The following is a 72,089-nucleotide window of genomic DNA, read 5'->3' as shown; positions in this document are numbered from 1 at the left end:
AAGAATTATTATACGATCGGCATTCAAAACTTATATGATCGGCGTTGAAAACTAAGAAATTATCGAACAATCTCACAAATTTCCCATAAACCTGGTTAACACGGTAACATATTTCTGTGGACTTCTACTAAAGATTCACTAAACTGGCTTACAACTTTATACTGTATATACCGCGGACAAGTACTACAAACTTATACGAACTTGGCTCACAACACCAAATATACTGCCGACATATCCTGGTCACGGCAATAATCATCGTTACTTATTGGGGTTGAACAAGCAACAACATATAATGACTTCAGTCAATTACAGAAATTACTAACTACCAGATTCATTTAAGAGAACTCAAGACTCTTTCTCTATGTAAAGAATTTATTGCGTTGTGTTACAAAGACAAAAGGACATACTATATTCTATTGTGCTTTTTCCCCCCAGTTATTACTTACTAGTTTCATATGAAGTTCTTGCCTAGTTCGGATTACAATAGGCACGGGTAAACCCAGATACCATTAATATATATTTAATTTTACCCAGTCACGGAATCCTACGCACAGATATGTATATCCCTAACGATTTATCCCATTCAAGGCAATTAAATAATATATGATACTCGTCCAAAAATCGCTTGACCAATTCATCCACTTCATTAAATGCTGGGAAGGAACGGCATCGATAATCAAAGTAAAATTATCTTCACTCTGATTTAGTTCTCCAAACCACGCTATGGACGTTGAGACTCGAGAAGTGACAGACAGCAACTGTGGCCATTACCTCTGCTACCTCTGTCGTGAAAATAATACGTTCGCTCTCTCACCCAAACCCACGACTTCGGTCTCGTTCGCTCACGACAAAAGAAACAACAAAACAAACGAAACCAACAATCCAACACGAACCGAACGAAACTATCAAACAACTTACATCACATTGTTAACCTATTATACTACTATCCACAAGAAAGTATTCCTTGGTAACAATGCTTATTACAATTAAATATAAATAAAATATTCATTTGTACAAAAATCTGCACATTTCCACTTAACACAATGTAATATAAAGGAACATTTTCCATATACAACATGAACATAGATATTCAATAACAATAGATTTTCCATGTCGTTATTGTAAGTAACGACAATAATAATAATAATAATAATAATAATAATAATAATAATATCCAAGTTATGTGTGTATACCTGATGAGTTGCTCTAATATTTCGTTAATTTCGTCTGAAGAAAAGTTTTGCAGATGTCAAAGAAAAAAAAAGTACATTGACTGAATTCAAAACCTGTTTCTACTTACCTATAAAATTCAAACTTTTCACTGGAATGGCAAAATTAAACAAAATATCAGTATAGTTGGGTGAGGTGATGGCGGCCATGGGCAGAACCCGGACATTGTCGATAGAACCAACACTAAAAGTTATTATGGGACGTCAGCCCTAGGGTAGAATGCGCTAAGAAGTGCATGGTTGCCATTCGTACGATAATTATCATACATGTACGATTATTTTTTGGATCTGGTGCGATGTACGATACATAACTTAGGTATATATGTGGGATATGGTACTTAGGAAGTTCTATTAACCATAATAATTACCTGGAACATAGATGAACAATTGTTAGTAATTATTTCTCAGCTGATCCCATCTCTAGTCGTCAGTTTTGGTTTGATGGGTAATAAGACGTTGGTATTCTTAAAATATACATTTAATGTATAAAAGACTATATTGCTCTGTTTACTCTGTGACAGCTAACTCCCAAGTCTGTGTGGAGCGTCTTACAATATCTGACAAAACCAAAACATTGCTAAACAAAAGAGCATCGCTCTGAAAAGACTTAAATCCTACTCCAGTACAAAATCATAAAGAATCACATCCTATCTTTAGGTAATCAACAAATGTTTGAATCCTAATACCAAAACAAATCGTTACACTTATGTACAAAGCATAACATGTCTTATTCATGCAATATGATGCAATGTTGCGCAATACCTGCAACACTTGAAATAATATAGTACATTACAATAATACATAACAGTCTCCTCCCCTTAACTTGACACTGTACTAAACTTCATAAATCTAATCTCTCAGGGGCTTTCCTCTGTTAATCCTATTAGGAAGCACTTTAACCTCATCTTGTACTGGTACATGAATTGGTTCTGAATCTACATTGGATGTTGGACCATCTGGTTAATATTTGACTCATTTGATCTAACTACTTCTTTAAGTTTCTCATCTCTAACATTCACATGCTCTACTGTCTTTCTGTTTAACGGCTGTAATTGATCAACATGACGTTTTACAACATTATCACCAACACGAACATCATAATGTAAATTTCCTATCTCTCTTACAATCTCTCCTGGTACCCACTTCTCTGGAGTGTTGTACGATCTTACCATGACATCAGACAAAGGTAAAAAATGTCTTACATTAGGAAGCTTTGCTACTTGTTTATACCCTTTATCTTCTAAATCACTTTGCAAACTTGGATACAACAAATCTAACTTACACCTTATCCTCCTTCCCATCAACAAATTTGAGGGTGCCACGCCTGTTGTGCTGTGCGGCGTTGTTCTATAAGACAATAAAAATTTTGACACATGCAAAAATATATTACCTGAATTTGCTTTTATACATTTCATATTGTGTTTAAACGTTTGGACAAATCTTTCAGCCTCTCCATTAGTAGATGGATGATATGTAGCTGAAAATGTATGCTTTATACCATTGACGTTACAAAACTCTTTAAACTTTTGTGAGGTAAATTGTGGACCATTATCTGTAACAATTCTTTCTGGAATACCATGCGTTGAAAAAATTTGCATTAACTCTTTTATTGTGGCGTAAGACGTTGTTGTTCATTGGGATAATTTCTGGCCACTTACTGTAAGCATCTACTACTATCAAAAACAAATAATTCAAAAAAGGACCTGCAAAATCTATATGCACTCTTTGCCATGGATACCTGGGTAACTCCCACGGGTGCATTCTAGCAAATTGAGGATTGTTCTGTTGCATAACACAATTCATACAATTCTTTATATAACATTCCACATCTTTATCTACACCTGGCCACCATAAAAAAGTTCTCACAATTGACTTTGATCTTACAATACCTTGGTGATCAGCATGTATTTCAGACAAAACCTTATTCTCAGTGAATTAGGAATAACTACCCAGGAACCTCTCATCACTATTCCTTGTGTTACACTCAGTTCATACCATATATCCTTATACGGTTTACAATTTTCCTCTTTTCCACATAAGTCCCTACCTGGCATTAAACTCTCCAAAACCTTACTAAGTACTGGGTCTTGCTTGGTACTGTGTGCTACATCTTTCGCAGTTATTGGTACATCATATACAGAAATTAACAGAACACTGTCATCATACTCCTCTGGAGCTTTGTCTACGGGTTATCTGGATAAAGCATCTGCATTACCCATGTTTGATGTTGGACGGTATTCTATATCATAGTGGTACGCTGCTAACGTAACTGCCCAACGTTGTAGTCTTGCAGCCACCAACGTAGGTAAACTTGCTTTTGGACCCAATATTGCTAATAAAGGCTTATGATCTGTAACAAGTGTGAACTTTTTCCTACCATAAAGATACATATGGAATTTTTTAACTCCATAAACTAATGCTAAACCTTCCTTTTCTATTTGAGAGTAATTCCTTTCTGTCTTGTTCAATACTCTAGAAGTGAATGCAATTGGTTTTTCTGTTCCATCTGGCATTACATGAGATAATACTGCACCTAAACCTATGTTTGATGCATCACATACTAATTTAACTGGTAAATCCATTTGATAATGTACTAAGAATGTAGGTGATGTTATTTCCTGCTTGATTCTTTCAAAAGATTCCTGACACTCTTGTGTCCACTTCCATTCTACACCCTTATTCAACAGATTATACAATGGATGTGCAATTGTAGACAAATTCTGAATGAAATTCCCATAAAATGTTACTAAACCTAGAAATGATTGTAATTCCTTAACATTTTCTGGCACTTTTGTTGATTGTACAGCTTTAATCTTCTCTTTAGTTTTGTGAATACCCTTGCCATTTATTACAAAACCTAAGTATTCCACTGAATCAACTTCTAAAATACATTTGTTCTTATTTACTCTAATATTATGTTCCTTCAACTTCTTCAGAACTGTTCGCAATCTTTCTCTATGTTCTCTTGTGTCTTTACCCGCAATTAAAATATCATCTATAAAAATGAATACTCCTTGCATTCCTGAAAAAATCTTATCCATAGTTTGTTGCCATATAGCTGGACTACTTGTAACTCCATAAGGTAATCTCTTTGGCCTAAACAAACCTAAGGATGTATTTACTGTACATAATTCTTGTGAAGTTTCATCCATGGGAAGCTGTTGAAATGCTTGTCTTAAATCTAATTTAGAAAAAAAACACTGCATCCTGACATAGTTGCAAACATGTCTTTCGGATTTGGTAAGGGATGTTGAGCTACTTGCAGTTGTGGATTTAACGTTACTTTATAATCTCCACATAACCTAACCTGTCCACTTTCCTTCACAATAGGAACTAATGGTGTAGCCCAATCTGAATATGTAACCTTTTCCCAGGAACCTTCATTTTCTAATCTCCTGATTTCTGTTTCAACTGCACTTTTCAATGCATACGGTACTGGTCTCGGAGCAAAAAATCTAGGAGAACTGTCAGGTTTCAAAACTAAAATTGCCTTTGCGTTCTTTACTGTAGCTATTTTATCTTCAAATATGTCTTGAAACTCTGATATGATTTTATCCATATATATTTCATTTTTGTTTTCATCTTGTCTACCTGCAACCTTCAAAATACTAGGCCAATCTAACTTCAAATACTGTAGCCAATCTAAACCTAGCAAAGTTTGTCCATTACCTTTTACTACTGTTAATGGCATTCTCTCTAATTTCTGTTCTTTGTACTGTACTTCTACATTCGAAGCACCTATTACCTGAATATCAAAACCATTATAACTTTTCAAAACTCTATTTGTACCTTCTAATAACAAATTAGGAATGCTTTTAGCCATTTTCTCAGACATAATTGATACATCGGCTGCTGTGTCAACTTGCATCAAAATGAGTTTACCATTGATGATTACTTCTACCATGATATTTTTCTTTGCACCTTTGTTGACTGAATTTATGCGAAACGCAAAATCAGTTTCTGAACTAACCTGATTATCATGAACATTTTCCTCATTATTCTCTTGACCCATAGTATCAACTGTAGCATTTATTTTCTTTGCGTACTGTTTAGGGAATCTACAAGCAGTTGCAAAATGACCCAGCTTTCTGCAATTCTGGCATGTCTGTCCAGTAGCAGGGCATTTCTTTGCTTCGTATGCAAGATGATCAGCTTTACCACACCTAAAACACTTGGGTTTTTCCTGTTGTTTCTGTGTATAAGCCTGATTCTGATATTTATGAACATTAGTGTTAGGCACTTTTCTATGACTAGGCTTTGACATATTCCTTCTCTGATTCTCATTGGTTTTCCACTTAGAACCTACTGTATTAATTTTAGAATTTTCCATTCTATTGCTTGTAGAACTACCTATTATGTTACTTTGCCTATTTGATGTTTCTGAAGCTCTGCCTGTTATCAATACCTTTTCTAATGTTAAATCTTTATCTTGCAATAATTTCTTTCTTAACTCTTCTGATGTGCAAAGTGCAATTACTTGATCTATGATAACATTTTCTAACTCTAGAAATTCACATGAAACGGCTAAATTCTTTAGTGTAGTCACAAATGCATCTAAACTTTCATTTTCTTTCTGATAAGCCTGCACTGAAAACTGGTATCTTTCAAAAAAATTTATTGACCTGAGGAGTAAAATATGTGGTAAGAGCCTTAATTGCAGCTTCACTTGTGTCATCTGTAGGCTGCAAAGTTTTAAACACTTCCCGAACTTTCCTACCTGCTGTATGAAGTAATAATGCCTTCTTTTGGGCATTCTTCATGTTCCCTAATGCTTCTAAATAAATCTTAAATTCCTCACACCACTGTTGCCATCGTGTTGCAACAGAATTGGGCTCAGCAGTGATGCTGAAACCTTGTGGGTGTTCTATATTAAAAGGCATTTTGATTGCTTACCTTAGTAACTGTGGTAGGTTAAGCTACTGTTCTGCAGTCACAAGTGTACTTCCTACCTGTTTTGTGGCCTACCCAACCTCAAATTTCACCCTTTTTGTGTATTTGATGAAATTCCTTTTCTGCTGCTGGTAAAATCTTCATTGGGCGATTTTACTCTTGTCCCCTGATGTACATACGACCTTCTCTTGTGCTGGCCGTCCTTGTACAAAAGGACCAATGCTTCTCGCCAGTGTGGGATATGGTACTTTGGTAGGAAGTTCTATTAACCATAATAATTACCTGGAACATAGATGAACAATTGTTAGTAATTATTTCTCAGCTGATCCCATCTCTAGTCGCCAGTGTGGGATATGGTACTTTGGTAGGAAGTTCTATTAACCATAATATTTACCTGGAACATAGATGAACAATTGTTAGTAATTATTTCTCAGCTGATCCCATCTCAAGTCGTCAGTTTTGGCTTGATGGGTAATAAGACGTTGGTATTCTTAAAATATACATTTAATGTATAAAAGACTACATTGCTCTGTTTACTCTGTGACAGCTAACTCCCAAGTCTGTGTGGAGCTCTTACAATATCTGACAAAACCAAAACATTGCTAAACAAAAGAGCATCGCTCTGAAAAGACTTAAATCCTACTCCAGTACAAAATCATAAAGAATCACATCCTATCTTTGAGGTAATCAACAAATGTTTGAATCCTAATACCAAAACAAATCATTACACTTATGTACAAAGCATAACATGTCTTATTCATGCAATATGATGCAATGTTGCGTAATACCTGTAACACTTGAAATAATATAGTACATTACAATAATACATAACAATATACATATGTGTGTGCGTTTAATTAAACAATTATACTAAAATATTTTTAGATAAGTCAGTCATATAACTCCTTAATAATTATATTGAAACCCTGTTCGATAATTTTGGTTGAAAAATGATAAGTTTAAGGCTTATGTATGATAATCCAGTGGAAATAATCTGGCAACCCTGAAGCAATGTTTACATGGTTGCCATTTTCTAGAATCGCCTCAATGCAACTGCGGTTTTCAGGTCATAAAATAGATTTTTGCAAAGTTTTTTCGTAATTTTCTGCGTTCTAATATAGTGTGTGACGACGATAAATATAGCTTGATCATTCATAAACAGTTATATAGAGAAATAAGGCCAGTTTGTGTAATATAAGAGGGAAATAAAAGTGATTTCCTTGGAAATTGATGGGATGTTTGGACTTTTGTAAAATATGGCCATCGGGGGGAAGTCAACTGAGGTGAAGCTGACCAACAAAATTCTGGAAATTTCATGAAAAATATTTAACGGTGTCTAATGTCTCCAGGAACATGTGTATATGTTTATTGATGTTCAATATAAGTCGTGAAGCGATATCAACATGAAAATCCATACTGAAATGCGTTTTTTATGGTGACATTTTGTGTGTATTTTGTGATGGAACTAGTGCAGTTTTTGAGCTAATATTTTTGCCACACCTAGTTGTTCGTAATATTTATATCGTGCTACAAATGCAAGTGCTTAAGATAAGTTTTATAATTGTTATGTATTATTGTAATGTACTATATTATTTCAAGTGTTGCAGGTATTGCGCAACATTGCATCATATTGCATGAATAAGACATGTTATGCTTTATACATAAGAGTAATGATTTGTTTTGGTATTAGGATTCAAACATTTGTTGATTACCTCAGATAGGATGTGATTCTTTATGATTTGTACTGGAGTAGGATTTAAGTCTTTTCAGAGCGATGCTCTTTTGTTTAGCAATGTTTTGGTTTGGCAGATTGTGTAGGACGCTCCATATGCACTTGGGAGTCAGCTGTCACAGAGTGAACATATTAATGTAGTCTTTTATACATTAAAGGTATCTTTTAGAATACCAACGTCTTATTATCCATCAAGCACACATCGACGAGATGGGATCAGCTGAGAAATAATTACTAACGATTGTTCATCTATGTTCCAGGTAATTATTATGGTTAATAGAACTTCCTACCCAAGCATCAATATCGAACATTTGGCGACGAGATGGGATCAGCTGAGAAATAATTACTAACGATTGTTCATCTATGTTCCAGGTAATTATTATGGTTAATAGAACTTCCTACCTAAGCATCAATATCGAACATTTGGCGACGTTTGAGGACGACGGACAAGCAGGGAGAAGCATTGGACCCTATGCACAAGGACGGCCAGCACAAGAGAAGGTCGTTTGTATATAAGGGGACAAGAGTAAAATCGCCCAATGAAGATTTTACCAGCAGCAGAATAGGAATTTCATCAAATACACAAAAGGGTGAAATTTAAAGTTGGGTAGGTAGGTAGGAAGTACACTTGTGACTGCAGAACAGTAGCTTAACCTACCACAGTTATTAAGGTAAGCAAACAAAATGCCTTTTAACATCGAGCACCCAGAAGGTTTCAGCATCACTGCTGAGCCTAATTCTGTTGCAACACGATGGCAACAGTGGTGTGAGGAATTTAAGATTTATTTAGAAGCATTAGGGAACATGAAGGATGCACAAAAGAAGGCATTATTACTTCATACAGCAGGTAGGGAAGTTCGGGAAGTGTTTAAGACTTTGCAGCCTAGAGATGACACAAGTGAAGCTGCAATTAAGGCTCTTACCACATATTTTACTCCTCAGGTCAATAAATTTTTTGAAAGATACCAGTTTTCAGCGCAAGCTTATCAGAAAGAAAATGAAAGTTTAGATGCATTTGTGACTAGACTAAAGAATTTAACCGTTTCATGTGAATTTCTAGAGTTAGAAAATGTTATCATAGATCAAGTAATTGCACATTGCACATCAGAAGAGCTAAGAAAGAAATTATTGCAAGATAAAGATTTAACATTAGAAAAGGTATTGATAACAGGCAGAGCTTCAGAAACATCAAATAGGCAAAGTAACATAATAGGTAGTTCTACAAGCAATAGAATGGAAAATTCTAAAATTAATACAGTAGGTTCTAAGTGGAAAACCAATGAGAATCAGAGAAGGAATATGTCAAAGCCTAGTCATAGAAAAGTGCCTAACACTAATGTTCATAAATATCAGAATCAGGCTTATACACAGAAACAACAGGAAAAACCCAAGTGTTTTAGGTGTGGTAAAGCTGATCATCTTGCATACGAAGCAAAGAAATGCCCTGCTACTGGACAGACATGCCAGAATTGCAGAAAGCTGGGTCATTTTGCAACTGCTTGTAGATTTCCTAAACAGTACGCAAAGAAAATAAATGCTACAGTTGATACTATGGGTCAAGAGAATAATGAGGAAAATGTTCATGATAATCAGGTTAGTTCAGACACTGATTTTGCGTTTCGCATAAACTCAGTCAACAAAGGTGCAAAGAAACATATCATGGTAAAAGTAATCATCAATGGTAAACTCATTTTGATGCAAGTTGACACAGCAGTCGATGTATCAATTATGTCTGAGAAAATGGCTAAAAGCATTCCTAATTTGTTATTAGAAGATACAAATAGAGTTTTGAAAAGTTATAATGGTTTTGATATTCAGGTAATAGGTGCTTCGAACGCAGAAGTACAGTACAAAGAACAGAAATTAGAGAGAATGCCATTAACAGTAGTAAAAGGTAATGGACAAACTTTGCTAGGTTTAGATTGGCTACAGTATTTGAAGTTAGATTGGCCAAGTATTTTGAAGGTTGCAGGTAGACAAGATAAAAACAAAAATGAAATGTCTTTGGATAATATCATATCAGAGTTTCAAGACGTATTTGAAGATAAAATAGGTACAGTAAAGAACGCAAAGGCAATTTTAGTTTTGAAACCTGACAGTTCTCCTAGATTTTTTGCTCCGAGACCAGTACCGTATGCATTGAAAAGTGCTGTGGAAACAGAAATCAAGAGATTAGAAAGTGAAGGTTCTTGGGAAAAGGTTACATATTCAGATTGGGCTACACCATTAGTTCCTATTGTGAAGGAAAGTGGACAGGTTAGGTTATGTGGAGATTACAAAGTAACGTTAAATCCACAACTGCAAGTAGCTCAACATCCCTTACCAAATCCGAAAGACATGTTTGCAACTATGTCAGGATGCAGTGTTTTTTCTAAATTAGATTTAAGACAAGCATTTCAACAGCTTCCCATGGATGAAACTTCACAAGAATTATGTACAGTAAATACATCCTTAGGTTTGTTTAGGTCAAAGAGATTACCTTATGGAGTTGCAAGTAGTCCAGCTATATGGCAACAAACTATGGATAAGATTTTTTCAGGAATGCAAGGAGTATTCATTTTTATAGATGATATTTTAATTGCGGGTAAAGACACAAGAGAACATAGAGAAAGATTGCGAACAGTTCTGAAGAAGTTGAAGGAACATAATATTAGAGTAAATAAGAACAAATGTATTTTAGAAGTTGATTCAGTGGAATACTTAGGTTTTGTAATAAATGGCAAGGGTATTCACAAAACTAAAGAGAAGATTAAAGCTGTACAATCAACAAAAGTGCCGGAAAATGTTAAGGAATTACAATCATTTCTAGGTTTAGTAACATTTTATGGGAATTTCATTCAGAATTTGTCTACAATTGCACATCCATTGTATAATCTGTTGAATAAGGGTGTAGAATGGAAGTGGACAAAAGAGTGTCAGGAATCTTTTGAAAGAATCGAGCAGGAAATAACATCACCTACATTCTTAGTACATTATCAAATGGATTTACCAGTTAAATTAGTATGTGATGCATCAAACATAGGTTTAGGTGCAGTATTATCTCATGTAATGCCATTTGGAACAGAAAAACCAATTGCATTCACTTCTAGAGTATTGAACAAGGCAGAAAGGAATTACTCTCAAATAGAAAAGGAAGGTTTAGCATTAGTTTATGGAGTTAAAAAATTCCATATGTATCTTTAAGGTAGGAAAAAGTTCACACTTGTTACAGATCATAAACCTTTATTAGCAATATTGGGTCCAAAAGCAAGTTTACCTACGTTGGTGGCTGCAAGACTACAACGTTGGGCAGTTACGTTAGCAGCGTACCACTATGATATAGAATACCGTCCAACATCAAATATGGGTAATGCAGATGCTAATATCCAGATTACCCGTAGACAAAGCTCCAGAAGAGTATGATGACAGTGTTCTGTTAATTTCTGTATATGATGTACCAATAACTGCGAAAGATGTAGCACACAGTACCAAGCAAGACCCATTACTTAGTAAGGTTTTGGAGAGTTTAATGACAGGTAGAGACTTATGTGGAAAGGAGGAGAATTGTAAACCGTATAAGGATATATGGTATGAACTGAGTGTGACACAAGGAATAGTGATGAGAGGTTCCAGGGTAGTTATTCCTAATTCACTAAGAAATAAGGTTTTGTCTGAAATACATGCTGATCACCAAGGTATTGTAAGATCAAAGTCAATTGCGAGAACTTTTTTATGGTGGCCAGGTGTAGATAAAGATGTGGAATGTTATATAAAGAATTGTATGAATTGTGTTATGCAACAAAACAATCCTCAATTTGCTAGAATGCACCCGTGGGAGTTACCCAAGTATCCATGGCAAAGAGTGCATATAGATTTTGCAGGTCCTTTTTTGAATTATTTGTTTTTGATAGTAGTAGATGCTTACAGTAATTGGCCAGAAATTATCCCAATGAAGACAATAACGTCTTACGCCACAATAAAAGAGTTAATGCAACTTTTTTCAATGCATGGTATTCCAGAAAGAATTGTTACAGATAATGGTCCACAATTTACCTCACAAGAGTTTAAAGAATTTTGTAATGTCAATGGTATAAAGCATACATTTTCAGCTACATATCATCCATCCACTAATGGAGAGGCTGAAAGATTTGTTCAAACGTTTAAACACAATATGAAGTGTAGAAAAGCAAATTCAGGTAATATATTTTTGCATGTGTCAAAATTCTTATTGTCTTATAGAACAACGCCACACAGCACAACAGGCGTGGCACCCTCAAATTTGTTAATGGGGAGGAGGATAAGGTGTAAGTTAGATTTGTTGTATCCAAGTTTGCAAAGTGATTTAGAAGATAAAGGGTATAAACAAGTAGCAAAGCTTCCTAATGTAAGACATTTTTTACCTTTGTCTGATGTCATGGTAAGATCGTACAACACTCCAGAGAAGTGGGTACCAGGAGAGATTGTAAGAGAGATAGGAAATTTACATTATGATGTTCGTGTTGGTGATGTTGTAAAACGTCATGTTGATCAATTACAGCCGTTAAACAGAAAGACAGTAGAGCATGTGAATGTTAGAGATGAGAAACTTAAAGAAGTAGTTAGATCAAATGAGTCAAGTATTAACCCAGATGGTCCAACATCCAATGTAGATTCAGAACCAATTCATGTACCAGTACAAGATGAGGTTAAAGTGCTTCCTAATAGGATTAACAGAGGAAAGTCCTCTGAGAGATTAGATTTATGAATATTTTTACAATGTCAAGTTAAGGGGGAGGAGTCTGTTATGTATTATTGTAATGTACTATATTATTTCAAGTGTTGCAGGTATTGCGCAACATTGCATCATATTGCATGAATAAGACATGTTATGCTTTATACATAAGAGTAATGATTTGTTTTGGTATTAGGATTCAAACATTTGTTGATTACCTCAGATAGGATGTGATTCTTTATGATTTGTACTGGAGTAGGATTTAAGTCTTTTCAGAGCGATGCTCTTTTGTTTAGCAATGTTTTGGTTTGGCAGATTGTGTAGGACGCTCCATATGCACTTGGGAGTCAGCTGTCACAGAGTGAACATATTAATGTAGTCTTTTATACATTAAAGGTATCTTTTAGAATACCAACGTCTTATTATCCATCAAGCACACATCGACGAGATGGGATCAGCTGAGAAATAATTACTAACGATTGTTCATCTATGTTCCAGGTAATTATTATGGTTAATAGAACTTCCTACCTAAGCATCAATATCGAACAATAATGTCAGTGAACATTTTAAAAATTTCGATTTTCGGAGTGAGGTCGTATGGATTGGAGGGGGGAGCGTTCGGCTCACCCCAAAAACTTTAAGTATCAAGAAATATCAATAATTGTTTTCGTACTTACTTTACAAGTTCTGATAGCATCTTTTTCTTCTAGTTTTTTTACCCTACTTTAGCGAGATGCCTCGAACTTATGTTGCTAAGAGATTCCTCAACCTTGACCACACCAATTTGGAGAAGCCCTTTTACAAACAGGTCAATGCTGGTTGCAGTTTTAGATTACTGTAACCTATAGTTTCATGTTTATTATATCTTAAACTTTCATAATCCATACTATCCATAAATTCGTATTTATTTTTCCATTTGTATTAATAAATTTATTTTTATTTTTCCATTTCTATATATTGAAATGTAGGCTAATAGCCTATTAAATTTCTTGTAAATTGTAGGCAAATAAGGTAAATAATAGTCATTGATTTTATGACTTAAATTTCCAAGGCGTTAATTGTTTATTTTCAAGTAAACAATATAATAGAAAAAAATGAAAAGTAATTTTTTCTTATTGTTGCAGACTTGTATCTTTTTGTACAAATCAATTTTTGAATAAAACTATAATGCTTGACAATGTTGCTTTGACCATCTAGTATCTTTACAGGCTCCAAACTAGAAGTTAACATCCAGGGGTACTCTTCCTTTCCCCACTTCCCTATTCTTATTGTTATTGTTAACTGAAATATATATGTCTGAAAAATGGGAGTCATTACCCCTGTGTGCTCTCACCCCTTACCCTGTCTGGCTTGACCCAACATAGGGGGGAAGGCAGAAAATTTAGAAAAGTTCATAAATGCTCCCATATCTCTAACTACAAGTAAAGTTAGGCTTTTTTACTTGGGCAGTAGTTAACCACATCCTCATGCTATCATTTAGTTCCAGCCTGGTTTCATTTAATACAATATTTTTTTTTTTTTTTTACAAATATTTCTCATTTTGCTGTGTTGCTTCACCCCATATCACCCTATATCCATCACTCTAAGTCCATTGTTTACATCTGAGAGACTGAAGGGGACTTACTGCTCATGGTTTTTTTCCATGGATTACTGAGCTTTCTGTGCATTTACAATGACGCATCTGTCGGGTGTTTTTTTTAAACCAATTAATAGCTTACAATTACTACTTCCTAAGTTCCCGGATGTTGTTCTACAACAGCCATTTTTTTCCCACCTTCGCCTTCAGTTTTAAGTTAACCACCATCTTGTAAAGATGTCTCGAAGAGTAAACTTAAGGGAAGCACATCAATACATTTAAAAATTAGTGTAATTTCATTTATGACAGTAATTGATTATGATGGAAATGCTCTTCGTTCAGTGTAAAGGCCTTAAATATCCGATTCTGACTTAGTTTCCAGGGAAGGCCAGAATATTTTCTACTGCAAAACTTTTGTAAAGATTGCCAAGAAAAGAAAAAAGGCGACGATGTCAATCGTAAGGTAAGGAACTGTGTGTGATATTCTTTTTCATAATAGAAGAAATTATTTGTGATTTACTTGATCATAATCTAAGGATTTATTTGTGATTTACTTTTAGTTTTTGACCTGGGAATGGGGGTCTTAGGGGCTAGACCCCCGACTAGGGCTTGTGAGCTGGGGACTTCTGGGTTAGGTTAGGTGGGTTTGTTAGGTTCTGTACCCTTATACAAATCTCAAAAGTTGAATAATCACGTTTGTGGCCTATTTTTAACCATGTACATGAACCATGTATTTTTCCAACTGGTTTTGTTTGGATTATTTTGAATTTCTGACCATTATTATTGCTGCAAATCACTCGTTTATGACATTTACCCATCCCAAAAAATCCTGGGTTTCCCACTGGGTCCCCCATAATTTTATTGATGGGTCCCCCATAATTTTCTTGATATAAGGGGTCCAAAAACTCATAAAGGGGTGGTTTGCCTCAATAATCAAGGTCAGAAATGCACAAAACTCAAGATAGCGAGTAGGATAAACATATGGTTCACGTATTTGGCTAGAAATTAAAGTATTATATATTTACTCATTGTTTATATCTACAAGCTAATATAATGTAGATATACGATCTCCTATATTACTACGAAAGAAACAATGACAATGTATCAAGAGTTTGTCATGCTTCAAGACTACGTAGAACTGTGTAGAAAATTGGTTAGTGGTCGTTGTATGAAATATGTACACTTGGTCAATCTTAGATTGTATATATATTGCCCAATACAGTATTACACCGTATTTGTTATTATAAATGTAGGCTACGTATTCGGTGAGTTGTAAATTAGTCAAGTCGTCCCCACAAACACTTACAGTACAATTAAACTTTAGCCTATTGTAGTCATAGTACTGTATGTATATTACAGTAATATACACAACAGTATCTGCGACTGTGATACAGTTTTACTAGATAGTACCAACAGAGTTTTGTTGTTATATTGCAAGTGTATGATGAGTACTGGGTAAACGGATTTTGAGCGAAGTGAAAATCTATTTTTGGGTGAAAGAGCCATGTCGTCCTGATGGAAGTTCCTTCATAAGTAGCTTCCTAGGTTATATGTTACTACAGTGATATATTCCAGAGAATTTACCGAAGGTATCCAGAATTCTAACTCCTGGAGCGAGTATCCCGAAAAATTTCACAAAGGGATATCGCGTAAGGACGTATCTTGACACATCTCACAGCTATTTACACCCCAAATAGCGTTTTCACCTTGAGAGGGAAAAATAGCAAGATAAGTAAGAGAGTCGTTGAAGAGGTAAACACTCGACTCTCCTAATGTACTGTAAATAGTTCGCTCAATCGCCACCGTGAGGCGCCACCAAGCCATTCTTCGTAGCATCGTAGGTGTTGTAGATACAGTACCAAAGGGAGGGATTCATGTCCTTTTACTAAAGGAGGGTGGGTCCATCAGGACGACATGACCTTTTCACCCAAAAATAGATTTTTCACTTCGCTCAAAATCCGTTTTTTGGGCTTAGGCCATGTCGTGCTGATGGAAGTCTACCAGAGCATTAATGTATCTGTGGATTTATAATGGTGCCGTTATCTCGAATTAACTATTTCCTATTTGGTCAATAAGACCAAAGACACTTGATGTTACCGTAATACATCAATCAACTGAGCAAACCATATGCCAGCTCATCCTGCCCCTACAGGGAAAAGTCTATATAGACTCTAGGAAAAAACTGGAAAATTGTGAGTTCGAAAGAACAATTAGCAAGCAGAAGTATATCGTGTCTTTATATACGTAAAGCATAGTTTGTACCAATAGGTAATGAATAGAATACTGTACCTCCCAGGTCCGGATCTAGAGAGATAGCTTTATGTTCATGTAGGATTAATAAAACAGTAATATAGACATAGTACAACCAAACTTACCTGTTTGCATGGTAAAGATGACTTTAGTCTTACAAAGTCCTTAAAAGGATCAAGGATGCTCTGATATACATGATCTATAAAATCTTGAGGCGAAAGAGAGGCAAAGATTCCTTCTATTGTTTATTTACAAGAAACACAGAAATCATGATTGAAATTAGTATATTTATGCTAAACATATTGCATAAAAAGCATAACAGTAATAACAAAACAAATAAGTTTCATCTGAAAGAGAAACAAAAGCCACTCAAAGAAATAAAATATTTCACTGCATAATGTTATTACCAGAAACACTAAGCATATAAAATGCTAGCACTTGTGTCAAATTATTATGCCTGAGGTCACCTAGTTAGATAAAACAGTTCATAGTGTCCTTAACAACACAATACTTATCATGATATACCTAAGTCTATCATGTACACCCTTCACTAAAAGTCCCTATTAGTGTACTGTCCTTCGCAGTAATCAAGCAGCAGGTTTTATTACATCACCTGCGGCTACCACATGAAATTTGATTTCCTGTAATTGCTTCGCGTAGTGCTTAAAGAATACCCTGGAAGACTTCCATCCACTGTGGCACGCAGGTTTTCAAACGACATAGTCTGAAAGAAGTTTAGAGACGAGGCAACTTTTCTCGGATCGTGACCTGCGGGTGTACTGTTAGGATCCGCTCTGCGAATAAAGTAGGTGATTTTCGCCCTTATTTGTTTCAAGGATAACGTTGAACCAGAAGTCTCTCCCCTGAAAAGCTGACCTCCCTTAAAGTCTGAAGTTCTACGAAGATAGACCTTTAGGCATTCCACTGGGCAGAGGGATGCTTCTTCCTTCAGAGGGCAGATTCTCCAGGGACCCCATCTCTTAGTGGGCAGCTCGTTCTTGGCGAGAAACGTCGGATCCGGAAAAAGATTCAAATCTCCATTTGATGTAAACTGAATGTGGCCATCATCCCTCGAGAGGGCCACTATTTCACTAACTCTGGCTTCTGAGGCTAGTGCAAATAAAAATATCACCTTCTGAGTCAAGTCTTTCAGCGAGCAATCTTCATTGTTCTAAGTTGAAGCCAGATGAAGAACCTTATACAAGGACCATGAAATGGGCTTCGGAGGGGCTGCAGGTCGGAGTTTTGCGCAGGCTTTTGGAATCTTGTTGAAGATTTCATTGGAAAAGTCCACCTGGAAGGCGTATAGAATCGGCTAGCTAATGCAGATATACAAGTAGTAATTGTATTAGCCGCTAACCCTTGCCCGTGAAGATGGATGAAGAAGGACAAACAGAAGTCCGTAGAAATCTCTTGCGATTTCTTCGCTTTAACAAAGGCTACCCATTTCTTCCAGGAAGACTCGTATTGTCTTCTTGTTGGCTTTGACTTATTTTTCTTCTAGGACGTTAATACTGTCTGCGGAAATCCCGAACCTTTTCTTAACCGCTAGGGTGAGAAAATCATGAGATGAAGGTTCTGGGTTTTCTCTGATGAAGCGTAGACAGTCGATTTCTGCACTTGCTGAGTTAGAACTGGTTCCGGCAACGGGATCAGCTTCAGGCGTAGTTCTGCTATCAGAGGGAACCAGACACTGCCTGGCCACTTGTGGGCCACTATCGCTGTCCTCCCCCGAAAGGATCTCAATTTGTCGAGGGCTTTCAACAACAGGCTGGTTGGTGGGAACAGGTAAATCCTGGACCATCTATTCCAATCCAAGGACATCGCGTCCATTGCTTCCGCTAGAGGATCCTCGTACGGGGCTACATACCGGAATAGCTTCTTGTTGTCGCTTGTTACGAGGAGATCTACTTGCAGTCCTGGGACTTTGTTCAATATGAAGGAGAATGATCCTGCGTCTAAGGACCATTCGGACTCTATCGGGTTGATCCTGCATAGAGCATCCTCTGTCACATTACGGAATCCTTGAAGGTAGACTGCTGACAAGTGCCACCTCATCTTTTTGGTTAGATGAAAGATGGCCAACATCACTTGATTTAATTGAGGCGATCTCGAACCCTGTCGATTTATGCATCTCATTATCACTTCGCTGTCTAAAACCAGACGAATGTGGATTGAGCAGCGAAGTCTCAGTTTCTTCAGAGATAGAAAAACTGCCATGGCTTCCAGAAAGTTGATGTGGAAGGACTTGAAGAGGGGATACCAGGTTCCCTGCACTTTCCGACGATGAGTGTGACCTCTCCAACCTGCCTTTGAGGCATCCATGTGAACGGTGACTGCTGGTGGAGGTGGTTGCAAGGGTACCTTTCTTCTTAGGTTCTTTGCGTCCGACCATGGTTTGAGTATGGATCGCAGACGATTTGGTAATGGTCTTTGTAGATCTCTTCGATTGCTGTAAGCGTATTTTCTCCAGACTCCTGATGCATCTTTTAACTGTGCTCTCAAAAGTGGGTCTGTCAAAGAGGCAAACTGGAGGGACCCCAACACTCTCTCCTGTTGTCTTCTTGATATTCTTCGAGGTTGAAGAAGTCTTTTGACGGCCTTGCTATCTCCTTCCTCTTTGCTACTGGCATAGAGAGGCAATATGACTGTAGGTCCCAGTGAATTCCCAGCCACTGGAACTTTTGAGCCGGAGAAAGCCAAGACTTTTTCAGGTTGATCTTGAACCCTAGGTTTTCTAGGAATTAATTAACTTTTCTGGAGGCTTTCATGCATTCTTCTTTGGATGCTGCCCACACCAGCCAATCGTCCAGGTAGGCCATCACCTTAACCCCTTTGAGGCGTAGTTGTCGAATGACTGCGTTCGCAAGCTTTGTGAATATTCTTGGAGCAATATTCAGACCGAAGGGCATGGCTCTGAAAATGTATTTTCTTTTCTGGAGATTGAACCCTAGGTAGGGGGAAACTTGATGGTTGATTGGCATATGCCAGTAAGCATCCGTCATGTCTATGGAGACTGTGTATGCCCGTTTGGGCAGAAGGGTCCTTATGTGCTGAAGCGTCAGCATTCTGAACTTGTAATTCTCAATGAACTTGTTAAGTGGTGATAAGTCCAGAATGACTCTGAGCTTTTCCGAATCCTTCTTCGGAACACAGAATAGCCTTCCTTGAAATTTGATGGCCTTTGCTTTCCTTATGACTCTCTTGTCCAGTAATTCTTGAACATATTCTTCCAGAACTGGGGTTGACGATCGGAAGAATTGAGGAAAGCTTGGTGGAGTTGAGTTCCAACCCCACCTTAGTCCTTTCTTGATCAGGCTGTGGGCCCAAGGATCGAAGTTCCACCGATCCTGAAAATGGAGAAGTCTCCCTCCTACCGGCAGCATCTCACTTAGAGTGCTGACTGGAGGATTTACCTCCTTGGCCACGACCACCTCTGTTGCCCCTGCCTCTGAAGGGGCATCTGGAGGAACCCCGAAAGGAACCTCGAGACTTTGGCTTAAAAGTCGTTGACTGCCTTTCATAAACTGGGGTGAACACTGACGACGGATATGCCAGAGTTTGGGGCACCAATTGAAAGGTGGTGGTGGGTTGTGCCACCGTCTGGGGCACCGTGGCCATGGGAAGCTGTTGCTGCTTTGGTCGAGAGGGCAAGGGGACCCTCGTCAGCAGAAGATTTCCTTTTTGAAGACAAGCCCCACTTGGAAAGGAGATTTCTATTTTCCGAGGCGGCTTTGTCTACAACCTGCTTGACCACTTCACTTGGGAAGAGGTCTTTCCCCCAGATGTTGGAAGATATCAGCTTCCTAGGTTCGTGTTTCACAGAAGCGGAAGCAAACACGAACTCCCTACAGGCCCTTCTGGTCTTGATGAAATTGTACAGGTCCTTTGTTACTGTAGCCAAGTGAGCTTTGGCAAAGACCATGTACATATCCAGAGTATCAGGAATGCTGGCCATCGTCTCTAGCCCTGTTTGTAGAGACATGGAAGCAGCCAGGCATTCCTTAGTCTCGTGTTCTCTCTTCAGGAAAAAATCTGTCAGCTTCAGGAGGTCTTCGTTGAACTGACGTCCAGCGATATCAGCCTCAAGCTTCCCGACTGAGAAGGTGACATGAACATCCTTCCATTCCTTGTCGTGTGATGGAAAAGCAAGGGAGAAAGGCTTGCTTTCTTTTAATGTGGGGCAAGGCTTCCCTGCCTCCATGGCCTTCAAGGCTGCTTTAAATACTTTATCCATAAATGGAAAAGCACGTTGGGGTCAGCAACAAACGATGGGTGCTTTTTACTAAGCGCCGGCACATTCGAACTAGTGAAAGCTCTCTCTTTCAATGTTTTAGAAAATAAGGCTTGTGCCTTAGCAAGCTCAAGGACAATCGTCTCCTTGGGCTCTGTCTCTTCTTTTGATGCCGGTTCATTTCTGAGACGGACGTAACAATCCGGATAGGCCCCTCTACTGGGCCAGAACTCGATTTCCTCTACTGGCACAGTGCCCAGTTTTTCCAAGAGGAAAATCTTGCCTGCAGACATAGGCATGTGCTCTGCGTACCTCCAAGGGTTTACGTCAGAGAAAACGGGAAGGTCCTTAACTTTCAACTTCCTCGGGGTTAAACGTGCAGATACCAACTGTTCGATCTCCATCCGAAAGGTGGCTTCCTTCTCGGATGACCTCTTCTGTAGGTTCTGCACCATGGAGATCAAGGGGTGGAGAGTGCTCGTGATCGAATCGAGCTGAGGTGGTTGAGATGAGGTTGACGGGGCCGGATCTGCCGCTACAGCTGAAGAAACTGAAGCTACTTCTGCAGTGTCAACATTATCTTCAGGAGGGGCAACTGCCTCCTGATCCAACTCCTCTACGAGGAGATTCTTCTCCGTCTCCTCGGAGACAACAGACATGTTGTCGTCCAAATGGATACCTTCCAATGTATCTGCCACGTCAGGTTCCTTGATCTGCTGAACCTGAAGTTGAACTAAGGGGATCTCAGGTTTCGTCTGGGAAATGATAGCGTCGTCATGCGCTCTGGGGAAGAGACAGTCCCTCATCCTAGCATTAGGAAGGTATGGGCCCGAAGCATTCTTTTGAAAGCCCCTGACCCATTTACACAGCGTATCCCTAGCTGCATCCCTAGACTCTAGAGTCTTTTGGTCATCAAAAGCCTCTTTTACCAAACTTTCACAAATGGTACATACCTGCGGGTCCCAATACTTGAGAACCCCTTTGGTGACAGAGCAGCGAGCATAAGCCCTGCACACTCCATGTCCGTAGAAGCTCTTGCTACGGACTCTACAAAAGTTGTTCCCGCACTCGGGATGCTCCTCCTGTAAAGAAAAGAAAAATAAATGAGTTTTCTGTGGAATCTTCAGATTTCGACTTAGATTAAGTATTATATTTAGCTTGGATATGGTAAGCTATAAGGTAGGAAAGACACCTACATGTGTCTCCTGTCCAGCCATTTGCTATGACCTCCTCCCATATTGAACTAGAAAAATTCATAAGAATTGATTATTGGAAGAAAATATCCAGGATATATAGCGTCTTCTTGACACATCTTCCATTATGTTCAATATGGTGGATATATCTAATGGAAATTAACCATTAATGAAAGGGAGAATCATTTCTCCTAATTGATGGTCTCACAAATGGCCGCTCAAGAACCACCTGTATGTTGGAAAAAAAGGTTTTCAGGGCACAGCAGTAGCTGGCGGCAGTATGCTGTCAGCATTGCCGGCCCCGCCGACACTGCCGGCCTGTCTGGGGTCAAATAATGTCTTAAATTATGATGGATGGAAGGCACAGGCCGGCTGCCGGCAAGCAACACAGTTGCCGGCAGCCGGTCATAGAATTCTTGCCATCGGTTCATCGATCAACGATGTCCGAGGCGAGAGGAGGCAGCGAACTGCCGGCCTAGCATCCATATAGACGCTGGCAGAACTAACTGCCGCCGGCTAGCCCATAAAGAAAGTCAGAGAGAAACGTAAGGATAGAGGGCGGCAAAAAATAGCTATGCCAGCCAACATCCTGAAAGAGTATGCTTAGTGGAAGGGGGAATTAAATTCGGGCTTCCACTCAACCATATCCCATCATAAGGCATATGGAAGGCAATCCAAGGGAGGACTCGAGGGCACACTCAAAGATATGAGGTTACCTGCCGGCAGCCGACAAGAAACCTCAGGCTAGTTCTATGGACACCCGTAGGGTCATATGTTGGACCACGGCCATGAGGGTGAAAGTTCATCCAACACAAAAGAGATAGCGGGGAAGGGGTAAAAGTCCATAAGTAAGGTAATACCCTAAGGCATTACCTAACCTGAAGGATTCTGATCTCAAAGTAACCTCAAGAGGGGAAATCATTTCCCCAATTTGGGTTAGGCAAACGAGAATGCCCATAGGACGCAACTCATAGAGAACAGAATCTTGTACTAGGGATCTTAACCAAGGAAGAAACCTATATTCCCGTTAAAGAACCCTAGTACGGGACTGTCTGCTAGATCAGGAAAAGGGGAAATTGTAAAACAATAACCTCAAAGTGGCCTAGGGAGGACTAGCCTCCTGAACAGCAACTAAACTAACTGGGAAGTCATTTCCCAAGGTAGCTAGATGCCTAACACAGACTTACTCTGATTGGCAAAGAATCAGCTATACCCGTCCGAGGAAAGGAGAGAGAAACGAAACTCCCCAGCCAATTTGCCCAAACATACTGTAGGTCACAGCAAAGTTAACTGAGGATAGCCTAGGCTAATCAGAGGGAAAGGGAATTACTCTTAGATCTCGAAGAGATAGTATTGACTTAAAAGGTATAGGAGATATCAATCTCCCCTTAAAAGACAATACAAGAGTAATAAGGGACATGTATCAAGTATACTAAAGTCCTTAGGCTATTAAGCCAAAGAGCATAGAGAAACGTTCATCGAAACTCTAGTATACTAGCATGGAAGAGGAAAAAATAAACATTATCTTAATTGTATAAAATATTGCCTGAGCTTCAATAAAACTTTACCAGGAAGGTTACATCATGCATGAAGTGTGAAGGTGGCTAGGCTAGGAAGCCTAGCACTCATGAGGCTCAATCATAATAGCCAAATCCACGACAACAATGACATAATATAAAGATCCCTAGCTAAAATACTAAATAGCTAAAGTTATTAAAGCAAATAATGCCGGGAATATCGTTCTTGCTAACTAAATGAACAAAAGAACGATCGCGTACATAACGCCATCCGGCTGGCAACAGCTCTTGTTACGTTAATCATGATCTCAATTGAAAAGCAAACCTGGCTAGAGCTTACATTTACACAAATCAAAGATATTACTTAACTTTCAAGATGCTGATGAAGCAGGGGAATCCCTCACAGCGATGAAAAAGCTTTCAAAATAGCAAGATAACTCAGGAAAAACCACCGATCACCGAAGCTACAAACGAAAGAATGGCTTGGTGGCGCCTCGCGGTGGCGATTGGGCGAACTATTTACTCTTTTTGCCACTTATCCCTCTCGAGGTGAAAATGCTATTTGGGGTGTAAATAGCTGTGAGATGTGTCAAGATACGTCCTTACGCGATATCCCTTTGTGAAATTTTACGGGGAACTCGCTCCAAGAGTTAGAATTCTGGATACCTTCGGTAAATTCTCTGGGATATATCACTGTAGTCACATATAACCTAGTAAGCTACTTATGAAGGAACTTCCATCAGCACGACATGGCCTAAACCCCCCAAAAATATATTTCTATACAGGGCAATGACTACTGTAGCCTAGTGTTACTTACTGTACTGTAGCCTTACCATGTTCAGTCCATAGTTTACACATGTGCACATGTACTCTAAACTTACTAATATGTTTAATATAATTAAAAACTACTCATACGGTGATAGAAACCAAGTAAAAACAATATTAAGCAGTAGTTTGTGGGTTACTTATCTGAGCGTAGGCAATGGGGCAGTATGTTGTTAGATTAGGAGTTATCCCACCCTAAGACAGCATATATTCGTGAAATTGTACTTTTCTGTTACCTAACCCTCGCGAAGAGTTGGGTCTAACTATATATTGATGTGAAAACAGATACTAAACAATAATAATAATAATAAGAATAGGGAAGTGGGGAATATGGGGAAAGGAAGAGTACCCCTGGATACAATCCAGTTTATAATTCAAAGCCAGGTACTCGGGATGGGAAAGATTAAGGAAATAGGGAGAAGGAGAAGTACAGGAGGAGGATAAAAGAGAGGGGCAGACCCTCTTGCGATATTAGGGAATTGGTATTAATATCATTTTATCCATACTCACAGATACTAAAACAATGAAGTATTCCACAAAAAATTGCAAATCCCAGGTAAGCTTGGAGGAAAAAGAATTATGTATAAAAAAAGTTTCATGAATATCCTTAAGAATGACTGTCGTAGGTACATCAAAGTCATTCAAATACAAAAGAAAGTTTTTGCTTACCTGCTCTGTAAACTTACTGTGTAAGGTATGGAACTTAACATACCAACTATTGTGAAGAGTTTTTCTTCACTTTTCTTCCTTTTGTATTTTCGCTCGCTAATATTACTGTAGCTACCCCTTAAACGTTCTCTCCTACATTATATTTTCTTTACCATTGCATCGGGAAAACTATCTTAAATTAACTAAACTTGTTGACAGTAGCGTATGCCATGCTCGTGACGTCACAGCGTAGATACACACAGCAAAGGCCTTACCACGACGTATGTTGGTTTTTTCTTTAAACTACTTGGGTCGAGATAAAGTATTAAACTGGTTTGAATATGATTATTAATGCAGCCGACTTTAGTGCAGCTTTTATTTCCCAATACCAATTAAGGTCTGTTAATTTCAAGATGTATGCCCATTGCACCAGCCCATTGCTAATCTATCATTTAATATCTTAATTTTTAGCAAGCCAAAATAGGTAGTATTATTGTATATATAAACTCCCTTAGAGCAGCAAGATTTCTGAGTATTTTGTATAAAATTCTGCCTCCTATGCACTCCTTATAGCAATATATTGCCCTTTCCTAAAGTCCCAATATGGCACCTCCACTGGGTCAGAATGAGACTTTTTAGCACAGACGTTCTGGTGCAGAACTTTTTGGCGCGTTGATTTCTGGCACAGGACATTTTGGCTCAGGTGATGCTCCAAAACATTTTGTATCTTCCTTTCTCTTTTGTCTCGGTCATTGTTACGACCTGTGTAGGCCGTAGTTCTGGTTCTTTAAACTTTAATTTTTAAAGGGGTCGTAGGCAGTACATAGTTTATGTAACTCGGTGAACTGAGGGAAGACAGAACAAAAACACTGGAAAAATCTAACAACATTTATTACAGTACACTCAAATAAATTCAACCTGGTATCAGGAGTAATATAAAGCTCCTAAGACAAACATCAATGGGTTAAAAAAAGACCTGGAGGACTAATATACCGAGTCCTCTAAATACACAAGGTTGACCTATATCTAATAATCTTAACCCTAACATAGAAAAACTAAACAGATCAAAAGTAGGGATCATATATTAAGCTGGGCCCACAAATATCAACAAACCACTACCCTATTACTAAACAGATAGGCATAAGGAAGACCGGAGAAATGAAAGGCAGAAAACCTTAAAATTACCTACCTACACACAAACGTTAAAGGCTAAAACAAATACCAAATAATAAAACATAACACGAGACAGCATACAAATACACATGACACATTATACTAAATGCATAAATACTTAGATACAAAAAGAATTATACCGAGGGTCATAATGTATAGATACATGTAAATATCTCAACACTGTATTAACTATCCTTGAAATGACTCATAACTGTACTTATCCATACATGGATTAGACTACAGAGAGGGGATGAACGTTCATCAGCATCAGAGGGAGTATCATTTACACCAGGAAAACGGGCTGGGCATATCCATAACGATAATGAAAAGATCGTAACTTTACCTGGGTAATAACTCCCTACGTTCCTCCTAACGGACCCTTCGTCCACAGACAAGCAGTGTAACAGATGTGATGACGCTCTTTGATCACGGCAATAGTACCTCCAACAGTGCCAGGACGGAACGACGGCACCGTCTTCCCGCAGGATCCTCAGGTGGGGAAAATAACACAAAGCGAAGGTCGCAAGTGACACATACACTTGCAGGACGTAACAAGCGAGGTGGCTATCGCAGGTGACAATACCCCTGCATACGTGGGCCGTGATCCAAAGAAGTGTACAATTTACTGCGGGTGGCTCAAAGACACCAGCGAAATAATCCTCCAAAGGCACAATTCCTTATGAGAGAGAGAAAAAAAAGGCGTCCACCAACAGCTGCTAAATTAGGATCCACGTCTGTGATCAAGGTAGGGTCCGAACTGTTCATTCCAGGCAGCAGTAGTCTCGTCCACGGCTCTCACTAAAGACCAAACACTCGGAAAAAAAAATAAACAAAAGAGTTAATGGCCATTCACTAATTAACGAAGGAGGAGGGGCGAAGGTTATCACCGAACTCTTATGAAAAGGGCAGTTAATATTTACTCCTGCCGAAGACCGAATTTATTTATAAACAATGAAACAAACTAATTTAGCATAATACCTTCCTCTCCCAAGAAAAATAATTCTCATTCACTAAATGCAAAATTTTTCTTTTAATGATAAGCCACAATGCTGGACAAAACATCAGAAAATGCAGGGCCACAAAAATAAAGAAAATTAAGAGAGCACTCTAAAGCTACTATAAACCACTGATAAGATAGAATATCTTAAACCAAAAAAAAAACAAAAAAAAACATAAAGAGTCTTAAACGTAGTGTCTACAGTATTAAACCAATCACAAGGTAAAAACATCTTCAACCTAAACAAAAGGACAAGAACATAGCAAGTTTTGAATACATCACCAAACATTTGGACAGAAATTCAATCCTATACCTGTCAACAATAAATTTTAGTAGGCACACAAAGAGGAAAGAAGAAAAAAACTAGAATTATCCACAAAAACCTAGGTCCTGGAACAATTTACAAGAGTACGAATCTTTTACCCGAGCTCACTATAAACATACCTCGAAACATGGATGTAACCTCAACACATGCAACCAGAAGTACCGAGAGGGTCCCAAGAAACAGAGGGAGAGATCAAAACTTAGACACGTGAGAGAGCATCCGAGATGCAATTATCCACTCCTTTAATGTGTTTTATAATCAAATTGAACTCTTGTAGTTGAAGGGACCTATGCAGAATCCTCTGGTTTGATCCCTTCATACATTCAATGAATACCAAGGGATTATGGTCGGTCCAAATTTATTTAGGGAATGGAAAGTTAGTTACATATGGTTTAAAATGTACCAATGTCCGCACCAATGCCAGAGCCTCTTTCTCAATGGTAGAGTAATTTCTTTCCGCCTCTAGTTACTTACGGCTGTAGTAAGATACGGGGCGTATTTCACCATCATCACTCCTTTGAAAGAGGACTCCCCCAATTCCTACGTCACTGGCATCCACAGCTATGTTGAATGGTTTCTGAAAATTAGGAGAAGCCAATATTGGATTAGACACGAGTAACATCTTAAGTTTTAAAAATGCTTTTTCACATCGAGAAGACCAAATAAATTTCTACCCTTTTTTCAATAAATTAGTTAGAGGCTGTGCAAGGTCAGAGAAGTTTCGGACAAACCTACGGTAATATCCCTACATACTCAGCACTTTACGAACCTCTCTGACATTACACGGTCTCTTCAAAGCAATTATAGCCTCGAGATTGGCTTGCTTAGGAGCAACTTTACTCAAGCCAATCTCGTGACCCAAATAACTAATTTTAGCTTTCCCAAAGTCACATTTACCCAGATTCACAACAACACCGGAGGCCCTAAGTGCCTCAAAAACCTTTCTTAATCTTACCAGGTGGGTCCGCCAGTCATTGCTGTGTACCACCAAGTCATCTATATAGATTTTTGTACCTTTCAGGCCACAAATCACCCTGTTCATTAGACGCTGGAAAGTACAGGCAGCGTTCTTCATCCCAAAGGGCATTACTCTGCACTCGTAAAGCCCTGAGAGCGTCACAAATACTGAAATTTCACGGGCACAGCCAGATAGGGGACCTGCCAATACCCCTTTAACAGATCCAATTTTGTAATGAACCTCGCAGGACCTATCAGGTCCAGACAATCCTCAATACGGGGAAGAGGAAAGGATTCATTTTTAGTAACCGAGTTTACCCTCTTATAGTCAACACACATACGATATTTACCATCAGTCTTCTTCACCAAGACTATAGGAGAACTCCATGGGCTTACTGATGGTTGTATGAGATTGTGGTCCAGCATGTATTTAATTTCGTCTTCAACAATGGCACGCTTCTCTGGACTGAGGCGATATGGGCTTTGCTTAACCGGAGAAGCGTCCCCAACATCAACATCATGCTGGAGCAACCTTGTCCTTCCTGGAGAGTACTGAAACAAGTTAGAAAATTCCATAATTAGGCTTAGTATATCTTGTTTCTGAGGTGCCTCCAGATGCTCTAACCCCTCTTTTAACACACCTAAATTTTTCAAGTTATTACCTAGAGTATGTGAAGGCACCTGGTCCAAAACATCTTCCAAGTTTTCCTCAACAGGTGCAACCACACTCATAACTGGCTCAAAAAAAAAAATGGCCAAAGGATCCCGTCTATCAGAAGAGTAAGATTTCAACCTGTTTATGTGGAAAATTTTACATTTACGTCAAGTTCCAGGGGCTTCAACTTCATAATTGACCTCGGACAACTTTCTCAACACCATCCAGGGGCCCTTGTACCTGGGTTCAAGGAAGTTGTCTGGCTCTGTGCTTAAAACTAATACCAAGTCCCTGACTCAAATGAACATACCTTATACTTCTGGTCAAATTTGTTTTTCATCGTAGCTTGGGAAGCAGACAAATTATCTTTGGCATACTTCCAAACTACGGCTAACTTGGACTTAAGTTCACTAACAACTTCTCCCACCGTACGATCTCCTCTCTGATTTGCTTCGAGCAATTCATAGAAGATTTCCAAAGGTCCTCGAACCTTGTGCCCAAATATTAATTCAAAGGGAGCAACTCCAGTAGAAGAATAGGGAAAATTCCTTATGGCAAAGAGAGCAAAGGGATACCCCTTATCCCAATCCTCTCCTTGCTCATAACAATATTTTTTTAATATACACTTAAGGGTCTGGTAAAATCTTTCCACCACACCCTGACTCTCAGGATGGTAGGGTACACTGGTAATGTGCTGAATGGCCAGTTCAGCACACTTACTCTTAAATACCCTGCTTGTAAAATTCGAGCCGCAATCTGACTGAATTTTACAAGGCAGTCCATACCTGGAGAAAAACTCCACTAATTTGTGAAAGACAGCTTTTGAGGTTATTTTCCTCATTGGATAGGCCTCAGGAAAATGTGATGCTCTATCCATTATGGTCAGGAGATGCGTAAACCCTAACTTCGTCCTAGGCAGAGGTCCTACCACATCAATTACCAATTCTGCAAAGGGTTCTCCAATTGAAGGAATTGGGTTAAGAGGAGCCTTGGGAATAGGTTGATTGGGTTTACCCATCACCTGATACACTTCACAAGTTCTTACAAATTTCTTCACCGAAGACTTCATTCCTGGCCACCAAAAACATTTACTCAACCTACAAAAGTTTTACTTAAGCCTAAGTGGCCAGAAAAGGAGTCCTCGTGTGCAAGCTTAACACAGCCTCCCTAAACTTGGTAGGTACGACAATTTGTCTCAAACAAGAAGTCACATTTAGTTGATGAGTTGGGGGACAACTGACCCTTACAACAATCCTTTCAAAATCACAAACCTGGGCTTGGTCAAATCGTCCGTATTACCTAATGAAAATTCATCTTTTTGGGCCTGTATGAAAGAGAGACGGTCACAATCAGATTTCAATTATTTAAACATTCCAAAACTAGAACTACTGCTACTACTACTACTACCTTCTACTAGCCCGAGCTTCTCTACCTCTACTTCTAAACTACTTAAATTTAGGTCATTATCATTATCAGCTTCCGCTGCACGCTTTGCAGGGGCTCGAGTAGTTATTGCCACAGGGCAAGCCGTGACAGAAACAATAGGAAATAATTCCTGCCCCTCTTCAGTCAACAAATCATTCCCAAGGATTCCATCTATTCCTGGTATCCGCAGGCTCTCAACTACCGCCAGCTCGGTAACTTTGTGATACCCTGGGAGGGACAGCTCCACCCTTACTAAAGGAGCAGAAACTACTGTATCGGGAAATCCTCCCAGGACCACATATTCTCCAGTATAAGGAGCTAAGTTAGACAAGGACCCTGTCAAGACCAAAGATCTAGCGGATCTCGTGTCCCTCAAGAATTGAACATAAAGTGTAGAGGTCTCAGATTTCAATTTTCCTGGGTAGACATGTTTTTTAAATGGTCATAAATTACCAGTGGAATCACACAATACAGGTTTTACTTTACCTACATCTGGTTCACTACTAACCTGGGAATCAACAGTTTTACCATTCTTACTCTCTGAATTAGAATTATTTGAAATTAGCGAGATTGGCGTAGGCTGATTAACATTATTTTGATTCTTATTTTGATTCTTTTGGAGGTAACGGCTCCTGGCTCTACATTCAGCTGGTCGATGCCCTGGCCTATTACACCAAAAGCAATTACCTCTAACTTGATTAGTTTTACCCGAATTGCCACGGTTAGAAAAAACCAGTATGCCCACCACTCTAGTCCTTTCTAAGGCCACTACCAAAATGATTGCTCATGCTACTATTTGGGGTACTAGATTGGTTTTTAAAGGGGTTATTTGACTTAAAAGACAAATTACTATTGTTATTAGGGTATGAGGACGAGAAGTTACCTGACCCAGCCCGATGGGTCAGGACAAACTCATCAGCTACCTGAGCCGCTTGGATAAAGTTAAAATTTTAATGTCCTCCAGGTGAACCCTCAATTCTTTACTACACACCTTCTTAAACTCCTCCAGTACCATCAGTTCCCTCAAGGAAGAGAAGGAAGCAACTTTACGACTTTTCAGCCAGTTGTCAAACTGCTTCTCCTCGAGACAAGCGTACTCAACATAAGACATAGAATTGGGCTTGCCAGTGGTTCGGAATCTCTGGCGATAGGCCTCAGGGACCAAATCATAGGCCCTGAGAACCAAAGCCTTTACTTTGTCATAATCTCTGGCAAGGCCCTCTTCCAATACATTATACACCCGGAGTGCCTTGCCCGTCAATCTACACTGTATGAGTACCATCCACATTTCTGTGGGCCAAGACAACCGGGTGGCAACCCTCTCAAAAGCTTTAAAAAATTCTGGTACGCTCCCCTCATCAAAAATGGGAATTAACTTTAGTGCAGCCGAAATATTAAATTTGTCTGATAATGAGCTATACGGAGAACTAAAATGAATAGGGGACCCTTGCACCTTGGCCAACTCAAGCTTAAGCTTGAGCAACTCAATCTCATGTTTCCGGGCCCTCTCGTCCTCCTCAAACTGCAGCTTCAATAACTCAATTCTCTTATAAATTATATGGAACTCCTCCTGCCCCTGGGCCAATACAGGAGCGGACGGTGTTACATGGTTGAACAGAGTTTTCTGGCATTTCATGCATTTCAGTTTCATGGCAAAACAATCATTAGCAACATGATTTGCTTGCTGACCACACCTTATGCAAATGTATGAAGTAGGAACCTTTTTAATACCTTTAGCCCTATGTTCAATAACTTTATAGCTTGTGTGATGATTGCATTCTGGCTTTATATCCTGAACATCAGCAGAAAATGTTGCCAGTAGTTTCGCCTTCTCAACACACTCGTTAAATGACTAGTTTTCACAGTCTTGTAACAAACCACTCAGAATGCTGGCAGACCTTAAGCCACTCACAAATGCATCTCGCAGAGACCTGTCCCGACAACAATCTTTATAATTACAATTTGAACACAAGTCATTTAATGCACGTGCATAGTTTTCAATAGATTCATCCGGAGGTTGTTTCCTATTCAGGAATTGTACCGTTGCACCTATCACACTCTTTTTAACCTCATACTGAGCAATTAACTTTTCTTTAATATTTTCGTATGTGGCGTCTGACAGTTTCACTGGTTTAAGTCTCCGTTGCACATCAGTAACGACATTTACAGGAAGAGATTTGACCAATATACTGACCTTCTTAGTACTGTCGTCTCCAGCTTGCTACAGTAAATCAGCAGATTGAACTGTGAATCTTTCAAGAAACTCAACTACAGTTTCTAAGCTAGGATTGAATGCTGGACACTGTGTAGCCATGGTTAATCAATTTATTTTCCGTTGTATTCCTCGTCGTCACTTGTAATATTCCTGCTTAATCTATATTGTAGTCATTCTCTGTAAAGATGCATGCAGAAAAAGGAAATGAAAAGACGAGTTCTTGAAAAGAGATGTATTCTCTAGTACACGGAGGTAGACACTGACTCTATTTCAAATTCAACTGCTCAACGGCTGGAGTCATGACGTAATAAAAACGTCACTACAATAACAGAAAATCATGACGTAATGATAACGTCACTACAATAACAGAAAATGGAATTGAATGAAATTGATCATAAGTTAAGATAATCTAAAGTGATGTATAACATTAGGGTTTTGGTATTATTTTGTAAAAGACGAGGTTAAACTTCATCGCGCTTTTTCTAAAACTTTTTTTATTATTAATATTTTATATGTTAATTATTATTATTTATCATATATGATATGAAACACTTCCTTAAAAAATTATTATGAATAATTATGAAAACCAAATCATATTCTTAAAAGGTAAAAATGCCCAAACTATTTTAAAATATATCAGGAATTTATGTTCACTGAGATTGGAGGAAGCCTTTCCTGCTCCATCAGCAATTAGCAAGTAAAGAAACTGAATGATAGAATACAAGCGTGAGAACTTTATTCTCTTTGTAATGACGATTTATACATGTAGCTTTTCCATTGATTTTGCAGGCAATAGAAGAACTCGCAACACATTTTTCTTTCATTTTCTGTCTTGATTTTCGAGGGGAACTGAATGAAACCTACTTCTTTATCATACTTTTATCAAAGTCTATATTATCATTATTATTATTATTACCTGCTAAGCTACAATCCTGAGTGGAAAAGCAGGATGCTATAAGCCCAGAGGCTTCAACAGGGAAAATAGCCCAGTGAGATAAAGAAACATGGAAAAATAATATATTTTAATAAGAGTAACAATATTGAATTAAATATCTCCTATATAAACTATAAAAATATACACAAAACAAATGGAAGAGAAATATGATAGAATAGTGTGCACGAGTGTACCCACAAGCAATAGATCTCTACCCCTACACAGTGGAAGACCATGGTACTGAGTCCATGGCACTACCCAAAACTAGAGACCAGTGGTTTGATTTTGGAGTGTCACTCTCCTAGAAGAGCTGCCTACAAGAGCTAAAGAGTCTCTTCCACCCTTCCCAAGAGGAAACCCCTTGGGTGAAGAAGAATTGTTTTGTGATCTCATTGTGGTCATATGTAGGAAGATAGGAGAAAGTATAAAGAAATAGGTCAGACTATTCGGTGTGTGTAGGCAAAGGGAAAGTTAACCGTAATCAGAGAGAAAAATCCAATGTAGCACTGTCTGACAAGGCAAAGGACCCCATAACTCTCCAACGGTAGTAACTCCTTTTCAATTATTTTTATTCTATAATGACTATCGGCCTTTTTATTGGGTTTGAAGGAGAAACAGGAAGGTTTGCTCTTCCATTTTGTCGTAAAACTTCATAAAAACTTTTGTATTGAGAGAGAGAGAGAGAGAGAGAGAGAGAGAGAGAGAGAGAGAGAGAGAGAGAGAGAGAGAGAGAGAGAGAGAGAGAGAGCTTCCTGACGTGTATAACATTTGAAGCAACAATGGCAAGAGACATAGAGAGAATGAATAGAAGAGGAAGAAGGAAAAAGAGAATATATTCCTTCGACCAGAGACTGAAAAAAGAGGAAATAAGGCCTCTTAGAAATATCAAGCATGTTGATAAATATGTTGCTCCTATTTCCTCTGATCAGCATGTTGTCCACATAGCGTCATCATCATCATCTCCTCAACTAGTGTTAGTCGACTGAAGCAGACGTCCAACTAGTTCAGATATCAAACTTTTCTAACGCAAGCTTACCTTAAGCCCTTTCATGGTGTGAGAGATGGCCTATCAACTTAGGAAAACCTAGTGTTTTACGCATACGAAGACAGGTATGTACGACTGGTAATCCCAGAGGAGCTTCATCAACAGATCGCCGCAAACCTTCATGCAGGTCACTAAGGCATTGATTCCATGCTCAGGAGGGCTTGACAGTCCATTTACTAGCCTGGCATGGGGGACGACCTTCAGCACCACAGGAATTTGTGTATTGTTTGCAACACACACGCACCTTCATTATCAGAAGAGTCAATAACCATCACGCCACACCTGGACTACCCTTCTCAATGAAGGGTCGCTGATATGTTCCAGCTAGACGGGTGGATGTACCTGGCGTATGCTGATAGGTTCACATATTGGCTGAAAATAGCACATTTCCCTAATGGTACCAATTTGCAGAGAGTGATATACATACTAAGAGGCTACTTCACGAGGTAGGGCCCCCTAGAGGAAGTATCCACGGATGGGGGCGCAAACTTAGTAAGCGATGAAATGCTGTTTTTCTTCAAAAGATGAGGAGTAAAGGTGTGCCCCTCATTGGCACGTTACCCACAGTCGAATGGTAAAGCAGAATCAGAGGTAAAAACACCCAAAATGATAATGAGGGCAAACACAGGGGAAGGGGGCAGCCTACACTGCTAGACTGCGATAAGGCCTCTCTCGTGATACTGCAATATTTGAAAATGCCCATTCACGATATCATGAAGTCAACTGCACAGCTGGCAACCAGGAGGCAATTACCAGATAGCGTTCTTACTCCAAAGCAACATTAATTGGTTGACAGGCATTGGAAGCAGACCCTGCGTAAGTGAGAAATTCAAATGGCCACCAACAGAGAGAAAATCAGTGCTAGTCACATTGCCAGGACACTCAAACCCTTAGGAGTAAGGACCCGCATGAGAGTGCAAAACCAGCCAACAAATTAATGGGACTGTATGGGGTTGGTGCTGGACTCCCTTCCCCAACGGCAGTACAAAATCAAGTTATATGGCAGTGAACGTCTGTCGCTTGGAAAGAGGAAACATATTGCAACTACTACTGGCCTTGACCTCTTTCAAATGCCGTCTACCACCAACTTAACCCTGGATAGGTACGCTCCTCGGACACCCCTTTGAGGGTATACTCAGACGCGCGCGACCCCAACGCCAAAAAAAAATTCTTGAAAAATCAGTTTTTGCAGTAACCTCCTTTTTTTTTGCCAAAAAAACTTCAATGAATGCTTAAAACAACTGTAAAGATAAATACTACTCATCTGCAGAAAAACTATTTATTATAAATATTTTCAGAAATTAGGTAGAAAAAAAAAGACCTTACATAAAAATTCATGAAAAAAATTTATACATATATACACAAATCCTTTTAGGAATTGATTTTTGAAGGTTTAGGACACATCTTGATGTATTTTTGATGAAGTCAGACCCATGGAGGTGAAGATCTGAAATGAGAAAAAAAGGGTAACTTTTTTTGGTCAAAGAAATTTGTCCAAATTTCATGAATTTTTTTGGGTACCCAAATGAAATAGGAAGTGGCTAATTTTTTTAGGGAATAAACATATGTTATCCTAAAATAGAAATATGTAAAAAAATCTTCATTATTTTGTAAATTACATTTATATCAGGGGCCATATCTAAAGGTAATTTTTTGAGTACTTAGAAATTTCGTAAAAAAATACATATATTTAATATATAATATGATATTTAAGCAGGTAAAAATATACCAAAATATCACAAATTCTATAGAGAACAAGAATATATATAGATAGGGCAACTTACGCTTCGCATATGTCCACAAAATGGCCGCCAACCACACTGACTCAGACTCCCTAATCTGCCACCTGAAATGTAGGAAGGGTATGTCAATTTCAAGGTGTTATTTACTAATCTAATTATTCTTGCATATGCTTAAAAATTGTATGGTGGGTTGCTGGATAATTGTCGATTATTTTAAGACTATAAAATTAGAATTCTGACCCCAAAAAAAAATTTTTTGAAGGGAAATAAAATCGTAAAAAAAAATGTAAAACAATATATTATTCTAGGTAAAAAAATTTGATGATATTCAATCAAAAAAGGAGTAAACAGAATTTTCCGACAAATAAACATCTAGAGGAATCATTACTCTGTGATAGTTCCTTAGTACGTAGTAATTTTGAAAGAAATGGGAAAAAACGAAAAAGTGGCAATCGCAGGAAAATCGAACACATACCTATATATACGCCATATCTGGCTAAAAATAAAGATAGGCATGGGTAGCCAGATCATCTAGAAACACTTTCCAACACTATAGAAATACAAGTTTTGCGACACTACTTGCCAATTCCTTACGGTAACATGACTAAGCAAAAAAATGCAAAACAAATAAAAAGGGGCACTCGCGGAAAAATGGCCAACATTCTAATATACGGCATTTCAGAAAAAAAAAAATTCAGCCACGTGCTAGGCAAACCATCAAAGCACATTTTCCGACAAATAAACATCTAAATGAATCATTACTCTGTGATAGTTCCTTAGTACGTAGTAATTTTGAAAGAAATGGGAAAAAACGAAAAAATGGCAATCAAAGGAAAATCGAACACATACCTATATATACGCCATATCTGGCTAAAAAAAAAGATAGGCATGGGTAGCCAGATCATCTAGAAACACTTTCCAACACTATTAAATCATAAGTTTTGCGACACTACTTGCCAATTCCTTACGGTAACATGACTAAGCAAAAAAATGCAAAACAAATAAAAAGGGGCACTCGCGGAAAAATGGCCAACATTTTATTATACGCATTTCAGAAAAAATAAATCAGCCACGTGCTAGGCAAACCATCAAGGCACTTTTTCCGACAAATAAACATCTAAATGAATCATTACTCTGTGATAGTTCCTTAGTACGTAGTAATTTTGAAAGAAATGGGAAAAAACGAAAAAATGGCAATCACAGGAAAATCGAACACATACCTATATATACGCTATATCTGGCTAAAAAAAAGATAGGCATGGGTAGCCAGATCATCTAGAAACACTTTCCAACACTATAAAAATATAAGTTTTGCGACACTACTTGCCAAATCCTTACGGTAACATGACTAAGCAAAAAAATGCAAAACAAATAAAAAGGGGCACTCGCGGAAAAATGGCCAACATTCTAATAAACGGCATCTCAGATAAAAAAAAAGACATGCACGTGTTAGCCCAACCACAAGGCACACTTGCTAACACATAAACATGAAAAAAAATCAATAATATACGGCAATTCCTTACTACGTAGTAAATTTTTACAAATATTGAAAAAAAACAGAAATTGGCAACCGCAGTTAAATACCCCACATACCAATATCTACGGCGTATCTGACAAAAACAAAGTCACGCATGGGTAGCCAGATCATCTAGACACACTTTTCAACACTAAAAAAGCAAAAGTTTTGCGATACTATTTGGCAATTACTTACGGAAAAATGACTTGTCCAAAAAATGAAAAAAAATGAAAAAGGGGCACTCGCGGTAAAATGGTCCTCGTGGTGATGAACGACATGCACATGGTAGCCAAACAATCCACCAAGACTTTCCACAACTGGTAACCTATACAAGTTGCACCATTCTACGACAATTTCATAATACGTAATAACTTTGATAATTATGCAAATTACCTCAGAAGGGTAAACTCGGTCGCGCTCGACCCCGATGCGTCTCAGAAATCTGGAAAGGAGTACAGCTACAGCGATGCACATCTGGACACTACTAGAGCGTGTAGGCGAGACACCGACTGCAGGTCGATCACCCACAAATTCAGTCACGGGGGTGAGTCACGTGAGAAAAACCTCTTTTGTTTTGACACTGGGGTCGCGGACGACCCACCGTACCGTTCCAGGGTTAATGCTGTTGGAGGTGGCAGGATGCCTTTTTTTTTTTTTTTTTTTTGGCTGCTACAATTTATGTTCAGTTATGCATAAAAGATGCCGAGTATTTCTATTTTCTTCTAAGTAGTATATTGATAACCCTTTATTAAATGACATGCATTTTTGTCTTTGTTACTTAATCGATTGCTGTTTGATTTATGCAAAATAACTGTATTCACATGTGAAATTTTCATTCAAGTATTAGATATTTCATGTATATTTTCACACTTTACTAAAGATCTTGGGAGGGAGATGTAAGATTATAATGTAAGTATATGTTCTCCCTACGTATGAAGGAAACTATTTCTGACTCGTGCATACCATGCTGATACAGGCGAGTCAGTCAGTCTGTGTCTGGATCTCGTTAGAGATCTCATATTATACTCCTCTCCGAACACTGTGTCTTATTGCCATCCTCCAAAAGTTCTCTTTGTATCTTCGAGCATCAATGTGGCTTTCGAGGTTTTCAGAGAGAGAGAGAGAGAGAGAGAGAGAGAGAGAGAGAGAGAGAGAGAGAGAGAGAGAGAGATTTTATTTCATCAACATGTGCTACATGATTGTTAAAAAAAAAGGTGTTACCGGAATACACAGTTGACTGACTACCCTTTACACACTATTTTCAAACTTTACTAAGTAAAGAAAGTTATCTTTGCCTCTCCCTAGCATTCAGTTCTTGCAAGCAATGCTCAGGAACACATTTCATATCATATGTCCAAAGATGAGCTTATTACTGCAAAATAAAATGAATTGTTCATTTTGGGTTTATTCGGGAGAATCTCTACTTTTGCAAAGGAAAACCTTTTTTTTTTCTTTTTCTTTTTGCATTCAATCCATCGAGGGCATCATTTTCCTTTATTTTCACTGGAATTGTAATTCACTGCAAAATATCTTCATTTATCTTATTACACTTTGCATTCTCTCCTCTACTTTAGGCGAAACTATTAGTGCAAATGGAAATATCATCTTCAGATTCAAAGACACTTGTTTTATGGGTAACGTCTATGACTTTATCGAAAGAAGAAGAAAATGGCAGCCAAGGAAAAAAATGTAATCTTTAAAAAACCAGAAAAAAATAATTTAAGTTGAAAACCTTCATCACTCTTAAATCTCTCAAATGATAAGATGGAAATTACTTTGTAATGGCGAAAGAAAACCAGTTTCAAAGATCTCATTATCATCATAAAATATGATTGAGGGAATGTATTTTTTCTTAATGTATATTTCATACCCTTCTTGGATTCTTTTTTTTTTTAGTTAACATGAATTCAGAATTCATAAACTATTTATGACCTTCCTTGAATATACATTTTTCTTGATACATATCAGTGCCTCTTGATTGTACTATTTTTGTTATTAGGCTACATACCAATTTATGGCCTACACGAAATGGACTTTTTTCTCAATATATATTTCATATACTCTCCCTGGAATATTCTTTTAGTTGATGCGTATTTATAAACTATTTATGCCCTTTCTTGAACTTATATATTTATCTTAATATATATTAGTGACATACGGATGTACTAATTATGGCGTACTTGATATGTAATTTATTTTTCATATTTATTTTATACCCTTCCTGGAATATCTTTTTGCTGATTTAATATATTAATTTATACTACTTTTACCTGAATTTGAATTTATTCTTTATTTCTTGATATAGGTTATATATTTATTGTATTTGATTATGTACTATATTATTTTATTAAGATGTGTCTTGCTATGAATACCTAGATACTATTTTGATGGAAAATAAATTTCTACGTATCAATACATTCTTTTAATGCAGATATTTTATTATCTCAAGAGCAACAACTAAAAGGGCAATGTAAGTGGTAAGGAGGTATTTTTTTCACGTGTATTTCTACGTCGTTACCACGTTATTTATAGTCTTAATTAAAATTGTTATACAAGTAGTAAGGGGGAGCTATTTTCAAGTTCATCTCTACGTTGTTTCCACGTTATTTCCAGTCTGCAGATCTGCGTTGATTACACATAAAAATGAAACTTACTGCAATGATGGCGCAATGTGGTATTCACGTGGTGGTCACTAGATTTGTTTGCTGCACAATTCCTTATTGTATTTTGAGGACAGCAAGACGAGTGGAGAGACACTGACAATTTACTAAACTTGCAACAGTCACTATATTACAGAGTGAGGACGGAAAAGTAGCCCGGGAGGGAAACTATTCCAACCTCCAAAATCATTGTGTTTTTATTCAAAACAAATTAACAAATACTAAGGCAGTAGCTTAAGGAAATATACAGTATTATACATTGAAAAAAAGATCTCAAAAAGTGCAACTTTATGATATAGAAATCCACAGCGTGCAACAAATAATAAAGTTACAATTATCAGAAAAGAGTCCAGGGGGAGGAAACATGACGAGTAAGATGATGTTCTTACAGGTACTCCTCGACCCCTCAACAGTGGGCATCGGAGGGCGACGTAGTTCCCGTCTGGTGCTCTCGCTTCGGAGGAATCATTTTCCCTTGTCGTTGCGCGGTTTTCTCTCTTCTGGTGGATGATTTGTTCTGAGGCGGAATCCTGGGTCTATCAGGGCCCACTTTCAAGGAATACTGGTTTTAATGGGTCAATCGTTACCCAAGCTTCTTGTCCGTGGACGTTCAAGAGGAAAGATTTGGCTGTTCTTCTGAAGAACTTGTAAGAGCACTGACAAGGTCTAGGCAGGGGTTGGCGGTGAGCATCAACCCAGATAAAGATGTAGTCCCAGTTGTCTAGGTTCTTGGGCATGAAGTGTCTGGTCCTGTCCTCGCATGTTTTCAGGCATGGTCTGAATATCCCGGCGATTTCTCTCAGGTGATCCAGCTTGGTGTCGTCGGTAGTTTCAGGGATGAACTCGCCAGAGACTATAAGCGCCTCGCCGTAGACCTTCTCCACAGGGGAAGGTTCGCCGTCTGCACTGAGAGCGGTGCGAAGGCCAAAGAGGACCCATGGGAGTTGCGCTTTCCAATTTTTGTCGGTACATCTCTCCATCAGAGCTGCTTTGAAAATTTGGTGAGTTTTCTCAACCATGCTGTTCACTGCAGGGTTGTATCCCGTGGTGATGTGGAGTGTCATTCCCATCAGGTTTGCCAGAGAGAGCCAGATCTCTCACAAGAAGGCAGAACCTCAGTCCGTCGGGATATTATTGGGGACACCGAAGCGGCTGATCCAACTCGACAGGAGAGCTTCGGCACGGGCATGGGTGGTTACTTCAGACATCAGAGTCGCTTCTAACGATCTAGTGGGGTGGTCGACGATGGTCAGAAGGTATCTTGTAGAACCTGAAGGAGGCAGAGGTCCCACAACTTCCCCGTGGATATGTCCAAATCATCTCTTGAGTTGGGGAAAATCGCCAACTCCCGACTCAGTATGACGGTTGACCTTAATCTTCTGGCAGTTAATACAGGTTCTTGCCCATTCACGGGCATCTTTCGTGATCCCTGATAGTAGACGGGCTGTAGTGCGACCCAAGGTGTGTGATAATCAGTGGATGACGTCGAAGATCTTCCTTCTGCCAGAGGCAGGAATTCGTGGCCGTGGGCTGGTGTCGCGGAGGATGGTTTCCCGGCAGGGCCGAGGAGAATTTCCTTCATCTGTTGCGTTGATGATGTCATACGATAGTCCTGGGCCTCTGGGTTGCTCTGCTGTTCTAAGGCGAGGCTGCCATAGTCGATCCCCAGGTGAACTGCATTGATCTCGATCTGGGAGAAGGCGTCGGCGACGGCGTTCTTCTTCCCCGGTACGTAACTGATAGTGCAGCCGAATTCTGCGATAGCTGCCAGGTGTCGTTGTTGGAGAGAGGACCATGCGTCTGATGACTGTGAAAACGTGGATCAGGGGCTGGTGGTTCATCGCGATGGTTAAAGGGGTCCCTTCAAGCATGCAATTGAAGTGGCGGATGGCCAGATAGACGGCAAGGAGCTCCCTGTCGAACGTGCTGTAACTAATTTCCGTAGGTTTGAGTTTCTTACTGAAGAAGGCTAAGGGCTGTGGGCAACCATTGATGATCTGTTCGAGGAGAGCACCGCAGGCGATGCTGCTGGCGTCGGTAGTCAACTTCAGGAGGGGACTGTCATCATGGTACACCAGGGTGGTGGCTTCGGCAAAGGCTGCCATTGTCCTGTCAAAAGCGCGATGCTGCAGGGGGCCGTAAACGGGCTTCTTTTTCTTTTCATTTTAGGAAGTGGGCGATATTGTTGATGAAGCGACGGTAGTAGTTTACCATCCCCAAAAACTCCTGAAGGTGCCGGATGGTTGTTGCGGTTGGGAGGGTTTTCACGGAGTCCCCCTCGGTCGATGTAGGCTTCACGCCCGCTGCGGATAATCGATGTCCGAGGAAGTCCACCTTCTCGGAGCCGAATATGCACTTGTCAAAGCGCACGATCAAACCGTTCTCCTGAAGATGTTTCAGCACACTGCGGACGTGTTTCCAGTGTTCCTCTTTTGTCCTGGAGAAGATTAAGATGTCATCCACGTAGCAGACGCAGAATGGCAGGTACCCAGAAGGCTGTTTCTCAATCACTGAAACGTGGCCCCCGCATTGTGTAGGCCAAAGGTTGAATATGAGAAGGTGTAGGACCGAACGGCGTTATGACGGCGGTCTTAGGCACTTCCTCTGGGAACACAGGAACCTGAAAGTATGATTTAAGAAGGTCCATTTTAGGAAAAAATTTTGCCCCATGAAGGGCACTGGTGAGGTCTTGCATGTTCAGCATAGGGTTGTGGTCTGGCGCTGTGATGAGGTTAAGGTGCCTGTAGTCACCGCAGGGCCTCCATTTCCCGTCCGGTTTATTCACCATGTGGAGAGGAGACGTCAAAGGACTGGACGCCTTCTTGCATATACCCATCCATTCCATGTCTTTGAAGGCACGCTTAGCATCTCTCAGCTTCTACGGCGGGAGGCGGCGGAACTTGGCATGCGTGGGAGGTCCTGTTGTATTGATGTGGTGGTAGACCTCATGATTGAAGGGGGATCTAAGCAACTGTCAAAGTTTTGGCTTGAAGACACTGGAGAACTCCTGAATAATTGAGGTGTAGGGCTGCGCTACGATGACGGGGATGGGTGTGATACCAGGACCAGCTCTTAGTGGGCAGGTTCGGCATGTCCCGGTGTCGATGAGGTGTTTCTCGGCGACATCGACGAGTAGGTCATGGTGAGCCAGGAAGTCAGCACCGAGGAGGGGGTGTCTGACGTCAGGGATGGCGAAGGGCCTAGAGTAAAATCAGCCCATGATTGAGATATAAGCACCCTAGTCCCATAACACCGTATGGGAGATCCGTTGGTGGCGATGAGCGAGGGAGCGTCCCTGCTAGGCGCCCGGTTTAGGTCGGCCTGTGAGGGAGGGAATGTTAATTGCATACAGCTGGTATCAACCCTGAACCTACGGTTAGATACAGCATCGAGGATTTAGAATCTGATCTTGCTGTTATCTGCTAATGCAGCGACATTAATGTTGTCGGTGATTGGCGTCAAAATTTCTTCAGGAACTTGGCGGGGGCCCTGCACTTCATTGCGTTACTCCCAAACTGCTGGTGGTAGAAACACCAAGTTGGGTTCGGTTTATGGTTCTGCTGCATCGGCTGCGGAGGTTTCTTCTTCATCAGGGCTAGGATTTCTTCGTCGTCAGCAGAGGGCGCCGCTGAGGAGTCGTGGACTGATTGGCTGAAGGAGGATGTTGCACCAAGGCGGAAGGCCTTGGAGGCTTCATATAACTTCTGTGCTCTTGACAGAAGGTCGTTCCTTGGCAGGGTGTCTGTATCAGGTAACTGGGCTCTCACGTCCTGTGGAAGGAGTGTAAGGAATATTTCGCGAGATATGCTTATCTCTCATCATCGTCCATTGGCGTCGGTCTTGGTCAGCATCAGAAGTCCAACAGGTTTATCCCATGCTTCTATGGGAGAGGTGTCACTCATGGGTCTATTGCTGAAATCAAGGACCGTCTGTGCCCTTGCTGAGACAGAAAGTGAGTATATATTAATTAGTTTTGGTTCGCAGGTCGTCATAGGATACCTGACCGGAGTGAACATTGAGCCATGGGGAGATCTTGTCAAATACCTGCTCAGGGATGGAGGCCAGAACAGTGTCAGCTTTGGCGCAGGGGTCGTTTAGCTTGTTTACCCTAAAGAGTACGTCTGCCCTCAGGAACCAGGAGGCGGTATTGTGCCGTGAGCACAATGGCAGATTGACTTTGGGCACAGCTAATTGATTGCTGGGCGCAATGGGCAGTGTGGTTTCATAAAGGTCAGTTGATGCATCAGGCCAAGGGCATGAGCTGGTTATGTCAGATATACTCATCGTTGCTGCCTCACGCAACTAAAGTGTTGGATAAAGCCAAAAGACGTTAAACATTAATGGCAAAAGGCGATATACGAAGGTAACTCATCCATAGTTAGTCTGTTAATGGCAAGCCAAAACTGCTATGTGTTACCAACATTTCACGGGTCACCAGTTGTTAGAACAAGACGAGTGGAGAGACTGACAATTTACTGAACTTGCAATGGTCACTATATTACAGAGCGCAGACGGAAAAGTAGCCCGGGAGGGAAACTTTTCCAACCATCAAAATCTTTGCTGTTTTATTCAAAACAAATTAAAAAATACTAAGGCAGTAGCCTAAGGAAATATACAGTATTAAACATTAGAATAAAGCTCTTAAAGAGAGCAACATCATTATATAGAAATCCATTGCGTGGAATGAATAATAAAGTCACAATTATCAGAAAAGTGTCCCGAGGAGGGAAACACGACGGGTAAGACGATGTCATTACAATTTCATTTCTTTTTTCTCTGTTTAGTTCCTTCCTTTCCTTTATCCTTTCAATATTTCATCATTCATCCACGGTTTTTTCCTTTATCTTTTCTTCACTAAGTACTTTTTTTTATACTTTTACAATTTTTCTTATGTCCATTACGTCTATTTTGTTAAATTGCCTATCTCTTATATTTTCTTCTACTCTTGTGACATATGCTCTTAAGCTATTTGCCTGACCTTCATGTCTCGTCATTCATGAAAGACATCATAATTTTTCAACAATCATACCTTTTTTAACCATCAAATAGGTGTCAGACTTTCAGCAAGGGCTACACAGAGAACCAAAAAACCTTTCTTCTCCCAGCCTGTCTTTCCTTTTCTCAAATTGCTTCTAATAGCCTACTATCTAACATCGCCTGAGGGTCTACCCCTCTCTTTATCTCTGTTCCTGTACTTCTTTTTCTCCCTTTTTCCTTATTCTTTCCTATTCCGCGTACCGTACCGGCATTTTCGCTATAAACTGGATTGTATCCAGGGGTATTCTTCCTTTCCCCATATTCCCCACTTCCCTTACCTTATTCAGTCCGGTCTATCATTCATGAAAGAAAGAATACTGCAAAAGCATACATGATTCTACTGTGGAGAATTTGTATTTTGATAGAATCTGAGTGGGAAATAGTTGTTGTTCCCGTAATATCTCCCTAAACATTCAACTAAGAATTAATCGAGGGGGATAAGAGCACTATATAATCACTGAAGGGCAATGCACCCAGGCAATAATTTTGTCGATGAAGTTCACAAACCTCGAGGGTAGAAAAAGGCTTCATCATCTGTGCAGAAACTTATAAAACTTCATACGAGACTAAATAATTTTATCATTACTAAACTCATATAATTGAAATACTGAACAGGAATTTATGTTAATCTAGACAATATTGCTGCTTACTGGCTGCCTACGGCTAGAGCCCGTGTCTTACACAATAGTAAGGCAATATCACACATACACACACACACACACACACACACACACGAATGGGACCAGGAATGTATTGTAAGAAAGTTATGATATGAATCTTCACCATCAAAGCAAAGGAAAAAACTTGTACTCTAAATCCAATTACTCTCTTCATTATCTGGGGTATAACTGTCCCATACCAAGATGAGTATATTACGAACACAAACCCTCAAATAAAAGGAGGTTTGCATTTTAAATATGTCAATCTATAAGTTTTCAGATGTTCGTTTATCAAAGTCACCTAAAGAAGACAAAAGCTAGAAATGGACGACTTGACCAACCAGGGCTTTCCTTTTCTCTTCTCACGAGGACCAAGAGTTTTAAGAAAAAAGAAAATAAAGATAATTAAGATTACGGACCTCCTCGTAAAAAAGATTAAGATAAATCAAGATTGAAGATTGAACCGGGGAGATGGTATATAGTTAAATTAGAAAATAGAAAAAATAGGATAATACTGGAAGTCCCATTGCTTTGTTAATTTCTCTGTGATGCTGAGGTATTCCAAATATTTCTTGATGACAAAAAAGGTGGAAATGATAATCCAATTATAATAATTTAAAAAAAAAATATTTTTGGATTTAATCTAATAAAAAAGATCTATGTCCTAATAAACCTGAGAAAAAATATCCATTGAATTCGTCATTAACATAAATGATTAGAAATAGTCAAGATAATATTCATACTTTCATTGGTTGAATCCGTTTCTATGAATTTAATCAGTGTTCGCTTAGACTCTGGGCCGACAACTACTCACGGATTATGTGCATCGAAAGTTCGTAACCTCCCGAAATTTTCACTGTGATTCACGTAGAGTTCAACCACGATGTCCATTTGGTATCTGGAAGATCAGGGATGGCAATTTTATCCTAAGGAAACCAGAGACTGTAATTATATTTTCACTGATCAAACCTGTGAATGTGATGGCTGTGGGGCTTATAAGGAGCAACGTGACTTCATATTCAACAGATTGAAAACAAATAACTACACTGTAAACCCAGCAGTGACTTACCACAAAATCAACTGTCGCTGTGAGGGATGCAAAGATGCCTCTGACCAGCTTCTCAAGTATAATAAGGAATTACTCCTTAAGCGACAGACTACAAAGAAAAAGAGAGAGAAGACTTCTACAGACTCTTCACCAGTGCCAGAACCAGCCCCAGCATCGCCACTTGTGACTCCAAGGACTGAGAGCACAGACTCGTCCTTGTCTGTCCCTACAACTCCTCAGCAATTAGGTGCAACAGCAGTCATCCCTCCTACCAACGAGCCTGAGTCCTCCAACGCCATGGAGACCGAACAGGGGGCCCACTCTATGGACTGCAACTACACAGATTGCCTCCAGACACTCCTGCAAGAAGCCACTGTTATACAAGAGAACATCCCAGCTACACAGCCAAAGAAGCCTCTGCCAAAGTTTCGACTTTCACAGGCAAACCACGAGCTCTCTTATGCCTCTGTTGCTGCCATGGCTGCCAAGCCTGGCATGCAACTCACTGCAAGACCTAACAGGAAAGGTGACCTTATCATCTATCCCAAGGACATCGAGACAGCCAGATTCCTTCAGGAAGACTCCACCTTAACACTGCTGGATCCTGCTTTTATCAGGAAGAAGGCAGTCATTACCAGGTATTCTGTGACGATGCCTATCTCCATTGTAACCTCGTGCAGCAATATTGACTGTGCTGTTTGCTGCACAAGCAAGGATGACGTTCCTGTTCGACGCCTAATCGCCACCTTTATAGGTCCAGTTCCTTCCAAACTGGACTTAGGAGTCTGGGGTACCTTCCCCATCGAGGAATACACACCTGAGCCCCTTCGATGTTACAGATGCCAACGCTTTGGACATCATAAAGAAGAATGCAGAGGCCCCATTATTTGCGGTATCTGCAGCCAGCGACATAGCACAGAAGTGTGCATAAAGGCCCATAAAGAAGGACGACAAACCACATCCAAGTGCCCCAATTGTTCCAAGCCACACCATGCTTGGAATAAGCGCTGCCCAGAGCGTCTCAAGAGGATAGCAGCTATGAAGAATACATCCTCTTCAAACCAAAACAAACCAGCTTCGTCTCAGCCACCTAAAGCACAAAGAACTCCTCGCCAGAGAAGACCAAGTCAGCCAACTCCTGCTCCTGCATCTACACCTACAACTGCTCCAGCAACTACACCTACAACTGCTCCTGAGAAGGAACAGCAACGACCTGCAACTATTCCTCAGAAGGATCAGCGCCGACCTGCAACTGCTCCCCAAAGGGACCAGCAAAAATCCTCATCCTCATCCCCTTCTCAAACCTTGACTCAAGCAATTGAGTCTCTCACCTTGCAAGACCTCATACCTATTGCCTTCCAGATCCTTACTAAAGTCCTCTCCCTCTCATCAACCTCCACCTTCCAGCAATTCCTGCAACAATTCCAGTTTCCAGCCACTGAGCAGAGATAATCCTTCCCTGCTTGCAATCCTCTCCTTTCCAATTCCCTAATCCTAAAAGGAGAATAGTTATTACAATGCTGTGTTCCTCATAAGGAAACAGCTCTTGTTTTTCCTATCTCCTAACCTTTTTCCCTGTCCTACCTCTTCCTACCCTATCCTTAGGGGGCCTTTCTCGTGCTTACTGACCGAGCGTTGCACAGAAATGGCCCCCTCCCCCTTCCCATCACAAGAGCAGGAATAAGCTTCTTTGCTTAAACCTACTCCTATTCTCTCCTACTAAAATTCCTTCACTCCTCTCCCAGTCTCTTTTACTTACTGGGACTTACTACTATCAGTACTATTTCCTCTGACTAAAACCTTTCTTTCGTGGACCTAAAAAGGAGTCCCCTTTTTCGGGTTACTTTCTACCCCTTGTCACGTCTTGTACCATTCCATTCCATTTCATTCATCATCCTTACCCCTCATTTCCTTTACCTATCCTTTACCTAACATTCCTTTTCCTATTACCCAACATTCCTTTTATAAATATAAATTTTACTCCTTGGAGTATACCTTTTACAAATCCAATTCTCTTACGGGCTGTCGTAAGTGACAAGAGCCCGTGTCATGCTATATGCATGGCAATCTACTCATCATCATCATCATCATGAATTTAATCATAAGAGATAATAAAGCAAAACACATTCAATAACTTTTGAGAGGTGCAAGTGACAACACAGCCCTTGTAAATATCCTTCATCTAGTTTCCCAGTTTCAATTTCTTTGAACTAGGGAAAATTTAGCAAGACAGCAAATGCCGAACTCCTAGTCCATCTGAAACGAACGGAATCTTATCCTTGAACTACACTTATATTGTGAGAAGATATAGCATGATCCTAGAATATTACACAAAAGATATAGCTTCAGTATAATAATACCCAAAATGTCTAATGTAAAGGAGAATATGTTATGGAGTATATTATTAATACTGCATATAGGACTATTCTAGTTATTACTAGAATAATACATCTCACACTAAAAAGTATATGAGCCTACAAAAAAAAATTAAAAAAAATTATAATAGCAATATTCTTTCTTTAGAGTGGTTATTAATACTGAAGCATACGATAGGATAATTCTACTCAGGAGAATTTCTATTTCGATGAATCTGAGTGGGAACCAATTTTTCTCTCCTCAACATGCAACAAAGAATTAGCTGAAGGGAATAAGAGCACTATATAATCACTGAAAGGCACAACACCTTACCAATAACTTTGGTGATGAAGTTCATAAACTTCACTCTAGGAAAAAGTTTCGTCATCTGTCCAGAGATCTCAGATACTCCACATGTGACTAAATCATTTATATGCCGAATTTTCTTTTCTTGACTAAAGCCATTTCACGGTTGTATAGAAGGGTAGAAGCACGTGTAGCTTCACCCAGCGTGTGTCTGATTCGGGCTTCAAAACTAGGTTCTAGTTTTACGTGCTGATTTTTGTACAGCGTTCTCAGCTGTCTGACCTCTTCCTGGAGTTCAGTTACTAGATTCTGATAGACGGACTCAGAATATGTCTCAATCAGCGCTCGTTGCGTTTCGCTAAGCAAGTCTGTTACTAGGCCCATCGACGCCTTGATGTGCACGATCGTGGCCACCACCATTCTGACTACTTTACTTTAATTACGGGAGGTTATCAAAACAAGAAGAAAAGAAGTTACGTCTACGTTATGAAGAGGGGACTCAAGAAAACTGACATGTGGTTGATAGCACAGCGGGACGTTGAGGACCTTAATTGTTACGTCTCTCCCTCTCTCTCCTGATCAGCCTCATCAAACGGTTGAGGAAAGCATTGCGAATTGATTGATCAAAGTGGACCCTGTCCCTTAACCTGCCCTCGCGGTAGGCTCTGGAGTTCATCGGCAGGTGTCTCACACTGTACTGATGCCTCTTTGAACAATACTTTGAGACCCTGGCATTAAAGTTTTTTACCTTACCAACGTACTCTGATAGATTAACTGCAAATCTGTTGTCAGGTAGATACTCCCTAACCTCCGCGTCACAAATAGCAATGATCCCGGTTATGTTCCTCAATCGTTTGATGAGGACCCTCAAATTATCCCACACAGTTTTAGGGTGTTCGTTCGCCAGGTCGTTAACTCCTAGATGTAAAACAACCAAATCATACCTCTTGTTCCAAAACTCTAACTGATCATTCAAAAAATGATTGACTAGGCCCCCTGGCCTCCGGTAAATTTCTACTTCGCTATCCGAACATTGCGGCAGATTCGGGGGAAGCTGACTATGACCTATTAAGGCTACTCCAAAGCTCATATTCTGTGGAATTCCTTTCTAGCTCTGAGAGACACTTGCTATCCGGTTCGAAGGACCAGTTGTCGTGATTTTCACTTCGACAGATAATAACGTTCTTGGCCCGATGTTAAGGGCCAATAGCAAGACCTTGAAGAGGTAAGACTCCCAAAACCTTCCAGGAATCAACAAAATACAGCTACACTTTAATAATTTTATTACAAAAATAATTACTTAATGCAAGGGTAATACATAATCAAACATTTACTCAACATACTAAAGAAACACGTGACTAAATAACCTCATGCGTTGCTAAAAAAAACTAAGTCCGCACCGGACTCAAAATTAAGCAAAATTGATTAATATTTTAATAAGTTGCCTCGGTAAACGGCATACCAAGGCTTTCTCACGTAATTTAAAAGACAGCACTGATCCCCAATCACAAGGATCAACTAAATAAACATGGATACAAATCTTACAAAACGCTTGTAAAACCTATAGGGAAACCGACCTGGGTACAATAGGGGGGGGGGGAGAGAGTACAATTAATAGGACTTACTTCTGCTGAGGACGTTGGACAGAAGAGACCGAGCTGAGCTCTTCAGCCCTAATGACACCTTTGTTTCCCGCATTTCTCTGAATCTAAATTTCTACATAGGATATTTTCGTCATGGTACATTAAAATGACATTAAATTTCTGAATCATGAATTACAAATGCTCAATTTCTTTATCCTCCGCGCCTTCCCTACCAAGCGGTTGCTCTCTAGGTCCTAAAACAGTCTCGTATCAAACCATAGTCTTTCGACTCAACGCCCGCGAGTTCTCCCAACCATCCCTCCAATTTAACGTAACGTTGGTGGAGTTGAATGGCGGGATTTTCGAGTGATCAGTTCGAAAATTCCCGACAATTAATATTAATATTAATATTAATATTAATATTATTATTATCATTATCATTCATATTATTATCATTATTCATATAATTCATATTATTATTATTAGCTAAGCTAGACCCCAAGCTGGAAAAGCACAATGCTAAAAACCAATTGTTCCAACAACAAAAAAATAGCAAAGTGAAGAAAGGAAATAGATAAACTACAAGACAAGTAATGAAAAATTAAGAATAAAAAATTTAAAAAACAGTATCAACATTGAAATAAATCTTCCATATATAAACTATAGAATAGTGTGCACGAATGTAGCTTTAAGAAAGAGAACTCTGCCCCAAGACTGACGAAGACAATGTTACAGAGGTTATGGCACTACCCAATACTAGAAAACAATGGTTTCATTTCGGAGTGTCCTTCTCCTAGAAAACCTGCTTACCATAGTTAGAGTGTCTCAATCCTTATAAAGAGGAAAGTAGCCACTGAACAGTAGTTAAACCCTTGAACGAAGAAGAATTGTTTGGTAATCTCAGTGTTGAAAGGTATATAAGGACAGATGATAATGTGTAAAGAATAGACCAGAAAAATCGTTGAATTTGTAGGCAAAGGAAAATTTAGCCGTAACTAGATATATGGATCCAAGCTAGCCATTCAAAGAACCTAATAACGCTAGAGGTAGAGTAAGAAATCAACACTTAAATTGACAGACTTTTAAAACCCTTATTCTTCAACATGCTTAAACAGGTGCAACAATAAAGTAATAGATATAAAAGTAATGATGATGATTTGTTGTGGAAAGGTTGTAGGCTACTTGCACGAATCGAACTATGAAACTGGTAAGAACATTGTAGTTAACACAAGGAAAGTTTGGAAAATTAAGCTATACAGTAACATTTAGTTTTCATAAGCCAATCATGATATATATATATATATATATATATATATATATATATATATATATATATATATATATATATATATATATATATATATATATATATATATATATTGTGAAGAATTTTCTTCACTACTCTTCTCCTTCTTAGTTTATACGTACACTTTGTTATTGTTCGTGACGTCACAACAGGGAAAAATGTGAGTAATGTGTCTTTTTAAGTGAGTGTCCCAAGATTAATACTTTTGTGTTTTTTGTATACATTATTCTACCGTAAGTATTTAGGTACAGTAATTTAAATCTCTTAATTACAACTCAAGTCTGCTAGTCTTGGAGGTATGATTGTTCACACACGTAAGCCCGACTTGCTAAATTACCTTTTAGTTTCATTTTTTATTCTGTATGCCAGATGTTTAGAATTAGGATTATCTTTGTCCCCTGGAGTTGCAAGATTTCTCCTTGTATTCTAAATAAGTGTATTGCTTAAAATTCACCTCACAAGTATTTCAAGCCTGTCCTAAATGAGAGTTGGCACCTCAAGACCGTAGGCCTACGCACCAAGATACGCTTTTTTTTGGGAAGGAAGGAGGACGCAGCTGACCTGAAATCGACCTCCCAAACATACAAGCTACGGTACTGAACGGAGCTGCCAAGTCAGGCTCCAATGTCAACCTCGTGCTCCCACTCTCCATCACTAGCCTGTCCCCTTACACCATAACTAACCAAGATTACGTAGAGGAGGTCAAGCAGATAACCAGTGTCAGTGCAAAGCTTCTAATTCTACTGCATGTCGGTTCCAGTCTTGGGGGCTAGTTGGAGGGGGCCGTTGACTCTGCAAATTAAGTGCTGTAGGCCTAGTGAGCAAACTGAAGACCACCACATTTAGGACACGGGTGCCCACAACATATAAAATCTTGTGAGTTCAACTAATGGCCATTCCCCCTTTAGATAAGTTTCTATTTCTCATAAGCTAAGTTTAGGTATTATTTTGGCATTACATCTTTCGGGCTGCATGCATGGAAATTAATGTACTCATATTTTTTTTTTATCTTGGTAATTGCTTGAGGGTACTGACCACATGTTGGGACCTCACAGCAGCCTACCGCACAAATTGTTGATCAGAATTTTTGACTCTTATTTATTCTGTTTGAGGGTTAATCCACAAGTTAATTCCGTTTAACATTTTCATATTTTTTGTGTTTTAAATTCACTTTTTCATTTTATCATATGAAAAACTTATAATTGAGTTACTGATATTTTTTCTAATTTTTAATTTTGTTGTGTTAAAATCATTGAGTTATTTCCATCCCTTCTTACTGTAATAAATCATTTGGAATAGATTACACATTTTGGTATCTTTAACCGCATTATATGAATTTTACCAATTTATACTATGGGATGGGTCAGAAGTACCCAAGGTGTTGAGAGTAACCTACTCTAGACATAGGTAAGTTGGTATCAGTGAGTGTACGCTCTTTAACTTAGTGCTTTGAAGGTGAAGATCCCCATTTAACTTTACTTTATACTTTTATACTCCACTGTTCCCCCTTTTTTTATTTTCTCTAATTACATTAACGTAAGATACCTGTACAGCATCTCACTGGGGTCACTGGGACGGAGTCGAAGCAGAGCCTTAGAGTGAGATGACTCTAGCCCTGACTAAGCTAGAGTAGGCCATAAATTATTTCCAATTTAACGTGTGGAGTTCTCCGGCCTCTGGACAGTAAAATTGCCTCTCCTTTTGTATTTAAGAGTGAAGGTTAGTGAACTATGGTAGTAAAGTATTAGCAGGGCGTTTGTGTCCCGAGAGTAAGTGCTCATTATCCTCCCCTGTTGAGCTTTGGGTAATTGCCGTAGGGAGACTTTCCTGGACTAAGTTCCCACTCAACCATTTAGATAAAAATTCTCCACACGAGTGGTCCTTCGAACCGGATCTCTCACCTTTGACTTTTGGATCATTAAATTAACGTAACCTAGCTTGATTAAGCAATAAATACCTTGCTATACCACACTTACCCACATGCACCAGCCACATTGTAGAAAGTGTAATGCCCAGACTTGAGTTGGAAAAAGAGAAGAGTTTTGTAATTTTATAGTATTTGACACACAATTAAGGAAGACAGTGTAACCAGGTTTATTTATGAGTTCTGAGACGACAGAACTTTATATATGTTCAGGTCACCGATTTAGGTTGCATGCTGCATGTTTTACTATTAACTTGCGAAGTTCTATGCCCGTCGGTTCATATGATCTGTTCATCTAATTTTGGCATTTAACCAGAAAGCTCCGAGACACCGGAACTAAGGTATATCATTTTCGTTGTTCAGACTTCATTGTTTACTGTTCCAGGCGAGCACCTTTCATTTTGCTCTGTTCGACTTAATTTGCCAATCTACTTTTCCATAATTTTTGTACCTTGGTTTACCATCTTTTGTGCAAGTGCTGTAATTTTCTTACTAACACCTCTTGTAAGCTTAACCCCATGTCCTTGGTCACAGAACTTTAAGCGCGATTTTGCTAAGTCTACAATTTCACGTAGACACTTAAAAATTTGTTAAAGGTCGCTTTACCCATGTGTAGCGTATCTTATTTTACTTGTGATTACCACTTAACAAGTGCGTCAATAATTTTACCCTCAGCCTTAGCGTAATTTTGCACTTTTGTCCTTTTTGTGAGAAACTTTTGTGTTTAGCCTCTGTGTGAGGAAAGCTTTATGTAATGTCCTCTGTTGTGAGTGAGATTTAGTTATCCTTTGCATGAGGTAATTTCAAGTTTAGCCTTAGAGCGAGTGGTGTTTGAATTGTTATGCGATTTCCATGTGCTACTAGTCACGTTGCGTAATTTTTTGCGACTATTTAAATTCTATCTGCTTTTGTCATTTTTGTGCTAGCCTATACTGTATAGTTGTAAATTGTCGTTGGCACTTACCACACTTTTTCATTGTGCATTTAACCAATCCGTGGTCACTTCTTGTGCACACATAGCCACACCAGTTTCCCAAACCTTTTGAGTAGGGTGTGTTTCCATTCCGCAGACATACCCATAAATCTTAAGAATTTATTTAACTTTGATTTTACAAACTCTGCACATCCACGGGTTTCATCCAAAATGCCATTACAACTTCTTAATCTCGGTAACCCTCCACAACCTCAGGCTGAAGCTCTCAGCCTGGAGGAACTTAACTCACGACTTGAGCAACAGGAGGTCGATTTCAAATTTCTATGTGAGGACGCAGACCTGGCCCTCCATAGCCTAAGTTCAGTAGATCTTTCACGAATGACGTCCCCTGGGTTGGATCACTTTAGCGTTCACATCGGAGGCATCAGGGACAGACTTAATGAGTACAAACAGTTTTGGCGGTCTCATTATAAACATCCGACCGTTGTGGCGAATTACCCGATGCTGGTTGACTGTGCAAAACGAATTGAAACGGCCTTCAGTAGCATTGTGTTCCATAAGTCCACTGGCAACCAAGCCCAGAATCAAACACCTGGCGCAAACCCGCAGACTGTTTATGTGTCCGTTGCCTCTGAGCCTGATCCCCCCGTCTTTGAAGGTCGTAGGGAATGTTGGACGGGTTGGTGGAGCCTGTTCCATCAAACCATCCACGAGTCTCCTAAATATTCCCCAGCAGATAAGTACAAGATCCTTTTACGGTGCCTAAGAGGACCAGCCCGGCGTCTTGCTGGAAACAGGATCTGGATAGAGGGTTTGTACGAGAGGACCATCGCTTACCTTGTCCAGGAGTACGAATCCCCTGATCTTGACCGTCATTTGCTGCGTAAGAAGCTCTTTAGTATGAGTCCCCCGGCGGATGATGACCCTGACTTCAGGTGGTTTCTGATGGAGTGGAACAATGCTGAAGAAGAATACGTGCAAGTGACCAAAGCTCCCTTGTCCGAAAATCTGTTGGAGCATGCCATCCTGAGTAAGCTAAACCCCACTCTCTTGGAGGCAGTTTATCACCGTTACAATAGTACATCCGTGTCCTTGCAAGAGTGAAAGGACGGACTATACGAACTTGCACGCACAAAGGAGCTAGCCAAACTGTTGACGGAGCCAAGCAAAGACCGGCTTCCTGTTAAACCTTCTATCTCTGGAGTAAACAGATATTCAACTATAAAATTGGCTAAGCCCTTCCCCAGAACAACCAGTGATGCCCTTAAGCCGAAGACACCATCCACACCAACCCAAAACCCAGCAAAACCCACTCAGAAGCGTGCACCGGAGCCGGCCAGAGCTCCCCCACCAGCAGGTAACCCTGTTTGGTACAATTGGGTTTTCTGTGACCACAATGGTCACTCATCTACAAATTGCCCCCGGTTCCCCGATTCAAGTAGTCGATTAACACGGTTGAACCAACTAGGCTGTTGCACTAAATGTTTTTCGACGCAACATGTTGCCCGTGATTGCACAGCCCATGTTTCATGCCAAAACTGCCAACGTGGTCACAAATTGCCTCTCTGCCCTAACATCTTGACCGTGGGTCACCAACCTGATGGGCCAAGAGCAGACCCACCTTCTGTTCAACTTAATCATATAGCCTCGAGTGAGACTGAGCAAACCAACCAGGCGAACGAAATAAATCCTGCTGTTCTACCCACCTTCACTGGCGATCTAATTAATGGAAAACTTAAACACACCACCCGAGCTTTCCTGGATTGTGGTTCCCAACGCACATTTGTTCATCCTAATGTAGTCAAGTCACTGAACCGTGCTCCTGTCGGAAAAATTGTGTTTCGACTCAACTTGTTCAACATGGACGAACCACCTCAATGTTCAGACTTGGTACAGTTCAATTTGAAAATTGGTCGCCGCAAGCATAAGGTCGTTGCCATTGTCAACCCGAACGTGGGGAAGAACATACGGACGCCTGGATATACCCATGCAGTTCGCACTCTAGAGGCTAGTGGTCTACATCTTGCAGAGAGGCAGCCAGATGACAATGCCACTGGCATAGAGATCATCCTCGGAGCCGATTACCTTCCCCGACTCCTGAAGCGCACTCACAACATCAAGGGTGTCAACTTGTTCAGTACACCAGGTGGATATGTGGTTTGGGGAGAGCTGCCAGACTGGTCACGAGAAGGGACAGAACCCCCAGAGGTTGATAGTCTGTCGCTCACACTAAACCGCATCAGCGTAACAGACCCTGTGGGAGTAGAGCCCCCCGTCGAGAATCTTTGGAAACTCGATGCTGTGGGCATAAGCAATGAACCCTTCAGCCATCTTGAGGCACAGGCTGTTGATCTCTTCAAGCGTACTACACGGTACGCAAATGGAAGATACACGGTGCAACTACCTTTCAAGAGTGATAGCAGACCAGAGATAAATTTTGGTAGGGCTTTTGCCCAGCTGATGTCCCTTAAAAAATCTAAGGACCCTCAGTTATTCATCAAGTACCAGGCCATCCTTGACGAGTACATAAAGGAGGGCTTTATCGAACCGGTCGAGCTAGAACCTCATATTGACGGACAAATGCACTACCTACCCCATCATCCTGTCTTCAGAAGTTCCACCTCCACACCAATGCGCATAGTATTCAATGCCTCGGCTAAATCGGGACCAAATTCAAGGTCTCTGAATGAATCCTTGTACACAGGCCCAAACTTGGCCTCAAAAATTCAGTCCATGATCCTCCGGTATAGGGAAAAGCCATTTGGTTTGACGGCAGACATCTCTAAGGCTTTCCTGCGGATTGAGATCGCTCAGGAACACCGTGATTACTATTGGTTTCTTTTCTTTAAGGACTCCAGTATGTCCGAAGTTGTTGCGTACCGCTTCAAAATGGTCCTGTTTGGGGCCACCTCGAGCCCATATTTGCTCAACCAGACAATCCAACACCACCTGGATGCTCAAACGAGTAGTCTTGCCTCACAGCTTAAAACAAGCTTCTACGTTGACAACTTTCAACGTTGCTACGACTCGCCCACGGACATCCTTAGCGAAAGACAGTCCATAGAAAAAATTATGCTGGAAGCCAACATGCCCCTTGCCAAATGGACCATTAATGCCCTCATCTCGGGAGACTTCACCGAAACGGGCCCCCAAGATTACCACGGTCTGGACTGGAACACCGCGGATGACACATTAGCTGTCAAGCTCCCCTCAGGACTGATGTTAGAGGACTACTCACACGTCAACACCAAGAGGAAGGTTGTCTCTCTGTTTTCTTCCATCTACGACCCTATTGGCCTGATCTCGCCGGTCACTATCCTCGGCAAGCTCTTCATTCAGAAACTCTGGATGATGGATCAGAGTTGGGATTCACGCCTTAGCGAAGAATTGATCCGCGAGCTCGGTGCCATTCTTAAAAAATACAAGGGTCTCGAGAACATTATACTGCCTCGAAATGCACATCAGGGTCACCAGGCTGCATTACATGTGTTTGCAGATGCCTCCAAGCAAGCCTTTGGAGTGGCTTGCTACGTGGTCACAATTAAAGGTAAATGCCAGCTCCTCACAGCCAAGGCACGAGTTACCCCAAAACGTATGCTGGAATTGGACGAGAGTCAGTCTATTCCCAAGCTTGAGTTGACTGCACTCCTGTTTGGATGCCGACTAGCCCAGTATCTGATAGAATTACGTCCAGAAACATACATCTCTACAACAGTGTGGTCCGATGCCTCCACGGCCCTGCAGTGGGTACACAGCCGGCAGAGCATGTCCCCATATGTTCTCAATAGGTTTGAGGAGATAAACCGTATAAGGTTGAACTGTCAGTTGCTTCTCAAGCATGTTCCCACGTCCTGCAATCCCGCCGACCTGGCGTCGCGGGGAGTAGCCGCCAAAGTCGTCCTCAAGTCTAACTTAAGGCTTCATGGACCAGCCTGGCTGATCGACGTCTCAGCTTACCCGGATCAAAGCAGATTCCCTACTGAATGGGAGATAAAAGCCTGTCCCATCAGACTCTTGCCACCGCAAACTCAAAAATTTGCTCATTTCTCATCTCCTGATGAGGCAGTTAGGAGCTATGCAGCCTTGCTGCGCCTGACGAGCAGATGGGCCGAGCACAAATTTCCCCATTTAGTCCGCAGGTTCCCACGAAGACCACTTACTGCCATCATTCGTGTGTCACAGGGGGCCAGTTACCCCCAAATATTACGACAATTGCAAGGTAAACCCGCCTTGTTGACGTCCGATGAACGAGCCTTTATCGGACAACGGAATCCCTATATTGACAATAACCGTGTTCTAAGAGGTCGATCCCGCCTCAGTGATGCACCCCTGGAGTCCGGCTACATGGACCCCATTCTCCTAGAGTCCCACTGTGCTCTCTGGAAACTTATTGTTGAGCATTGGCATGAAGTGCTGCTGCACTGTAACACCTCCACTCTTCTTGTTCACTTGCGCAAGGAATTTTTGGTTCCCCGAATGCGACAGCAAGTGAAAAAGATTCTCAAACGGTGCATACATTGCAAAAGAGTACAAGGCCAGCCGTACCCAACACCACCGTTAGCTCCAGTTCACCCTAACTGCCTCAATGCTGAGGTCCCTTTCAGAGTAACTGGACTGGACTACACTGGCGGCTTCAAGGTACACCGTTCACATGTGGACATGGTCTACGTACTGCTGTTTACCTGCGCGGCCACGCGGGTAGTAGCTTTAGAAACTACTACTTCCTTGACAGTTGTGGAACTAGTCCAAGCGATACGAAGGTTTGCTGCCCGATTTGGGATGCCCCAGTGCCTTGTGTCTGACAATGCCTCAACCTTTCAAGCTGGTCAGACACTCTTGACAGAACTCATGCAGCACCCTGTTATCGACGGGTTCAAACGGGCCCACAACCTCACTTGGAAGTTCATCACTCCTCGAGCCCCGTGGCAAGGAGGGTTTTACGAGCGCTTGATTGGGTTTACCAAACTCAACTTGCCCAAAGCCACTTACCGTTGCCACCCTACGTATGATGAGTTTGTGACCTAGGTCCGAGAAGTAGAATGCGTGGTGAATGATCGGCCACTAACATATCTGGATGCTGACGACCCCACTGATACGCCTTTGACCCCAAGCCACCTACTCTATGGTCGAACCCTCTCATTGGCCCCTCAAGTCCACCTGGCTGACTTGACTGATCCTACAATTCTACAAATTGCCCCCGGTTCCCCGATTCAAGTAGTCGATTAACACGGTTGAACCAACTAGGCTGTTGCACTAAATGTTTTTCGACGCAACATGTTGCCCGTGATTGCACAGCCCATGTTTCATGCCAAAACTGCCAACGTGGTCACAAATTGCCTCTCTGCCCTAACATCTTGACCGTGGGTCACCAACCTGATGGGCCAAGAGCAGACCCACCTTCTGTTCAACTTAATCATATAGCCTCGAGTGAGACTGAGCAAACCAACCAGGCGAACGAAATAAATCCTGCTGTTCTACCCACCTTCACTGGCGATCTAATTAATGGAAAACTTAAACACACCACCCGAGCTTTCCTGGATTGTGGTTCCTAACGCACATTTGTTCATCCTAATGTAGTCAAGTCACTGAACCGTGCTCCTGTCGGAAAAATTGTGTTTCGACTCAACTTGTTCAACATGGACGAACCACCTCAATGTTCAGACTTGGTACAGTTCAATTTGAAAATTGGTCGCCGCAAGCATAAGGTCGTTGCCATTGTCAACCCGAACGTGGGGAAGAACATACGGACGCCTGGATATACCCATGCAGTTCGCACTCTAGAGGCTAGTGGTCTACATCTTGCAGAGAGGCAGCCAGATGACAATGCCACTGGCATAGAGATCATCCTCGGAGCCGATTACCTTCCCCGACTCCTGAAGCGCACTCACAACATCAAGGGTGTCAACTTGTTCAGTACACCTGGTGGATATGTGGTTTGGGGAGAGCTGCCAGACTGGTCACGAGAAGGGACAGAACCCCCAGAGGTTGATAGTCTGTCGCTCACACTAAACCGCATCAGCGTAACAGACCCTGTGGGAGTAGAGCCCCCCGTCGAGAATCTTTGGAAACTCGATGCTGTGGGCATAAGCAATGAACCCTTCAGCCATCTTGAGGCACAGGCTGTTGATCTCTTCAAGCGTACTACACGGTACGCAAATGGAAGATACACGGTGCAACTACCTTTCAAGAGTGATAGCAGACCAGAGATAAATTTTGGTAGGGCTTTTGCCCAGCTGATGTCCCTTAAAAAATCTAAGGACCCTCAGTTATTCATCAAGTACCAGGCCATCCTTGACGAGTACATAAAGGAGGGCTTTATCGAACCGGTCGAGCTAGAACCTCATATTGACGGACAAATGCACTACCTACCCCATCATCCTGTCTTCAGAAGTTCCACCTCCACACCAATGCGCATAGTATTCAAGGCCTCGGCTAAATCGGAACCAAATTCAAGGTCTCTGAATGAATCCTTGTACACCGGCCCAAACTTGGCCTCAAAAATTCAGTCCATGATCCTCCGGTATAGGGAAAAGCCATTTGGTTTGACGGCAGACATCTCTAAGGCTTTCCTGCGGATTGAGATCGCTCAGGAACACCGTGATTACTATTGGTTTCTTTTCTTTAAGGACTCCAGTATGTCCGAAGTTGTTGCGTACCGCTTCAAAATGGTCCTGTTTGGGGCCACCTCGAGCCCATATTTGCTCAACCAGACAATCCAACACCACCTGGATGCTCAAACGAGTAGTCTTGCCTCACAGCTTAAAACAAGCTTCTACGTTGACAACTTTCAACGTTGCTACGACTCGCCCACGGACATCCTTAGCGAAAGACAGTCCATAGAAAAAATTATGCTGGAAGCCAACATGCCCCTTGCCAAATGGACCATTAATGCCCTCATCTCGGGAGACTTCACCGAAATGGGCCCCCAAGATTACCTCGGTCTGGACTGGAACACCGCGGATGACACATTAGCTGTCAAGCTCCCCTCAGGACTGATGTTAGAGGACTACTCACACGTCAACACCAAGAGGAAGGTTGTCTCTCTGTTTTCTTCCATCTACGACCCTATTGGCCTGATCTCGCCGGTCACTATCCTCGGCAAGCTCTTCATTCAGAAACTCTGGATGATGGATCAGAGTTGGGATTCACACCTTAGCGAAGAATTGATCCGCGAGCTCGGTGCCATTCTTAAAAAATACAAGGGTCTCGAGAACATTATACTGCCTCGAAATGCACATCAGGGTCACCAGGCTGCATTACATGTGTTTGCAGATGCCTCCAAGCAAGCCTTTGGAGTGGCTTGCTACGTGGTCACAATTGAAGGTAAATGCCAGCTCCTCACAGCCAAGGCACGAGTTACCCCAAAAAGTATGCTGGAATTGGACGAGAGTCAGTCTATTCCCAAGCTTGAGTTGACTGCACTCCTGTTTGGATGCCGACTAGCCCAGTATCTGATAGAATTACGTCCAGAAACATACATCTCTACAACAGTGTGGTCCGATGCCTCCATGGCCCTACAGTGGGTACACAGCCGGCAGAGCATGTCCCCATATGTTCTCAATAGGTTTGAGGAGATAAACCGTATAAGGTTGAACTGTCAGTTGCTTCTCAAGCATGTTCCCACGTCCTGCAATCCCGCCGACCTGGCGTCGCGGGGAGTAGCCGCCAAAGTCGTCCTCAAGTCTAACTTAAGGCTTCATGGACCAGCCTGGCTGATCGACGTCTCAGCTTACCCGGATCAAAGCAGATTCCCTACTGAATGGGAGATAAAAGCCTGTCCCATCAGACTCTTGCCACCGCAAACTCAAAAATTTGCTCATTTCTCATCTCCTGATGAGGCAGTTAGGAGCTATGCAGCCTTGCTGCGCCTGACGAGCAGATGGGCCGAGCACAAATTTCCCCATTTAGTCCGCAGGTTCCCACGAAGACCACTTACTGCCATCATTCGTGTGTCACAGGGGGCCAGTTACCCCCAAATATTACGACAATTGCAAGGTAAACCCGCCTTGTTGACGTCCGATGAACGAGCCTTTATCGGACAACGGAATCCCTATATTGACAATAACCGTGTTCTAAGAGGTCGATCCCGCCTCAGTGATGCACCCCTGGAGTCCGGCTACATGAACCCCATTCTCCTAGAGTCCCACTGTGCTCTCTGGAAACTTATTGTTGAGCATTGGCATGAAGTGCTGCTGCACTGTAACACCTCCACTCTTCTTGTTCACTTGCGCAAGGAATTTTTGGTTCCCCGAATGCGACAGCAAGTGAAAAAGATTCTCAAACGGTGCATACATTGCAAAAGAGTACAAGGCCAGCCGTACCCAACACCACCGTTAGCTCCAGTTCACCCTAACTGCCTCAATGCTGAGGTCCCTTTCAGAGTAACTGGACTGGACTACACTGGCGGCTTCAAGGTACACCGTTCACATGTGGACATGGTCTACGTACTGCTGTTTACCTGCGCGGCCACGCGGGTAGTAGCTTTAGAAACTACTACTTCCTTGACAGTTGTGGAACTAGTCCAAGCGATACGAAGGTTTGCTGCCCGATTTGGGATGCCCCAGTGCCTTGTGTCTGACAATGCCTCAACCTTTCAAGCTGGTCAGACACTCTTGACAGAACTCATGCAGCACCCTGTTATCGACGGGTTCAAACGGGCCCACAACCTCACTTGGAAGTTCATCACTCCTCGAGCCCCGTGGCAAGGAGGGTTTTACGAGCGCTTGATTGGGTTTACCAAACTCAACTTGCCCAAAGCCACTTACCGTTGCCACCCTACGTATGATGAGTTTGTGACCTAGGTCAGAGAAGTAGAATGCGTGGTGAATGATCGGCCTCTAACATATCTGGATGCTGACGACCCCACTGATACGCCTTTGACCCCAAGCCACCTACTCTATGGTCGAACCCTCTCATTGGCCCCTCAAGTCCACCTGGCTGACTTGACTGATCCTACATTTCGAGAAGGGGACATCCTCCGCAAAGATTACCAGAAGTTGACCAACTTGCTGCAAACATTCCTGAAGAGATGGAAGTATGACTATGTCAGTTCCCTTCGAGAATGACACCAGAAGTCTAGTCGCCTCCACCCGAACATCCCCATGGTTGGAGATTTATGCTTGTTGATTCTGGACGAGGTCAATCGAGAGGAGTACCCTTTAACCCGTATACTCGAAGTATACCCAGGTCGAGATGGACACATCAGAACAGTCAAGGTCCGCTCCGCAAATGGAGAGTATGTACGTCCAGTCAACCAACTCATACCTTTGGAGGTTAACGAAAATGGCCAAACACTATCCGAACCAAGTGAGGAGGAACCTCCTAAAACCCCTCCTCTCTGAAATCTCGACTGTCCTCCTAGAGACCAACTGGCCGAGAGAAATGATGAGACCACAGCCGATGCTATGTCTCCTGTAGTCATCGCGGCGCCCAGCCACGATAGGCCTACACGGGCCTCTACTGAACGTGCACGAGCCCTATTCCAGGAGATCTTGTAGTAACTTTACATAGTCTTCATCAACCATGTGAAGGACTGCTGAAGTTTTGATTTGTCCTTCCCTCCGCTCTTATCTTGCAGTTGTAGTTACCTTTTTGTACTAAGTAACAGTTTTACTTCCGCTTGTAATCGTACCACTTTTGTTTGACTCTCGCTTGTAAATCGTACTTCGCACTCATCTCGTACGCGGTTGCGGTTCAACTTGATGCCAATTGCTGACGTAGCATAGCGCAACTAATCACATTCATTCTTTATTCATTTAGTATACTCATCTCATATACTAACATCTAACCCATATTGCATTAGTCTACACTAACCCTTCTCCTTTTTCCTCCCTTTATCCCCAGGGTGTGAAGAATTTTCTTCACTACTCTTTTTCTTCTTAGTTTATATGTAGACTTTGTTATTGTTCGTGACGTCACGGCAGGGAAAAATGTGAGTAATGTGTCTTTCTTAAGTGAGTGTCCCAAGATTAATACTTTTGTGTTTTTGTATACATTATTCTACCCTAAGTATTTAGGTACAGTATTTTAAATCTCTTAATTACAACTCAAGTTGGCTAGTCTAGGAGGTATGGTTGTCCACACACGTAAGCCCGACTTGCTAAATTACCTTTTAGTTTCATTTTTTATTCTGTATGCCAGATGTTTAGAATTAGGATTATCTTTGTCCCCTGGAGTTGCAAGATTTCTCCTTGTATTCTAAATAAGTGTATTGCTTAAAACTCACCTCACAAGTATTTCAAGCCTGTCCTAAATGAGAGTTGGCACCTCAAGACCGTAGGCCTACGCACCAAGATACGCTTTTTTTTTGGGAAGGAAGGAGGACGCAGCTGACCTGAACTCGACCTCCCAAACATACAGGCCACAGTACTGAACGGAGCTGCCAAGTCAGGCTCCAATGTCAACCTCGTGCTCCCACTCTCCATCACTAGCCTGTCCCCTTACACCATAACTAACCAAGATTACATAGAGGTGGTCAAGCAAATAACCGGTGTCAGTGCAAAGCTGCTAATTCTACTGCATGTCGGTTCCATCCTTTGGGGCTAGTTGGAGGGGACCGTTGACTCTGCAAATTAATTGCTGTAGGCCTAGTGAGCAAACTGAAGACCACCACATTTAGGACACGGGCGCCCACAACATATAAAATCTTGTGAGTTCAACTAATGGCCATTCCCTCTTTAGATAAGTTTCTATTTCTCATAAGCTAAGTTTAGGTATTATTTTGGCATTACATCTTTCGGGCTGCGTGCATGGAAATTAATGTACTCATATTTTTTTTGATCTTGGTAATGCTTGAGGGTACTGACTACATGTTGGGACCTCGAAGCAGCCTACCGCACAAATTGTTGATCAGAATTTTTTTACTCTTATTTATCCTGTTTGAGGGTTAATCCACAAGTTAATTCCGTTTAACATTTTCATATTTTTTGTGTTGTAAATTCACTTTTTCATTTTATCATATGAAAAACTTATAATTAAGTTACTGATATTTTTTCTAATTTTTAATTTTGTTGTGTTAAAATCATTGAGTTATTTCCATCCCTTCTTACTGTAATAAATCATTTGGAATAGATTACACATTTTGGTATCTTTGACCGCATTATATGAATTTTACCAATTTATACTATGGGACGGGTCAGAAGTACCCAAGGTGTTGAGAGTAACCTACTCTAAACATAGGTAAGTTGGTATCAGAGAATGTACGCTCTTTAACTTAGTACTTTGAAGGTGAAGATCCCCATTTAACTTTACTTTATACTTTTATACTCCACTGTTCCCCCTTTTTTTATTGTCTCTAATTGCATTAACGTAAGATACCTGTACAGCATCTCACTAGGGTCACTGGGACGGAGTCGAAACAGAGCCTTATAGTGAGATGACTCTAGCCCTGACTAAGCTAGAGTAGGCCATAAATTATTTCCAATTTAACGTGTGGAGTTCTCCGGCCTCTGGACAGTAAAATTGCCTCTCCTTTTGTATTTAAGAGTGAAGGTTAGTGAACTATGGCAGTAAAGTATTAGCAGGGCGTTTGTGTCCCCAGAGTAAGTGCTCATTATCCTCCCCTGTTGAGCTTTGGGTAATTGCCGTAGGGAGACTTTCCTGGACTAAGTTCCCACTCAACCATTCAGATAAAAATTCTCCATATATATATATATATATATATATATAATATATATATATATATTATATATATATATATATATATACATATATATATTATATATATATATATATATATATATATATATATATATATATATATATATATATATATACATATATATGTATATATATATATATATATATATATATATATATATACATATATATATATATATATATATATAAATATATATTTATATAAATAGAAATTATATATATATATATATATATATATATAATATATATATATATACGTGTATGTAATAATCATCATCATCATCATCATCATCATCATTTCATTATTATTATTATTATTATTATTATTATTATTAATCTATCTATAAATATTTCAGCTCTTTGTGAACACAGTTACTGAACATAACTTTAATGAGCTAGTTACCCATCAAATCTCAACGCAGCCATAATAAAGGAGTTACCCTTATAATTTGTTTGCTGCCTACGAAGCCCCGCCCCAATCTGCAAACCTGTTTGGGAAAAAAAATTTCACGTCCTGGATGCTGTCGCTCGCCATACATGAGTCATTTAGTTATCCAGAGCGACGTTCCCGGTTGTTACGCTTTAATAATTTTAGCTATTTAGCTTTACATAGGAATTCTTTATATGATGCTATTAGTATTTTCGTTTTGGCGAATGATTTGCCGATCCTGGCCTACGCTAGACCTTGTAGCCTAGACGTTTGGCCCTAGTACTTTCCTTCATGATTTTCAGAGTTCCGTGTGTTTTAAAATCTTATTGAAGCTTTAGGCAGTTTTATACATTTAAGATTTTGTTGATTTTCTTCCAAGATAGTATACGAGTGAGTTTCGGTGATTTAGGTAATCGATTCTCTTCGCGCCTAGGCTAATTGCCTATGGGGCCCTAGTATACTTTCTCACAGTCCCCGGTTGCTCTCTTCTCCTCGAAGAATGTGTGCAATCCCTTTTCCCTCTGTTTAAGCCTTGGGCTTAACCCTAATGGTTTATCTGAATTGACATTTAGATACAACTAAATTAGGGTGTTTCTGTTCTTTCCTGTTTCCAGTAAGTCTGACTTCAGGAGGGGGCAGGACGTCAGAGTTCTTAGCTGGGTCTGTTTCTTTCTAGCATTGTGATTTAGATTCCCTTGCTAGGCTTAGAGCAGACATAGGAGGCTTAGCCTCCTTGGTTCACTTTCGAAGGTTTCTGTACGAGATGATTCCTTCTTTTTGTGATCTAGCAGACTAGTCCAGTGTTGTTATTCTCGGTGTAGAGGATGAGATCCTCCTTTTCTGTGAATACCAACGCCTTCCTTGCTTTGGTTCCGAGGGATTTGGCAAGTACTGCTGGCCTCCCTCCTCGGATTCCCCCTAGGCTAAGATGAGTTTTCTTGGCTGCGGGGTGATTCTTTATTAGAGCAAGGTTGACGGGACCCTCTTTCCCCCTTCCCCCTCTTTCCTTTTTTGATGGCCTAGCCATTACATCTCTGTCCGTCATTCTACATCTGTACCTAGCATAGGTTAGGATGTAGAGTTGACTCAGTCCCTTGCCGGCCGGCACGCACTGCCGGCCAGCAAAGGCCTTCTTCTTTTGAGTGCTCCCCAGACCTCCCTTGGTCTCTCATCCATGTTTATCTGTAGAGCCAGATGGCATTGGACAAGGAAGCTTAAATTCATATTCTCCCCTTTCTTATGTGCACTCTTTCTGGTTGCCGGGGTATGAGGCAGTACCGTCTCTTATCCCGACATCCATCCTGTTTCTCTGCTAGTGTTTGTACCCTAGCCCGGCTGCCGGCCTGAGTGGCCGGCAGCCGGGCAGTTGGAAGTTCTCTGGTTCTTTTTGCTGCCGCCGGCATTGGTAGTATACCCTTGCCGGCCGGCTATAGTAACACACCATACTTCTGCCGGCCGCTACGATTAGCAGCCGGCAGCCAGGTGCTATCATTGTTTAGTTGCCGGCTGGCAGCTCCTGCCGGCCGGCAATAGAAACACACCAAAGCTCTGCCGGCCGCTACGTTTGGCGGCCAGCATCCGGGTGCTATCTTGTTTAGTTGCCGGCCGGCACACGTATTCGAGCCAGCGTTCTTCCACCTAATAGTCTAAAAGTAGTATACTTTGGAACTAAGTTAAGGTATGTGCCGGCCGGCACATTATTTTATATACTGTAGCCAGTATTTTTCAGTATAGGAGATACTGCATGGAGAAAGCTATAGTATAGAATATATTACAACACTAAGTTTTTCCAACACTCTTGTGTTGTCTTGTACAGCCCTTTGGTGAAACCATACAGATAAAGAAAGTGAGTTCTTTCTTCTCTACTATCCAGTATTTTAAAACTACTTATTTTGGTGTGAGCTACACCTATTTTCCTCTGGAAATTACTTATTGGTCACTCTGGTATAGAGTTACCATATAATTTTATTATCTGGAAGGTTACAGCAATTGACTGGGCAGGAAATACAAGTGTGTGTCTTTCCTTCTTTTCTTTCTAGCTTGTAAGGACACCGCTCCCTTCGTCGTCCAGAAGCAACAAACTGCTCATTTATTTGAATTCTCCTTTCGCCACACCGTGGTTTCCCATGTATCTGTATTCCGTTCTATCAGAGCTACATTTTGGCATATGTATCATTTCATTACATGTTTCTGTTAATTTATGATTCGTATATTTGTAAGTGTAAGAAAACACATATATTTTGGTGGGCAATTCATTCAGACTTGGCGCCAGCGCCATCCTACCTTTCCGTCCGCACCTTGTAATATACTCCCATGCACGTTTGAATAAAGTATCAGTTGATCTTGGTGACGCTTGTCTCACTGTCCTTACAAGCTTAATTACTTTAAGCTATGTATATTCAGTGATATGTGGTTCACTTGATACTCATGGAATTTTCTTCTCTTTACCGGAGGACCATCCGAACTTCTGCTGACATGACTTGTGTAGGAGGCACGCAGCATGCGCAGTCTCCAAAGGTGATCTCCGGTATTGGGACCCGCAGGTATGTACCATATGCACAAACTTGATTACCGAGGCATTTGACTCCCCTAAGACGGCGGAGTCAAGGGACGCAGCAAGGGAGAAGCTTCGTACCTGGGTAAGGGGCTTTCAGAAGAACACTTCTGGTCCCTATCTTCCAAGCGAGAAGATGAGGGCTTACCTTTTCCCCAAGGCATCAGCGGATGCAGTGATTCCCCAGCCTCAAGCGGAGATGCCATTGGTTCAGATCCCGGTGGAGGCTGAAGTCGCGGACGCCCTGCAAGACATCCAACTGGACGATAGGATGTCGGAGGTGTCCGAGTACACGGAAAAAAGACCTTCTGGCAGAACACCAGGAATAAGAGCTGACCCAGGCTCCAGACAATGAAGAGGAGGAATTCAACGAGGAGTCGGCTACCCCGGTTCAGTCCCCTGAACCTGTTCCCTCTACATCGTCCTCTCTCTGAGAGGATCTGGGAAAGACCCTTTCTTCCATCGTTGGGATGATCCAACAGATGCAGAGGGAAAATAATGAGAAGGCTACTACAATGAAGTTAGAGATGCGAAGACTTGCAGCATCACGTGGGCCCCAGAAGAAGCTCAGCGGGAAGGACCTTCCCTTATCTCGGATGCCAGCCCTTGGAGGTATGCCGAGCACATGCTTATGACGACGGGAAAGATCGTCATTTCGGAGAAATTGGGCTCAGTTCCCCTTGAGGAGGTGGAATTCTGGCCCAGCAAGGAGTCGTACCCAGACTGATATGTCCGTCTAAGGAAGGAACCAGCCTCAAAGGAAGAAACGGAGCCGAAGGAGGTCATAGTTTTTGACCATGCTAAGGCTCAAGCCTTGATGTCAAGCTCGATGAAAAAGAGGGGCTTCACAAACTCAAAGGTACCCGCTTTGAGTAAGAAGCACCCTTCCTTTGTGTCCTCTCCTTCTAGAGCCTTTCCCTTTATGCAGAAAGGGTTTACGGCCGTGCTGAAAACGGTCGAGGCGGGTAAGCCATGCCCCTTCTTGGAGGAGTGTAAACCCCTATCCTTGGCCTTACCCATGGACCAGAAAGACTGGAAGGACGTCCATCTTACCTTCTCAGTCGGGAAGTTGGAGGCCGATATTGCCGGACGTCAGTTCGGTAAAAACCTCTCGAAGCTGTCTGACTTTCTTTTGCGCAGGGAGCTTGAGACAAGAGAAAGACTTGCTGCCTCAATGTCTCTTCAAACGACTCTGGAGACAATGGCAAGTGACCCCAAAGCCCATGAAATGTTTATGGTAGTGACTAAGACACATCTAGCCACAGTGAAGAAGGACCTTTATAGCTTCGTCAAAGCTAGGAGGGCGTGTAGGGAGTTCATGTTCCCCTCGGCTGCAGTGAGGCACGAGCCAAGGAAACAAATCTCCTCCTGCATTTGGGGCAAAGATCTCTTCCCTAGTGAAGCGGTCAAGGAGTTAGTGGATAAGGCCGCCACGGAGAATAGAAACCTTCTCCAGAAGTGGGGCCTATCTCTTAAGAGAAAGTCTTCCCCGGATGAGGGTCCCCAACCAAAGAGGAAGACTAAGAAGCCTAGGCTACCCTCTCTGCCAGCTAAGCTATTCAGACAGCAGCAGCAACAACTTCCTTTGCCTACAGTGCCCCAGATGGTGACACAAACCCTGGCCACGTACCAGTGGGTACCCCAAGCCGTGACTATTCAGTCTCCGCCATTTAACCCAGCGTTCGAAGGGCAGTCTACTACCTTTCGAGCAAGAGCTAGAGGAGCAGCCAGAGGTTTGTCTAGATGCCCCTCAAGGGGGAGGGGATTTAGGGGTGGTCGCGGTCAAGGAGGCAAGACCTCAGGGCAACAGCAGCCAAAGTGAAATAATACCGGTACGAGGGAGACTACAGATTTTTTGGGATTGTTG

The sequence above is a fragment of the Palaemon carinicauda genome, unplaced genomic scaffold, assembly GCF_036898095.1.
Source record: "Palaemon carinicauda isolate YSFRI2023 unplaced genomic scaffold, ASM3689809v2 scaffold11, whole genome shotgun sequence".
NCBI classification, from domain to species: Eukaryota; Metazoa; Arthropoda; class Malacostraca; order Decapoda; family Palaemonidae; genus Palaemon; species Palaemon carinicauda.
This window is presented reverse-complemented; position numbering follows the sequence as displayed.